The sequence below is a fragment of the Hirundo rustica genome, chromosome 15 (genome assembly GCF_015227805.2).
Source record: "Hirundo rustica isolate bHirRus1 chromosome 15, bHirRus1.pri.v3, whole genome shotgun sequence".
NCBI classification, from domain to species: domain Eukaryota; kingdom Metazoa; phylum Chordata; class Aves; order Passeriformes; family Hirundinidae; genus Hirundo; species Hirundo rustica.
The window spans coordinates 4,581,030-4,653,118 of record NC_053464.1 but is presented as its reverse complement, the minus strand read 5'-3'; positions in this window follow the sequence as shown (position 1 = coordinate 4,653,118).

Genomic DNA, 72,089 nt, shown 5'->3' with positions numbered 1-72,089 from the left:
GAAAAGAAATTTTTAAAAAAAGAAAAAAAAAGGGGGGGAGGGGAAGAAGATAAAAGAAGGTAGAAAGAAAGGAGAAAGGATAAAAAGAATGGGAGTCAGGTACAGGAGTTAATTACCAAGCCCCAGAGATTATAGGGAAGGCAGCTGTCAGTTTAGGAATAACAGAGGGTACACAGAACATTCGTTCCCCCCTGTTTTACTTTTTAGTAGAATCTGAATTCTAAGATTCACTCAAGAACCTTAACATTGCATAATGGCCCCCCTAAACTTCTCTAATGGAATCTGGGGGCTTTCCAAAACAGTAACAGTTAAATTCTGTTTTTTACTTTCTTTTCATTGTGATATAGGTTTCTTGGCTTCTTATCTTAATTATGTGTGAGAAAGTTTCTAAACTTTTAGCATAACTCAGTTCTATGAAGAGAGAACTTGAAAAACACAAGTTTTAAATTCACAAAGAAATAGTTCGTTAAACTTTGCTGCACACAGATATCTAAATTCTCCTTTTTTTTTAATGTCACTCTGCTTAAAAATACATTTCTAAAATGCCGCTGTTGTAGAGGGGGCCAGATGAGGTGAGAAAGCAGCAGGAACACAGAGTGTGCTCTGCCAGTCCCGGCTCACACGGTGCCCAGGGAAATGAAGTAATCCTGCCTGGATTCATCAGCATTTAATCAAAACCTTCCTCTCCCCTCCCATCAATTAAAAGATTTGCAGAAAACAGCAGAGAGGGAAAGGTAATAAGTCGAAAAGTGATGAGGGAACCCAAGGGTCACATCAATAAAGACACATTTTTGTAACAATTGTCTTTGCTCCAGAATGAACAGAGAAGCACAAAGAATCTGCTTTCCTCAGCCACGTTGAGGAGCTGTGTTAAATCTCTGATGAGACAAAGATTTCCTTTAAACTTTTATAGGAATGAGAAGGTCTTCACTAATGAGAGTTTAAGGGAATTTCTTAAATCTAAAGTGAAGGATACCAGGAGTTGAACATAACCTGAGGGTTTTCCTGTACATGTTCGCTAATATTACAAAGAGCTTTCAGAAAACCCTCTGAAGATCCTGTTTCCTGCAGGAAGAAAAAGAAACAGGGCAGAAAGGCTTCAGGGAGCTGAAAAGGAAAGAATATGGCAGTAAAGGTAATACACAGTGTGTTGTTGGAGGAGGGAGAGCCACGGTATAATTCCAGCATCTAGGAGGTAATTTGAAATGATTAAAAAGGTTCTGTCCTCAGCCTGCCTACAACAAAATATTCAGGCTCACAGAACCAGTGCGTCCTGAACAGAAATACTGTACTTTAACTGGCAGAGCAGCTCCACTCATGGACAGTGCTTGTGAAAACCTGGAAAGGTTCATTTCACAACCAGAAATTGAACCCAGGCCTTTCAGGATTATGGCCAAGGAAGAGCTGTGGAAGTACACAAGAGGATTTTTCTCTCTTCCAGAGATGCCAGTCAAAGCCTTCTGCCCTATTGCAATGAAGATCAAGACAACCCCCATGCACACCTAGATGGCAAGTGAGCCATTTGACACTGCTGCCTGACAAGTGTCCCCTTGGCAACAGGGAACATAAAACCCAAAACCCATTAGATCATTTAAAAGGTATAACTTTTTCCCCCCCTTTTCGATGGGCATATCTCTAAGCAGAGCAGACTTGCACTGTGCTGATCCTCCTGGGTCTCCCCTGCTGCAGGGGTAATTGTAGCATGTCAGAACATGAAAAGTTTAAGTTGCACCTACTGCATGACCTATTGCCGAGGGGAAGAAAAATAGAATAAAAGAAACCCCAAAAGCCCCGACAACTACGCCAGATGCGCCTGCCTTTATTGCATTCAACGGAAGCACTGTTTTCTAAATAGCATATTGCTCTAAAGCACAGACAGAGGGGAAGATTTAACCTTTGTATAAATGGAGAGCAGTCAAGGGCAATAAAAGCTCACGTCAGGTACGAGAGGCTTATCGATGCTGACAGGGGGAGGAATGAGGAGTCGGAGCACTTGCTCCTGAGCACGAGGTGTCAGCCTCGCCGAGACCTTTACAGAGCTCTGCCCTGCTTCTCTCTCATTACAAAGCTCCTTTTATGCTGGAAGACCTGCCAGGGAAGGGAGCCACCTCTCCAAATCCTGAGGAAGGCAGTAGCTCGCCCTTCCAAAGCAAGGAGGCTGCAGTAGGAAATGCTGCTGCGCTGGCTGCCATGCTGCAGGAACCAACGAGGGCAGCACTTGGAAGTTTTCCTTGGAAGGTAAGTCACTGTCACAGCAGCTTTTGGGGCCTGCAGAAAGCCAGTGTGAGGTCTGCTCCAGTGGATGGGAACATCCCTGGGGTAGTACACAAAAGGGATGGGCCATGGGCACAGAAGAGATGCAAGAAATCCTCACAGAGGTAGAAAACCGGCATAAAGAGAACCAAATGACAGCCACGGGAATGAACAGCTGCCAGAAATAAAACATCTGAAGGGTTGCTGTGACCAGTTGGTCCTGAAAACTTCGTAATTTTCCTTTAAGACAATTTAAGTTTAGTTCAGGAACTTGAAAGCTCAGATGATCAGAAGGTTACAACTGGAATAAAATAGAAAGATCAGCTGGGGAATTGTGTGGCAATAAGGAGAGAGACAGAAAAACTTTCAATGCAGTAAACTAATTTAAAAAGCCACCTAAACCCCAATAATAAGTTTTTAAACATTGAGGGAAATCCTGGGACGTCAAAAAGCATTTGCCTTTAGAAGTGAAGAAGTCACAAAGGGAAACAGCTGGGACAGCCTGCCAGGAACACCCTCTGCAGCAGCTGAAGGGAGGAGGCCAGGGCTTCTTCCTTCATCACTGGCTCTTTTCCTTCATTTGGCCTCAACTTTCCCAAGCCCCAAATCAGTGGTTGACACAAGGTTAACTTATGAAAATAATCCTGTCTCCAGTGCTTTCCTTCCACACAGACACTCAGTTCTAGACTCCCTTAGCATCTGCTGTGCTACTTATCCTGAGTCACATTTAAAGTTCTCTGTTTCTTCACAAAAAGAATCCTGTTTTCTTGTCAGAAAATCCAGGAATAAAATTTTGTCCAATATTCAAAGAGCAGCACAAGTGGCATAGGTTAAAAAAAAAAAAAAAAGGAATAATATTAGTTGCAAGGAGGATTGTGTTTGTGGACTGTTTGTTATTATGTTACATGAATTGCAGGAAGCTGCTCCAGTGAATATTTGTACTTGTGCAATCTAATTTGCTCTGTATATAGTGGCTTTTACATTTTGTGGGCATTTGTGCAGCCTTTGTATTTTACATGACTTCCCAAGAGGAGAAGCAGTAGTGAAACCAATAAAGCAGGCAATAAAATGCTATTAATAATGTATGCAGAGCTATAGATGTCTATTTATACGATACAATATTAAACTGTAAACGCTTTTTGTTTTTTAAGATGAACATGAATGACCAAATCAATGCTCTTAGTTTTTTTAGCAACAAAGATATCACCATACTGCTGCATGTTAAGGAACTGTTTCTATACACACAAAAAAGGCCCAAAAGTTTTACTATATTGTATCTAATTAAAATATTAGTTAGAAAAAAAAAATGAAACGCAGGAAATATATACATTAATATGCTTACTGGCTAGGAAGATTGCCTGATTATACTAGTTCAATGATTAAAAAAATACTCAAATATGCTGATTTTTGTAATATTCAATTCTAACCACCAAAATTTCTAAGAACTCGAAGTTTTATTACATCACTATTTCTCATCTAAACGATGCTGACACCAAACAGTAAAATCTGTCATATCTTCATTTCAAACTGCAGTAGAAATGGTCTTGCTTAGACCAAAGATCATTTTAGGGTTTGTTTGGTGACAAACATCAGTAAAACCTATTTTTGAGGCTCTTGTTCACATCACCAGAGTGCTTTTAGATCTTTACAGTGCCTTGGAGTGACACCTTTTATTCACACTTTACTGAGGTGGTTTGCCACTCACCTCTAAACAAGGAGGAGATGGAGGGGCCACTGCCAAGGAAGATGTCAGATTTCACTCCAGACCTTAAAAATTTCATCTTGCTGAGAGCATCTTTGGCATCCTATTTTGTTAACTTATAGATCTGAAATATCATTACTAGTGTACATAATAATTACTTTAATTGTAAAGCAGTAGGTAACATTGTTACAATTTATTACTTAAGCCAAGGTACTCCCAAATATTTTAGCAAGACTCAGATGACCTGAATTTCTTAACTCAAAGACGGAAAAAAGTAGAATAAGCAAAGCTTTCTTTTCTTCTGTAGTGACAAAACTACAAAGAGTTTCCTCCTCTGCTGGGGTTTTGGTGTGTATGAAGAGAAACCTGAAGTACTTCTGTTTGATCAAGTGTTTAATATCATAATAGAATCTCAGTTTCTCTTTTTACCATTTTTATGCAGGTGACAACTGTGTACCCACATATCAGCAGTGTAGAAATCAAACCTAACTTAATTCTCTGCCTAGAGTTACCTGCATGCTTGCAGGCTCTCCTGGACCTGAAAGTTGCTCTGACTCTGCTGTGTGCCCAGCCAGCCTGACGGACAGGAATTGTGCCCAACTCCAGCGTGTCCATGTCACCACAAGGCTGTCCCTTGTGATGATTTCTCACTAGGGCTGTTATAAAGTAGTACTTGCCCAGCTAATTCAAACCAAGTTCTCAATGTGCATTGGGGACAGCATGGATAAGAGTGCTTTATCACTGATTTGTGCCCTAGCCATACATCCCGTGTTTTATCCCACACATATCCAGTGACAAAGGTCTCTGCTGCCTCTCATCTGGAGGCAGAATATGTTTGTTCTCTGCTGCACCAAGTGATGTTCTGTGCTTGGCATAGCTGGGAATTCCACCAGAGCTCAACACTGAAAACAAGATTTCTGCACTGGAGCTGCTTTGTGTCTTTACAGCCCCCTGAGCAAGCCAAGGCCACCTTGTCCCCTCATCACCCCCATTTCCCATCACTGCCTCAGTTCTCACCTGCACCTCTTCCCTCACTCGCTTCAAAGGTTAGAGGGGAGAGGCTTTACCTGCTGCTGTCCGACAGGAGAGCTGGGAAGTGTGCAGGTACAAAGGACATACAGGAATTCAAAGTGACTATGATTTAAAATACGTTCCTTAAAAAAAGAGAGATCTGTCTTGGCCTTCGGAAATGACAGAGCACAATTTTCTTATTTTTGCAGAGAGGACTACACACATCAAGGGAGAGCAATACCCACCCGAGAATTTTTGTATAGACATATCTTCGAAGAAGCAGCTTCTGGCATAAATTCTGCACATTACCAGGGGACAGACAGGTAGTGCTTCACAGGAGGAGAAAGAAGAGGCAAAAAAAGGGTTATAAACACAAAAAGTCAAGTAGTTGGAGAATAGAAATAAATCAAGCCAACAACAACAACAAACACACACACACATTCAAAAAAAAAAAAGAAAAAATCCCCACCAAAAACAACTAAGAGAGACTGACAAAATAAGTTGTCTAATTTTCAGAAAGTTCCTATCTATTTGCAGGACTGCTGAGAATATTTGTACCTCTCTGCAGTGAAAGACAGTTCCATGAAGAATCGGATATTCATGTTGGATGAAGAGACAGGTTTTCAAGCTCTCTAGGGCTCACAACACTGTGACAGACACTGTGAGGTTGAGCAACTGCTCAGTCCTGCACCACTAGAGTACCTTCAATTGAACAGAAACCTTCTATCTAGGAAAGGCACTGAAAACATACTGGGTTTGAGCAATATTAGGAGTAAAACACATGCTGATAGTTAAAACTGAATCAGGATCCAAGGAAAGAACAAAAACATTTACACTATTTTACCTATCCAGACTGAAATGATATAATTTGAACTTTTTGACTTGCATTAATACAGAAGAGCGTAAATAAACGTGAAGAGGTGACAGCTACAAGAGGAGATGTATCAGAACTTTGAAGTAAAACTCTTAGTAAATATAAAAGAAACTGCAACAGAGAAGTAAAATCTAAGCTGTTTGACCTACAGAATAAGACATCAACAAGAACCTGAGGCTTCTCCCATCTCTGGCTGTTTATCTTTGTACAAATCACACCGTTGCTCTCGGCTCTTACTTCCCTCCTAACCTTTGTCATTCTTGTCAAATTGGCCTGTAAAGATCTCCAGGCCAGAGCTTGTTTCTTACTATGCTGGACCAAGCACAGCCTCCATCAGGTCTTCTGGGCAGCCTGGTACAGAAATACTGATAAATAACCCATTAGAGGTACTTTGGTTGCTGAGAACATAAAAATGTCTAAAGAGGGTCAGACCAAAAACCTGTGCGGGGTTCAGTGACCTCCCTGTTGCCAAGGAATGGTACAGAAAAGAAGGTGTAAGCACAGGGATATGTCCTTAAATACTCTCTTTCCATGTCAACTTTGTCACTCTCAGACTTTTTAGCCAGCAGCAGTAGTAAATTGTGCCTTTGTTTGGATACTGCAGTGCCCATCTGCAACATCCCAGCAGGTTCAGGGCCCTCCTCCAGGTAGGGAGTTAACTGATAAAAACTCTTTCTCCATAATGATGTAAGAAGCAGCAGAGCTTGTTTCCTGAGGAGATTACATAATGACTGATAAATGTAGACAGTGAATCTGTGGGGAGAAGTTTCCTCCATGATCTGGGAGTGATGTGGAATTTTACCAAAACTCCTTAGAGCCCTGAAGGGGGTATTACCTACTGCTTTTCTATTAGGAGCTCTGTGTCAGTGCTGATGACTTCCTGGTAACCCAGGCTTGGATATAAACTACTTTTTTGCTACTTTATGTCTTCCCTATAATCCTTTCATTCTGAATAAATAGGATTTTGCTTTATGGAAGCTGGTTAACCTTATGCTGAACTAAAAATCAGACTTGCAGTTAATTACCAGGATCTGCACTCTAAAGCCCTGCAATCTGAGCATTTTATATAGAGAAAATTGAAGCACAAAGAAATGACTTAGGCCAAACCAGAAAATCTAATCAGACTTTGGCAGAGTTCAAAACAACATTAAGTCTCTTATTGTAATTGCAAAACATATTCCAACAAAAAACTGATCATCAAATAGCAATAGGAAATAGCAAAGGTATTAAGAACTAGATAAACAGTATGGCATTTGAGATGCTGTATTTCAAAACTTCATCAAGTCATTAACATACCTGGTAATTGACTAGCAATATATTTTTTTTTCTTTATAGGTCAGATATTTACCAATATACAGAGGGAAAAAAAAAAAAAAAAAAACAACCCCAAACCAAACAAAAACAGAACAAAAAAACCAAACCAAACCAAACCAAACCAAACCAAACCAAAAAAAAAAAAAAAAAAAAAAAAACAAACAAACAAACAAACAAACAAAAAAAAAACCACCAAGAAACTTATCCAGTTAGGAAAGGGGGACATAAAAATATCTGAGAAACATACACAGTATATCTTGAATGAATAATAAAAGTTGCTACTGGAGTGCATGGTGACACCCTTCAGAAAGGAACTTCTGCTTTCCCAAATATCAGAAAAACAAATCCCTTTCGCCTCTCACTGACATAATTCTATTTCTATATTGATCACCTTGCCAAGACGTATTTTATATGATAAAATAATATTCAAACACTAAGCCAACTGCTCTTACATGAGCACGATTTGTCCAAGCTGATAGTATCCCAGAAGTTTGGATTCATGTCTAGTCAGTCATTTGGTGCTTTTGAGAGCAGTCATTTATGCATTTTATTATATTCCACATAGCTTCCCACTCCTTGGTAAACTGTGCCAGCATAGAAAAGCTGATGCAGAGACAGAGTATCCAGACATAACACACTATTTCTTCACTTGGAGATGTTCCAGAATTTCCTGGGAAACACTGGAATCCTTTGAGATATTGTTGTAAATGTAGTGTGAAACTCTTCTATTATATGTCATGTCAGCCTGCACATAAGTTGAAACTGCACAAATGGGGATCTGAAGTCCCACAGAAAACCCCAAAATTTACTGGAGAGATACCTCAAACCCTTACAACATTCTTACTCACGTCAACTTTACCCACGTTTTCTGGGCTTTGGTTCTGCAAAGTGTTTTCAGGATGAAATATACACTCAGGTAACTCTCTAGAGCTTCAATCTCATTTCAGTCTCAACAAGTGAGTACCAAAAAAGAGTTCAGACCGATATTGCCAGGCACAGTGATTCTTCACTTACATTGCCTCTGCTTGGACTCCTCCCTTGTCTAAGGATCCTGCAATGTCTCTGTTCCCACGCACTGGATCAGCACCAGCTACAGCTCTTCAGTCTCACACCTCTTGGGGAAAAGAGGTATGAGGTAAACAGCCAAGACTTGCAAGGCTGGAGGAAAAGAGTCTCCAGAGTCCATATCTCTACATGAACTGCTCGCTGAAACCAATTTGGAATTCTCTCTAATTGATTTAGCACGGTGCCCTTTACTGCAGAGCAGCGAAGGAGGAACGATGCCAGCTGTTGATTAACTGTCAGTCCAACCACCGCCCCCAGTCACCTCTGCAAACCAACAGCCCCCTGCCAGCAGAAAGGGAGGGAAAACAACCTCTACTGAAGCTAAGAAAATGGATGAGAGAAAAATCAGCCTCTGAAAGATGTCCATGTCAAAAAATATTCACCAGAGCAACCAACAAAAAGTTTCCTACCAGACTACTTGGGACAACTGAGAAAAAAATGTTACAGATGCGAGTCAGTTGGAACTCCTTAGGACAAATAATAAATAGCTCTTTGTGACTCTGAAGGCAGCTTCTAGCTTGAAGTCTCATGCTAGTAGTCTGTGAGTTTTACTGATAAGTAGGTTAAAGTCTTTATCCTATTAATTTCTAAACAGGCTAATATAGGAATCTGCAGGGCTCTTCCTCCTGGTCTCTGCCTCAGCACACAAGGCATTTAAAAGTGACTGGACAATATTCTTCTCTAAAGTGTTACAACACAGGTTTTGCCATGGTTGGAAAAGGCCTGTGTAAAATCTTCCCTGTGATATGCTAAAGCAGTTTAACATATTCTTCCCTCTGTTGAGCTATCAGTGCCATCTTAGGCATCCTGTAAAACAAGGTGGCAGAATTCACAATCCTGAACATGAAGCAAATAGATGGTGTTCTTGGGAACATCTTAATCATTTTTCTCCCTCTGCTTCCATGAGTTTTCTGGTTTTGCTCCACTCAGCAACTTTTCAGTGCAGGGGGGCACTGAACATGACCTTACAGAATTAGCTACCTGCACAATTCCAATATAAACTGTTCTCTCTGTGGAGCGATCAAAGACACTTTCTTTTTCATCAAAACTGAACATGTTAACTAAACCGCCATGACAAACTCTGTGCTATTGCAGTCAAATCTAAATGGCTGTTCAGTGATGCACAACAACCTCTTCTTTTAAATCCTAGCCTGCTTTGGCTCCCTAACACAACCAGTTACAATTGGATTTTTCATTCTTGCCACATCCCTTCCAACCACCTGCAGTCAGAGCATGTATTTCTTATCCAATGAGTTTGTGCTCTGTACCTGTCAGTGTGGAGATGACCTGAAGTAAATGGACAACAGAACCTACCTGCTTCCTGATTCCTGTCCTGGGGAAGCCTTAGGAAAAGTTTCAAGAGCTTAAGTATGTTGGCAATAAAGAGCTGCCTTTGGAAGTACATTGAAATAAAACATAAGTTAAGATCATTTGTGGCCTGATTTTAACCATTAGTGGCCTAGATTTTCTGACTCTGCACTTCAGTCCCTTTACCTCAGTTAGAACTTGTCAGCACTTCACAATCAGAATTAAATTTGTTAATATTGTAAAAACTAGCCCAAAATTTAGCCCAGCAGTGCACCTTAACAGAAACTCAACATTGGATTAACCAGACCCACAGGAAGTAAAGAGAAAATATGGCAGATGCAATTCTAGCATAACATCTGTCCATGCTGTGGCTTGAGTGACTCACTCTGGGTGAAACAGGAACTGCCTTCAATTATCTTGAACCCAAACAAAGTAATTTTTGGAAATGCCCATCTGTTATAGCGCAGTTTCTTTTTTTTTTTTTTTTTTTTTTTTCCAGGGCTGTTCAAAATCCTCCAACATTTTCAAGTACCCAAGAAAATAATGTTTTTTATATAGTTGACTAAATTTACAATGTCTTACTTTCCTTGTGTCTGTGCATATATTATTGATATCTACACATAGTGGGATTTACAACTGTAATTTAGCATTGCTCAGCTTACAGAGAAAACTGAATAACAAAGGACTCTCTGACAATACTGGGTGGTGCTGGAGAGTATTACTCAGCTTTGCAATTATCTTATCTCTACTTGAGCAGCCATAGTTTCAGTCAAAAAACCCTCAGCCTTTTCCACTCCCACTGCAGATAACGTGGGCCAACAGATCACTTAGCCTATGCCTGTTCCTCCACAGAGATGATAACAGAAGTACAAACTTCCCTGGGATATTCCTGCATCACACTCGTCTCAGACTCATCTCATTGCTGCACGATGCCATTCCACCTCAAACCAGGTTTCCTCAAAGCCAGAAGTTACCACTGGGGGTAGATGTAGCTCTTATCTAATTATATATTATCTCATTCGCTTCTTCATAGACTTTAAATCACTCACAACATTTGGTTTTCTCATTGTGGCTTTACGAGGAATGGAAATCACTTTGAAAGCCTTTTCAGTGTTGCTGTGGAGCCCTGAGGAGAAGGACTGGGGGTGTTTGTTGACGAGGAGCTCAACATGGGCACTGGCAGCTCAGAACACCCCTGTGTCCTGCCCTGCATCAGAAGGTGGGCAGCAGCAGGGGGAAGGGGATTCTCCCTCTGCTCAGAGCCACCAGGAGCATCCAGGCCCCCAACAGCAGGACCTGGAGCTGCTGGACAGAGTCCAGAGAAGCCCATGGAGCTGCTCCAAGGGCTGGAGCCCCTCTGCTCTGCAGCCAGGCTGGGAGAGCTGAGGGTGCTCACCTGGACAGGAGAAGGCTCCAGGGAGAGCTCAGAGCCCTTGCCAGAGCCTGAAGGGGCTCCAGGAGAGCTGGAGAGGAACTTCTCGTGTAGTGAAGTGGGAATGGCTTTAAACTGAAGGGTAGATTTAGATCAGATGGTGGGAAGAAATCCCTCCCTAGGAGGGTGGGCAGGCCCTGGCACAGGGTGCCCAGAGCAGCTGTGGCTGCCCCTGGATCCCTGGCAGTGTCCAAGGCCAGGCTGGACAGGGCTTGGAGCAAACTGGGACAGTGGAAGGTGTTTCTGACCATGGCAGGGGGTTTGAAATGAGTTGGGCTTTTATGTCTCTCCCAATACAAACCATACAACAATAAGAGATTTTGTGCTTCCCCATAGCACTGTGGGGGGGAAAACAAGGGCAGAAGGACACACAGGTGATCTCTGAACACTCACTGCCCACTGGGCCTCAGGGAAAAACTACGTTCAGCACTTCAAAGCTAATCTAGGCTTCCAATATTTCATTATTTAATTGCCATTAGAGGTTCTCTCCCTGCTGGCCAAAGAGGAGCAAAGCTTTCCCTTTTTCTAAGGGGGAAAAAAACCAAACAAAACCCCAAACAAGTGAAGAAAGCAGCAAACCCCTCTCCAACCCCAAGCAAACAAATTCAACTCCACCCAAGAATCTTTTGGACACAGTTCTGTTCAGTAGCAAAATGAAATTACCCAGGAATTTGCCAAGGCTGTGACATATGTCAACTGCAACCATTGCTACAGTAGCATATTCTTAATTTATAGCTTTCACTGAGCATTTTCAGCTCTAATCATGCTTCTCTCACACTATTTAAATTTATTAAAAAAAAAACCAAAAAAACCCAAATAACCCTGTAACACATATTCCCTAATGCACGTTTGCAAGCAAAGCATCTATGGTCTCAAATCCAGCATGACTCATGATACAGAGCAAAAAGAGTAAGATGATTAAATAGACTGGCTCACCCAGCTTGTTTTCACACACCAATAAATAACCTCAACACAGCAGAAATAGAGATGTGGTTTTCTGTTTGGAGGTAATTCAAACACTGGCTCTTCTTCAGACCTTCCACACTATGTAAAATAGAGCTGGGCAAATAATTCATTATGAATTATTCATTCAATTAATTTAATTTCTTCTGCTCACTAATTAACTATCTTGACTTTTTTGAATGTTTTCATTATCTGAAAATTATTTACTCAACAGTTTCTATGAATAACTCCTTGCCTCTAGATTGTTCACAAGCAGATTACTGCAAGAAATCAAAAATGTAAATTCAAGCTGTGCTGAAGTGTTTTAATTAGATACGCAAGTCACATGGAATTTTTCTGGTTCCTAGTTGGATAAATGGAGAGAAAAAAAAAAAAAACACAAGAAAACCCGCAACCAACACCACAGATTTCTCTTGCAAACAAACCTGTTCCAAGACTAAGAATTATTTGCCACGAAAATTCTTGACTATATTAATTTTATAGCAGAGAACGATTTTATCTTATTCTTTGGAAAAAACCTCAAACCAGTCAACTTTTTTAATTTAGAAAAATGAAACACACCCTACACATGCATCTACTCTTTAACCACTTCAGCTTCCCCTGCAAGTCGGGGTCCTCTTCCAGGGTGAAACCTCCACTACATGTCCCTAGAGCAGTGAGGCAGGAGTGAGGTGCCTCCAGCATCACTGGGGTGAAGGGCATGTCCCAAGTCTGCTCTTTACTCCCCACCAAGGAGAAGGTCACCTCATGGCCAGTTCAGCTGGCTCTAGGGAAGCTCTTGCAGAGGCTGTGCAGTTCTTTTTCTGCTTTGAAGAGGAAATTGAGACAGGTAGGGATAAACAGAGACCACGTGGAATGACTCTTGTATTTTGATTCAAATCTTACCTCAGCACTGGGTTCTGATCCCTTAGAGCAGAACTCGGGCTGTGCCTCTGATCCTCAGCTACGCTCACACTCATTAAACCATGTCCTCCTTGTCTTGCTTGGCTGTTGTGATTGTAAGAGGCACAAAAGGAAATGATGGAATGGGGCATGACTGCCAGTGACCAGAGCACGGTCAAGAGCAGCAAACATGGCTGGGGAATCATCTACACACACAGACACAAGGTATATAAAAAGCTTTTCAGCAGAGCAAAAGAAAATTTTCCCTGCATCATCTAACAATGACACCAACAAAAACAATCCTCCTCAAACCTCCCTTGGACACATCTTCCTACACCTAGTGCTGCTTGTAAATGGGAGGTCATTTCCCCTCCCTCCACGGTGAGAGGGAAGAAGTTAAGGTGGCAAATCATCATCTCCCAAGGCAGGGAATATTGCAGAAGGAAATGGAAGTACTGGCAACTCCGTCCTGCTCCTCCAAGGAGACGGCAGCCCCTCATGTGGGATGGAAGGTGAGAGAGCCACGATCCCTGCCCACCATCACCTGCTCTGGCCAGAGGGAACCCAGCTGCTGCTGTTGGTTAAAGCACCAGGCACTTTTCCTGCTGATTTACAGCCACCCACTCTATCTGCTCCCCATCCAGCCGAGGAGGAGGCATGGTGTTGCAGATCCTCGCCAGGTCTGAGCCATCAACATTAACAGAGCTCCTGAGACAGGGTGCTGTGAGCTGCTCAAAGCTAGAGTTCAAACTGGGTTGATAATTAACAAAGCATAGATTTTTGTAAAAAAACAGGCAAGATTTGTATGTATTCACCCCCAAGAACAAATCTTTGCCTTATCTGTGTGCAGATGATAAATTATTTTGGTTTAAATCTTGAAGTGTCAGTTTGACCTTTTCCTTCAGCACATTAAAGACCCCATACTCACAGCTGAAGACCTTATGAAACACAAGACTATGCCTAGGGTTTGCCAAGTGGAACGCTTAACATGTCTTACAAATAAGATTGTCTTCAAAAATCATTTTCAGATAGCCCATGTTACAGATAGATAAACTATTATTTCTGTTAAAATAATTCCTATCTCTGTTTTTAATCTAATATAGAGTGTTTCCAACAACTAAATTTAGTTAACATTAGTGTTGTATAGTACTGTTATTCACACAAAAGAGTTTTTCTAGAATATCACACAGACCTGTATTGATTAAAATCCTTGAAGACTTCCTTAAATATTTAGTGCCGAGCGCTCTATTCGGCTCACAAAACCAACCTGAACTCGTTTCTTGACTACTGGAATTCCACTTATTAAGTCTCCAGCATACGTGTTACAGCAAACAGATGAAACTGTTGGTGACAATGTGCATAATGAAGAGACCCTATTCCTTACAGAGAAGGCTAATTAATCATTAGGTGAGTGCTAGTAAATTTTCTGAATCACCAAGTTTCTGACAGACACGCTGTTAAGCCAGCAAAATGCCCGCAGATGTTTCTTGCCCATCAGAGGGGAACATATTCTCTTGAGGGTTCTGAGCATCTTGTCACCGTTTTTTTATTTATTTTTGAACAAAACAAAAAATTAGCAAACCCATGTAATGATTAATGTATATGTGCAAGCAAATGATGATAGCATGAAGCCTATTAATAATTAAAGCCAGTGCTGGATTTTAAGATACTAAAGTTGAAATGTGAATTGCTTTCCAGCAGCTCTGGAATGGTACAGTTAATGAATCTATTGCACTCTCTCCCTAATAGCTTCAGCATAACTTAATTCAGAGAAAACAATCCTGAATTTTCGCAGCAGGAGTCTCAGTTTTACTTTACTTTCTCCCTAAGCCTTTTAGTACTTTACTAGAGCAGTCTGCACACGAAGGCTCCATCACCAGGTTCAGTAACCTGTGTCATTGTCCCCCACTGGATACAAAAGCCAGAGCCTCGGAACAGCTCAGTGTTTGCCAAGAACCCCCCACTGCTCCCACAGGGGGCTGGTCAGGATGTGGCCAAATGTCCACAAAGGCAAAATGAGACCAACGCCAAACAGCCTTTGTGATACCCCAGAAACGTGGGTCAGGTGTCTGCAGGATACTCATTAGGACAGGGTACTCCTCAAGGACACCTTAGATCTGCAGTTCCATTTAAATCATTCTTCTCCTTCACAGATGTTATAAGAATGGTCTCAGAAAAATATTAATGAGTATTTTTTAAAGTACTTCTGTAATGACAGGGATATTTTTCAGGCACAGAATTGCAGGCAGGGCCTCAGCAGGACTCAAGTTTGAAATCTCTCTTCCTCACTAAATGTTTTCCTTTCAACTGTCTTGAACTTTTTTCCCCCCTGCCATTACAAAAGAGGCTGGCATATATGAAAGCTACCGTTTCTTTTATTCCTCCCCCTCCCTCCCCAGGTATTAATTACATTATAGTTCATTAGCTCAGCTCATTAAGACCACAGTACAGGTAGGAAATAGGTAATTGGCTAGGTAAAATTATTACATTAATTTAATTAGCTGTTTTGTGCTTTTATCAAAAAGGTGACCTCTGTGGAGTCTGAAATAGGTTTCTCTCCCTTGCTGCTTGCTGGGTTGCAGCCTTGGGTCTGTGATTACCTACGAGGATGAAAAACAGCATTCAAATTGCTTTTGGTGGGGTTCAGACTGAAGAGAAGAAGCAGCTGCATCCAGATACTGCTGTACAGGAGCGTTGCATTTTAATGTGACTTACTCAGACACCACTGGTGCTTTATTGTGTCCAGGCAAAGCACAAACCTGGAGGTGGGGAGTGCGGGATCGCAGTGCTCGAGACAGGCCAGGTCTCTTAAGAGTCCATGAAAGCCAAAGCAAAAGGGTAAAATCCCATGGAAAATACAGAAAATATTTGCACTTCTGCACACAAGCATGGGCTGGCTTGGTGAGAGTGTCACAGGGAGCACAGCAAGCCTCTCACCCCGTGTCACCGTGAATGCCTGCACAGGGCTCAGCACAGGCTGCCCCAGCCACTCCTAAAGGAGGGTTTATTTCAATACTGCCTTAATTAAACAACTAGAATGGTTTGTTCCTGAGAACACCACACAAATGTGCACCATTGATGGAGGCAGCTCTAGGGATGCTTTCAATTAAAACAGCAATTGGTGGAGGTGGCAAGGCACAGTCCAGTTCCTAATTAAGTAAATGTGACATCTCCCACTGACTATGGTGGGAGCTGGACAAAGCCCAGAACAGAAAGGGAGGGGATCAAACAGCAGGTTCAAGACAGGTCAAAACAACACTAAGAGGTTTACTTCTCACTGTTATAGAAAAATGTGTAGCCCACATAGGAGTTTCCAAAGAATCTTCTCTCTAAATATAACATATTTATATTTAGGTTAAAAAATAAAAGAAAAAAAAAAAAAAAAAAAAAAGAAACAAAAAGGGGGGGGGGGGGGGGAATTTTTTTAAAATTTCGTCTCGGTGTTCATTTTGAAAAAAAAAAATTCTCTTCAAAATTAAAGTATCCATGACTATTCTGAGGTTTAACATTTTCACTGTATCACACACACCAGCCTAAATCTCACATTGTTAAATTTATGTTTGTATACTTATTTCTTCAATATTACATTACTCTGTGCTGACCAACAACACAAACAATACCTGTCTGTTTGTGCACTCACACTAGGGATGGAGCCGGGATTATAAATTATCTCCAGAGAAATAAGAGGCACAAAACAAAAGCTTGTCAAGTCAACTGGAGCAAATTGATATTGTGCTGGAACAAACTGGAGAATTAACAAGCAATACAAATGAAATCATGGACAGCTAGAGCAGATCCATAGTTTATCTTCCAGAGTCTGTTAATGTCAATGTCAGTGGAATTTGCAGAAGCAACAAACCCTCAACCTCAGCTCTACACTAGCTGACATTTCCTTCCTTTTAAAATTGGCAGTGGAACCTAAATTTAACCTCTGGAGAATATGCCACATGACATCTGTGTTCTTTACATGTTCAGCTTAAGACTTTGAAAGCTAATTTATCCATGCAGCACCTCAATAGGTGACTCGCCTAGCAACTGCTGAACTCCTGTCACTTGTTGGCTTCTGGCAGCAGAGCCTTTTTCTCTTGAGAGCTCATTCTTTAATAATGACCATCTTAGACCCCTGAGGAAGGCACTAATGAGCATTTGAAAATGCCAAAAAAAAAAAAAATCTAACAGCTTTCACCGATTCTTGAAGAAACAACACCTGTTAAAAGTGATCATTGTACCAATAGATTTTTGCAACAAATTGTGCCAGGCTGTGTTATTAGATTCATATTGAATCTCATGGCCAAATACAAGCACTGAAACAGACGCTTGAAATACTGAAAGCCAAGTTAAAGATTTCTTACAAAGTGCTGCTTCTGTTACATGCTTAAGAAAACAGTGTGTGAGAAGAATTTTGAAACAAATATCCCCTCCAAAGCAAAACAGCTTCAAAATAATACAGCGACAAAAGTGCCTTCCCAAGATGCCCTGGACCCAGTTGCGAGTCAGGGAAGAAGGGCATGGAGAAGTGGCTTTTCCAGGTGACACTGGGCTGTCCTTGCACTGAGGGGAGGCAGCAGTGTCTCAGACACAAATGAGGCACTGCACGTTTTGCCAGCATTTCTGCAGAGCTTCTGTAGCTCTACAGAGAAAACGCAAATTTTTGCAGCTATGTGTTTACTGAATTTCCTTCAGTGGAAGCAGGTTTCCTCATTCCACTGGGCAAGGCAAAATAATTCCAGAAGTGCAAAATAAAACTTATTGAGAAGGCAAACACATGATGCAGGCACACATTGGCCAGAGGGTCTGGTGTCACGGGGACTCTGCCCCACACACCCTGTTCTCTGTCTGCCCATGGGGTTTGGATGCTCCAGGGTGTGACAGTGACACAACAAGGCAAGTCTGCAAAATATTTACATGAGTTTGAAATGGAAACTCTGCGTACCAAATTAAAGCAGGTACTTCTACCACTTCATAGATATTGTAACATCTTCCCCTAAAGAAATAATGTGTTGCACCCAGCTGTATTAGCAACAAATCAAATGCTGCACAAACACACCATGAGACCAGGAGAAAATGAGTTTGAGATATTATCCTTGCTCTTTACTTACACGCCCCCATTTGCAGAAACACTCAACTCTATCCTCCCTTTATATTAGAAGAAAATTAATTAAATGAATAATAATTTAGAACAAAAAAGGAGAAATAACCTGTAGCACAAAAACATTATTAATGAAGAACTGTTACTTGAAAATAGATGGATAGATGCATTAAGAGAAAAACAGCAAGGAATAATTTAACAGGTATAAAACTGTGCCTTTCAGATACCCATGGTCATTTCAGTAAAATGATGTGCTTGATTTGGAGGAATCCAGCTCTCCTGAAAGCTAGGTAAGAGTTTAAATTACCCCATCTATTTACAGTTATTGAATAGCAAAGTGCTAAAGGAAGCGGTGTCAGAGAATAGGTGGATGTATGCTGATAGCATCTTGTCACCAACTTGAGATGGGCTCTTACACTTGAATATTCAAACAGCTTTACACAGGGAAAAATAACTATTCATATGCATTATTGAACCGTTGTATAAATGCCATCTGAATCAAAATCCTAGACTGGCCTCTCTGTAAAACAGGAACAATTTAAAAGCCTCCTGATTCTCGTCTGTAGACTGGAGGCATCAGATAAAACACTGGAAAAGACCCCACACATCCAAATTTGTTTGCTCTGCCAAAATTCACACACCCACGGGTGCTCACGTGCACAGGAGTTTGTGCACTCTGCCCACTCTTCAAGGGAGTGAATGAGCTTGGATTACTGGAAACTAGCAGAAACATAATTCAGATCCAATAAAAACTATGGCTACAGAGAACAGCCTTCATTCCAAATTCTTAGTTCTGGAAAAAACACCCACCAGAACATCTGTGAGAAAAGCTGTTTTTGCAGTCCCGTGAGTTTGGTGTGCAGCCACTGGCAGACCTTAAGGACAGGGCATGGCAAATGGCCAGGGGGGCCGGGGCAACCATTCCCTCACTCTGTCTTCTGTTACTAAGGGTTGTTTTTCTGCTTACTAATTTCCTCTTTCATTTAATTCAACAAAAATAAAACCACAAAACTGAATCTCAACTGCATGTTGGTTAAAATTAACTTCAGGTTCTGCAGACCCCAAATCCTCTTGGTACAACTTAATTTTTAAGGGATGCCCAGCAATGATTGGCTGTGAGATGAATAATACATTTATATCACATACTGGTTGTAGCAAAAATAATCTATAAATGTTTAATAAATATCCTGTAATGCTTTTGGTGAGTATGTTATAAATAAGTAACAATAGATTTGCAATGAAATATTTATATGCGTTTTAGCTATTGTTATGCTTTAAGTGTTCAAGGAGCCATTACTAACAAAGTGAATGGAGTTATCAAGGTTATAGATATGTTCTGCAAGCCATTTATAATGAAATGCTCAACACTTAAAGTAAATGCATTTGTAGAGGTTGTTGACAAAGTGTAAGTGTCTAACAAACCATTCATACCAAACTCCACGCAGATATAAATGATACGTAAGCATTTGGTAAGTCATTTATAGTGGGACACAAAACTCTTCTCTGCTGGGAATATATTTCAAGATCCTGTGTGTGTCCCTGTATCCCATCCCTGCAGCATGCTTACAAATGCAGTTAGAGCTTGACAAATCCCTCACAGCTCATATTGTTAGGATGCAGCTTAGCTGTTACATCCAGATAAGCTGGAGGGTCAGCAGCATGGATAGCTTCCAGACAACCACTGGGGTCCAGAAGCAGCCTGGGGGCTCCTCCCAGCCTGCACAGTCCTGGATATCCACTGCCCAAGGCACTGCTGTGGGAGGGACACAGGGAATGCTGAGCCATCCACAGGTCCATGGCAATGTGGAGAACAGCCCCGGGACCAGGGTCTGAGCCCAGCAGGACAAACTGTACCCCTTCAACCTGACAAACTCAGAGTGCTCCTGGTGCTGGTTAAAAAGCCAGGCATGAGCTGCTCCTGGGGATATTAGTGATGGATCTGTGCCACATGCTGTGATCACATGCTGACCCTTCAGATTTCACAGCACCTGTCCCCGTGGGGAGCACCTGAGGCTGCCTTTGGCTCCCACGGCTGCCCTAGGTGTTGCTGCTTTGTACTCTGGCCTTCCTGAGCACTTTCACAGCTCCCATAAAATGCTCTGGGCTCTGCAGAAACTGCTGCTCGCAGCTCTTACTGACCCTCAAAGGCTGAGATGCCCAGGACAGCAACATGGTTCTCATGACAGGAAATCATCACGACTCCTCACTTAGTGAAAAGAGCACTACAAATAGCTGGGAAAGGTTTAAAACCTGTCTGAAATAATACCATTAAAGGTGGAAGGATTTAACTTGCTCTCACATAGCCACTCAGCCAGGGCTTAACAGTAGGGGATTTGGCTTGGAAAACTGCAGCAATATCAGAACAACTAGTTGAATACAGGAAAAATGTAATACTCATTTCTGTATTTCAGTTAATCTTCTAAGACATGGGTCTATTATAGTCTGCTGGAACATGCATATGGCCACAATAGAACTGAGAAATAAATGAAGACTTCCTTTCAGTCCCTCACAAAGGTGACAAAATAGATGCCATTGAAAGGAAGAGGACATCAGTGTGAGATAAATTAGCCAAATCATGTGCTGGAAATACGGGATTATATTAGGTTAAACTTCTGAGGAAATAAATAGAATTTTAAATTCAATAACTTTCATTGACATTATGAGCTATTGTATATAAAGTGTAATGCAAATTTAATTGCTACATTATTCTGTGTGTTCCACAGCACTGATTCATTCCAGGGTCAATATGGGGTTTGCTCCCTTTGTATCTCTACCAGGAGTGTCAGGCACGTGTGGGAAGTATTAGATTTTGCTCTTCATTTACCCCCTTTCAAATTGCAAAATCAGTCTATGAAAATAACCTTCACTCTGTCTTTAGCTAGCTACAAAGGTAAGTCCTTATCTCAACTTTATCCCTATCCTCAGTTTTATACCAACACTAAAACATTAGGGGGAAAGACTTTCCAATAATGATACATTAATGAGTGATAAATTACAGGGGAAATACTACTTAGAACATCCACATTAAGACTAAATGAGTTTTTCATTATTAATATAGTATCATAAATATAAAAAGGGAATTATAAATAATTAGGTTGTGATTTTATATTGTAAAATGCTAGAAATTATCTTTTTATTTCAAACAATTTCAATAGATGTTGGAAAAGCCATCCACCCTTTAGCACAGACTTTCATGCCAAGGGAAGCAATCTGAGGAGGAATGGCTGCTCCAAGAGCACAAGCCCTGCCATGCCTGAATCCAGAGCTTATTTCATTAACAGGGAGTTTGTTTTGCTGAGGATTAGAAAGTTTGAATTAACACAACCACAGATTCTAGCAAAAGGAAGTAAAAACAATTTTTACTTTATGGGATGGCATCTTTCCTGTTGTGATCAGAAGCATTTTATAAGCATAGGAGTCAAATGAAAACCACCGATACAAAGTGTGTTCTGGTGATCTTGTGCCCAACATCCACAAGAGTGCCAACAGCAGCTTTTGACTGGAGCTCATCCTCCCACTTTTTCAGATTTTAGCCTCTGATCATGCTAAAGAACAACATGGCTTTTTACCAGCAAAATATACTACAGTGAGACAAACTCAGGTTTCTTTTCTCATAGTTATTTTTTATTTCTTCTCTCATATCTTAGGCTTCCCCAATACAAGTCCTCTGATACATCTACTAAAAACTGCTGATGGTGATGCTGCTCCACCACAAAATATGAGGTGAAAAGAAATGGAGTTCAGGCAGAGCATGAAACGAAAAGATAAGTTTCTGCAACTTTCCTAGCAGCTGACTAATACTGGGGTAAAGGAATCAAATACTTTGCGTTTAAGTGAAAAAATGGGGAGGCCTGCACCTCGTGCAAAAACAACATTTCATGGAGGAAAACCTTACTAGGGTACCAGAGGGGTTTGGGCAGTTTAAACTTAACTAGGTGAAGGAAGTGAGAGAAGGAACCCACAAAAATGCTCTTTAGCTTTCTGCATTCTCAATATTAAAGGAGGCTCTTCTGCACAAAGATGAATTCGCACAACCTACCATTAATACAAGCTTTGGAAACTTATCACTTCATAATTTTACTTTGTCACAGATCTAAAAGAAAAAATGACATGTACACAGCGAGTGACAAACTGCAATCTCACAAGCACCGTGTCTATGCAAATGCTGTCAATAAGGTTCTAAACAGCTCATTCATTGCCAGGCTCATACCCAAAATTGAAGCTCCTCTTACCAAGCTCTCACAGGCGGGAGGTTATTTTTCATTTAAATAAGATTGCTTAAAATATAACTATCTTGCTGAGATATCATTTGTCTTGCCCGTCCTTTGAAGAAGCACAATTCAGAATTTTGCTTGCCAGCCTCACAGGGAGAGAGGTGAATGTCACAGCTGCCTTCCTATGCCCCATTGCCCATCCCTTCTCCATGCTCCATAGGATCCTCTGAAGGCCACCAGCACTGGAGTGCCTCTGGACCAGCCAAATCCATAAAACACCCACACAGGTTTTTGCATTGTTACTGGGGTTGGATATTTTGATACTGGGCTGTCCCTGAGGTCACAGAGGGGCAGGAGGTGGGAGCCAGCTCAAGGGAAGCAGAGTGGAAGTGCCAGTCAGGGGGACAGGAATGGGATCACCTCACCAGGCTGCAGTGAGTTGTCAGCCCAGCTTCAACTGGATGAGAAGAACATCTGAGCCTGACTATCCTAAAAAGTGTTTTTGTGAGGGAGCTCTCTGTGGCCACTCCAAGGAGACTGAGGAGCCTTGCAAAAGCAACTGAGGTGTGTATTCTGCTCCTGTATCCTCTGCATGGAAAGAGCAATCTCACGCGGGGACAGAAAACACAGCCACCTGAACAAACACAACTGCAGAGGTGTCTCAAAATGAAAACCAATAAGAAATGCCTAGAAAGAGGAATATGGATACATAATTATTTAATGAAGGTTTGTGTTTTCATGTGACTATCTTAATGTCATAGTTGTGCTCCAAAATAATAACTATATGAAGAAAGTCTATAATTAGGGGACATCAAGAGCTTCACTGTAAACTGGAATAGCCTGTCAGGCTGAGATTTCTCTTTCAAAAACTCTTGGAATTGCAATGACAGGAGTTCATTTAATGGATAAAAGATAGTGATACTGCTGCTTTCTTGTGTTACTGATCTTGCTTTTAATGAGAAATGGTGGGGTTTTTTTTTTCCCTTCTTTCTCTTGGAAATTATGCATTGAGCCTCCAGCCTGCTCATACTCATTCAGTGCAATTGAAAAGGTTCTCCCAGTTTCTGAGGCTGTATATTCAATTAATGCAATGTGTCACAACATTTTCAAAATGCAGGTTTCTTAGAAAAAGAGACGTTAATGTGAAAAAAGGAATTTAAAATACATGTAAAACACATTTTCTTGGAAAAGTATTTGATTGAAATTGTTAGAAGACAAAAACCCATAAAGGTCTCTCTTATGCCTTCCTCCTTAATCTTCAGCCAAAGTTTCAGGGCCATAAACTGGCATCAATAGAAGCTGCATCTCAGGAATGAAAGGAATATATGGCCTTTAGAGAAAGAAATTTTAACACTTAAAAGAGAGAGAGGGAACATTTCTATGCTTTGCAGTCATTCAGCATAAAATTACTTACTTATTATTCATGACTATATTTAAATGCTTTATTGAAGCATAATGCAAAAAAGTACCTGCTCATACTTAAACCCCAAAATTTCACCTATGCACTCCACATTTGGGCTTTGGCATCAACATCTGTTAAACAATTCCATTATTTCCCCTATTTTTTGACATTGCCAGGTCAATGTACCAATTCTTACTTTGGTTAGGGTCAACTGGTCATTAAAAAAAAAAAAGCCACAACAAATGCAAAGGGGAGCTCAAGATGGAGTTGCTAAGTAGGAGCAAAAGAGTCTGAGGTTCAGCATGGCTTGCTTTGGGTATCCAGAGCCCTTCACACCCGATGTTTTCCTTAAGGCTTGCTAGGAATGTTTGTTTCCTTGAACCCAAAGTCTTCACATACCTCCATTAAGCTTTCCCCAGCCACACTGAAGTCCTTTGACTTATTCCTCTCATGTGTGCTCGGGATATAGAAGCTGTGCTTTCTCAGGTATTTTTGGGAGCAGGGGAATAGAGACTCCTGATTTCCTCCTGCAGCTATCTCAGACTCTTTGCTTCTGCTAATCCTGGTGCATCAGCAAGCCTTTAGTCCGACCTGGGGCTGCATCCCAGGGGAGGAGGGGGGAAATCAGCTTTACGGAAAGAATGAACTTCTGAGGAGCAGCCAACTATCCTCCTGAATGTGGCTGGAGAATAACAGAGCACAGAAAATATCTGCCAGCGCCTGAATCAAGTCTGGTAGATTCAGATTCCACCAAAGCATTAAGCAGGCAGATTATTTTGCAAAGATTTGCTTATTTTGCAAAGATACGACTTGCAAAGATTATGAAAAACTGTGCTAGTGAAGGGAAAACAGTGGTTTTGTTTAGCAAACTGTTTCATCTGTTAATGGTTGCAGATTTTCTGGTGTCAGGAGCTGCTCTCTGCTTTATTTCCCACTTCAGGTTCATGCAAGTCCTTCTCAGGTAGAAAATGTGAATGGGGTGACTTCCTCTCCTGCCCTCCTCCAGATTTACTCAACAGAGCTGACACTTCACAGACAGCCCAGAAGCACGCCCTGCTCACCTGCATTTCACATTGCCTGTTATCACTGCACATCCTCAAGAGCCCTGGACTAGGCACACATTCCTCACCATCCCTCTAAGTTCTTCCCAGTGCAGCCCAAGCTACACTATTTATTTATTACTCAGATATAAAGCAGCGGCTGAAGCACTGGCACCCTCCTCTGCTTTGCAGCTGCTACAGATCACTTTGCTAGGGTGGGTTGTTTGCCACACAAAGCTTTGATCCCCTATAATTAAAGGGAAACTTGGGCCATTCTAGTTGCCACCTGGCTGGAAAGCCCAACCCATCCTCACTCTGGGAATCACCCTCTGGCACAGGGAAGCCATGGAAAATAGAGACCTCATCCCCATTCCAGAAAGAAGTCAGCATGCCCAAAAGGCCTTTTCCCTTTGTTTAACACGCCCAGGGTACACACCTGGGGCCGTTCTGCAAATGAATGTCCTTCTCATCCCCTGGCGCTGCCTCCCTGCCGGCTGCGAGTTTGCTCTTCGGGCAGCGATTCTGCTGGAATGTAATCATTTAAGTGTGATTTATGGCGGGGCTCTGTGCAGCTGGCTTAGTGCGAGGTGAGTGCACAGCAGTGCTTTAATAGTCCTTTTCCATTAGCAGGTATGTTTTTCAGTTGGCTTCCCTGCGATTGGAAGGGTTATAAACGTAACGTATAAAACACTGTTGGTAAATGTCTGCAGGCGAAGAGAGTTTACTGCTTGCCTCTCCGAAGGTGAGATAACTATGTGCCTCTGGAAAATAACCTTCCAGGTGATAGCTGTGACTAAAAACTTGACGGGGAGAAGGAAAGAGTGTTTACTGCAGCGAGCTTAAAAGGAACATCTATTCAGAAGCGGATCGAGGGAGGGAAAAACAACCTTCTCCTCTTGCACTGCTCTTCTTGCTTATAGGCTACCTCTCTGAATATCCACACCGATGCTAAATGGCATTAATATTTGTTAAGTTATATTAAATAACATATCAATCAAATTAATAATGTCTACCGTACTTGAGGCATTTAGGTTCTTCAAAATCACTAGCATCTGCTCCTATTAAAAATGCCAGATGACTTGCAAATCCAAACTTTTGGTGAAAAACGTTAGCTAACAAGGTGAAATTAAAATTTACATCTTATTCCAGCATAATGAATATAATTAAAAAGAGTGATAAAATCCTTTGATTAACCCTCATCCCATTTTGCACAGCACTATTATGCAAATTAAACACTGAAAACTTAGGACCAGCAAAAGATTCTAATATAAATATATTCTAATTTAAAAATTAAGAAAATATAAAAACACGCCACTGAATGTGTGACTGCACCCTTTGTCACTGCTGAGTTAAAAAGCATAACTAGGGGCACATGCCACAGTGAGATAACTCACGTCTTGAGTTACTGAGGGATTAGAGTTTGTTCCTGTTTCTTCTACCAGGCATCATATTATTCCCACAGTTTTTTGGTGTATAATTTAATTAGCAACCATACTATAATCAAGCTGTGCTCTGTCATCAGAAACATTCAAACCCTGCAAAACATGCATCAGAATTTCTGTGTTGTGGGTTGCTGGCTTTTGTTTCGGTGCCTTCAGCGCTCGTGTTGTTTTTCTAGTGGTAAAGTCCTAACAAAAGCATTCATTTGAAGTTCTTCCTGATCAAATGTCATCCAGCATGGCTCTGAGCATTTCAAATCTTTGTTCAAAGTCCTCTCAGTGGGCACCCCAAGAGTCCCTCCTGTGGTCCCTGGCTGAAGACAAAAGCACAGCAGCAGTTCTGAGTTTTTGGGTCTCTTCTCTTCCGTGTGCATGTTTGGTTCACAGGACAAGCCCTGGGTTCCTGCCTGCAGATTTTCGGGTGGGTAAGCCTGCTTTTCTAGCACAGGGCTAGGGCAGCTAACAAGTGTTCAAAATAGAAACTTCTTTAAATTCACAATATCTGAGTTGCAGAGAAAACTATCGCTGTGCAGGGGCACAGATGAGGTGGTACAGGGGTTGTAGTCTATCTCTCAAATCCCAGCTGCTGCTTAGAAACACTGCATACAATGCTCTTACCAAATTTACAGCAAGTCATTGACCAAACTACTTGTCTGCTTCTCCCCCTCCCAATCCAAATTAGAGTAGCTAACTTAATGAAAAATGATTTTTTTTTTTTTTCCTTTTTGTCGCTTAGGAGGGTCTGAACATAAAGCTCTTATCACCGAGCCACAGCTGTAGGAGGAATCCTTTAATCACAGCCTTCCTCCTTGAAGAAGAATATAGATTTATGACCGGACTTTGGTTACTGAGCGAGAAAGAAATATTGCCAGCAGCCACCATACTACTTCCCATAGGCTGTAAACAGCTTTAATCTGCTTTAGCTGTCATTTTGAAGTCGAGAGATATTAGAGTACAATGTAATTATGTAGTTGTGGGCAGAAGCACAGTTTATTTTCTTTAAACCAAAGTGGCAGAGGTAAATTCGTAGCCTGTGCCTAAACAAACAAATCCTCCTCCCTTGCTCTGGCTGCCACCATGGGTGCAGCAGTCCCAGCCCTTCGGTGCTGCTTTGCTCCTCCTTTCCTGGGGACCCTGGGTCCCCATCATGCTGGCATTCATTTGTCTCTCTCTCCCAGACACACAGAGTATTTTTTTTTGACTAGTACAAAAAGCTACTGGAAATGTTGCTTTTATTAGGGTCAGCCCAGGCACATGTTCACCTCTGAGCTTCCCAGGGTGAGAACCTGCCCCCAAAAGCACGGGCAGTCATTTTCTTACTGCTTCAATATAACATATGTCTGTGGCCATAGAAAGAATAATAGAATAGCCTGGTTAGTTATCATTTCTCTTTGCTGTTCGATTGAATAAGGCTTCTCAAGAAAGAAAACTACAAAACTCCTACTTAATTATTGCACAACAATAGAAGAGTGTTTAGTTTTTCCACCCATCTGAGGGGAAAAAAAGACAGCAGCTCTCTTTGATTTTTTGTTTGTTTGTTTGTTTTCAGGAACAACTGCTAAGTTCAAGTCAGTAATATGCAGGTTCCAGATACAGCATTTATTGGAAGAGTTTCCTGTGAGCTAGGTGAACGCTGTAAGCACTCAGTTACAGAGTTACCTGATGTTCTGGTTTGCATGCAAAGTGAAATTTCTCCAACAGAAAATAATAGCAATTCTCTACCACAGTACCTCCACTGTCAGCCAAAAAAATACCCATTCCCTAAATTTGTGCAACCTTTAATTCCACCCTGTCCTCTAGAAACCTTTACAGTCACTTTCTACCACTATTCTCAAGAGATTCACCAGCAAACCAGAGTCTTACGTGCTTAAGTTTAACTCAGTTCAACAATTCCAGTCTTACTGGAATCTGACATTTATAAAACTGCAAGAAGCATATAGATATGTTTCCACACCTTATTTATTACATGAACATAATGAATTTACATGGACTGCTGTCATTAAAGAATACCTGAGATTCCAGGGAAGAGAATTCTAAACCATACTTTCCTCTTTATGTGATCTAATACCGCTGTCTTTTCATGTGTTAAGACAACAAAGCACAGATAAATTGCAGATTTCCTGGATATATTTCCCAGATGTTGTTTTATGCTTCATATTGCATTTTAAAATTCATAGATCGAGGGATCTATTTGCCATCAGCTGCATCCTATTGCCTTTGCAAGGGGCTGCTGTGACTATTATGCAGGACACTGCAGCCTCTCTGGATTTCACACCAATAATCTCCTCCTGATGGAGTTTGTCAACCCCCAAATTCTATCAGAAACTGCATAAAATATCTAAGCCTGATCTGTGCTGAATATCATCAGTTCAACTGGTTTTAGGTGGTTCACAGATAAGATGTCATGAATTAATACCAGTGTGACTTAAAGAAAATATATTTGTTCATTTATTAGCAAAAAGAATGAGAAAAGAAATTAAAGACAATGTGTGGTTTATTGGGCAAATTAAAAGGAGTGATGTGTTATAGCACCAGGAGCAGTAATTATCAATTCTGTCTGAAAAGGGAATAAACAATCCTGCAGGGCTCTTTGCAGCATCATTTTGCCACTGTATTCCAGCCAAGCATCTGCCTCCATGGAACCCAAAATGTTGTCCAAGCAAATAATTCCTGCTAAGAGAAGGACTTTTCCTAGCAGCACTAAAGATCTGGATGCTGTGGGCCTGTCAGGAAGGAATATTGGGCTGAACTGCTAAATTCAGAAGCTGAGGAAGACACATCTGTGGTAAATATGAAGAAGGAAAACACAGTGGCATGTATACTTCAAGAGCCCTTATTTCAACCCTGCAGCTCCCTCAGTTCTTTAATCAAATGACAACACAAAAAGGAGAGGCAATTTCAGGTCACTTCAGAGTTTTAAAAAATCAAGACGCGGAGCAAAGAGGACGGGAAAATTCCAGCACAGTCTCAAAATGAAACCCCTCACCTTCAAAAATTGAGAAAACTTCTCAGTTAGGATTAACATTTTCAATTAATAACTTTTTTGATAAATAGTTGTGATAATTAAATGAGAATAGAGACTGGGTGTGTAGAAAATGTTCTGGAGAGACAGTGACTGCCAATTTCTCCATTCATTTCTCCATCAGCATTCACTAGTCATCCCAAATATTAAAAGGAACAGTTAAACATAATTCTGTAGAAAACAGCACCACAGTCATTAAAAAAAAAAAAAAAAAAAAAAAGGGGGGGGGGGAGGTACGCAGAGAGAAAAATAAAATTGTAAAAAAGCAGTCCTGCAATTGCTATTTAAATAGACAGAGATGTTCATTCAAAACTGGCATCTTCTAGTGGGACACACCAAGATAAAGATAACCACCAAGAATATCTTTGTTGGATTAATGTCATAGGTGGAGTCACACTGACACTTTTTTATAGTAAACTATGATTAATAAAAATGCTTGGAATGTGGTTCTTTTAATGACAGACAGGTATATATTGTATGACCCAAATTCTTCCTAAATGACATCTTATTGTCAAAATGCTGAGAGAGAAATGTGATATGATTAATGTTCTCCCTCTCTCCCGTACTGTTCAAACACAAGAAGACTAATCCAGTTGCCTACACTGAAGCAATGAGCAATAAAAGGGTGGCTTCTGCAAAAATCAGTCCTCTTAAGAGAAACCTTTAATTTCACTCATTTTTGCACTACAAATAATTAAGGGATACGAGTCAGAGGGCTGGCAGTGATCCCCAGAGATCTGTTAAAACTGTTTCCCTGCTTGCAGGCAGAAAAATCCTTCATGGTGTTTCCCAAAATGTGTGTGTGTGTCTATCTGAGCCTTTTAAACACCCACACACAGGGTCTCTTACAGCATCCCCAGGCACCCTGCTCCAGCATTCCATGGTCAAAGAAAAGCTTTTCTTAACAGCCAAGTTTTCATTTCCATAGTTAGAATTTCTTACACCATCTGCCACTAGCACCGAAAACCTGCAGCTTCACCTTTATTTTACACTTACCCAGGGTGACGTTTTTGTCAAAAGGTGTGAGCCCAGTGACTGGCTGTATGTCCCTGCTGTTGGCTCCAGTGACTCAACATCTGTCAGCTGAGCTGCTGATCCAGCTGAAAATGAATGGAGAAAAACAACAGTGTAGTTTTGAAACAGATCCATAGCTGTGAGGTAGCAGGAGGTCAGCTTGAGGGTTGAAACTCCTGATATTGCTGCCACCAAGAAAAACCTCACTGGAACACCAGGCCAAGATCCTTTCCCATTGATGTTCTACCTAGACAGTTGTTTTCCATCCCAGGTTTAGGCACTTGATGATTCCTGTGTAAACCCAGTACTTTTCTCTTGTTTCTGTCTATTAGGGCCATCTAATAGTGTATCTGGAATGGTGTTATATAACTATAATAAAACCATATATATCCAATCATCCTCAATCTCCTGCCAACCAGCATTCAGGTTCCTCCAAGAGGATAACACCTGCAAGTTTAATAAACCTCCCCTCTAGTACATCCTCCTGATTGCAATTTAAAAAAACTAAATAACATCGGTATTACACCCAGATTAAAAGGTGAGTTAGTTAATTCCTCTGTAATTGAGGACACCTGATAAACATTTTAATAAAAAGAAAATAAAAGGAAGAGAGAGTTGTTGCTGCATCACTCAAATAGAAATTAGGCCTCACTCCTAACTCATCAACTGAAAGATCAGAACAACTGGAAAGCAAGCATGGCAAACACAGCAGTCCTGTGTCATAATGAGCCCAGGCCCTCAAGAGAATTGGTTTTATTGGTTCCTTTCTCAGACTGGCCACGATGGATCTTCAAGAGAGATGTAAAAAGTACAGTGTCTACTCTTGTTATCTTGTTTCATCTACAACAGTTAGAAGCCACAGCTTTCAAAACAAAAAGAAGGACCACCTTTCAGAAGGGGCAAAACCAACACACACTTGACAGGAAAGTCCTGCAGTTATCTATGGACTAAGGAAAATCAGCTTTCAGCCACTTCACGAATATCATTGTTTGCATTCAGTGGTGATCTCTAAGCTGTTAAAAACTCTGTGATTCTTCGACACAATATGTTATTGAGGTCAAAAGCTCCAGAAAACCTAAGAAAAATTTCTTCATGTTAACACCAGCAAGGCACTCTCAGGTTTCTGTGGGGAAGATGGAAACACCAGAGAAAACTTTGAAAGAGACTACACAAATTCATTTCTAGGAAAAACAAAAAAAGCTATTAGAAGCATTAATTCTTCCGGAATTAATTGCTTGTGAAGAACTAATTCCAGAATGTGAAAAGTGCATATTATATGGCTCTACGCAAGATATTTACTGTATGTATTGTGTTGTATTGATTGTTAATGCTGTATTAATATTTTGATAGTATGGTAAATGTAGTTTTGTAGTTAAAATGTAGTTTTTATGTACCAACCACAGGAAAACGTAAATCTTTCAGAGAAAAAAAGAATTTACTACTTCCTTATCAGAAGAGACCAACTCCTCCTGCCTCTCTCAGCCTTGTGGACGCCATAGAGATTAAAGGAAATAAAGTGATACTAACCAGAGACAATTCTTTGAATGGAATTTATGCATCATGTATGAAATGTATGAATATTCAACAGTCTATTGCATTTAAGGGATAATTCTTTGTTAACAGGGGTCCCTTTTTCAGAGCTTTTTGCTCGGGGAGGCACCCAAATGTCTGTAATATTGTTTTTTTATTGTCTCATATTGTTCCAACTCTAATTGTTCAATTTTGTATTCTAATTCTATTTTTATAACCATCTTATTTACTATTAAACTTTTAAAATTTTAAAAATAAGTGATTGGCATTTTTCACACAGAAGTTTGCTTGTAAAGAAGAAATCTGTTAAAAATTTAAGACTACTTATGTAAGATTTGTTAGTGCTTTCTCTTAATGAAAAGCTTCCTGATGGAAGGATCAGGGATCGGGGAGGTAAAAGAGCAAAAGTGAGGGAGACCACATCCAAACCAACCATTGCTATCCAAACAGCAGTGTTAGGAACGTAGGTTTTCTCCTTTCCATCCGAATAACCCAACCACCGGGATCAGCAGTCACAATGTTCCTCCCTTCCCCCACAACCAATAGCTACCCTTTCTTCATAAACCAGAATTATTTTTTTCTTCTCTAAGCCTTGAGAAGTGGGACATTAAATTAGATAGACTACTGGCTAATCTATTAAGGTGTTTCTTGTATTCCTCATGGAGACCAGTTCTTGGAGAGTTGAACTCTATGAAGTTAAAATCCATTCCCTGTGGAGAGAACCAATATGAGGCTTCTGTGCCTTTTCTCAGCCCTACAGCTGTTGTGCTGCACAGATTTATCTTTAACCCATTCATATTAGTGAGCAGTAGCTTCAGGATTTTGTTCAGTCATTAAATAGACTCTAGAGCAGGTTACAAGAAGAAATAAAGAAAAATAACCCTTGTTTCACCTATGCAGGTTAAAACCCTACAGCATATTTTCTACTAATAGGAATTTTAAAACTAGGTTCAGGCACATAATTTGCTGTTCACAGGGGTGCAGTGCTACCTCTCTCCACTTCTTCATGTCCCTTCTTCTACCTCAGACTGCAAATCAAACACTTCTTAAATATAACAAAATTGTTAAAGTACAGCAGTTTCATTTTAACACCAGAAAAAATATATATTTATGATCAGAATGTTATGTGCTAATATAACACTCAACAATTAAAATTACTTGCATCCAAATTTTATTGCCAGTTAATGGCATCTAAAACAATATTGATAACAAATGACGCAGACTATCTTCCCAGAAGTCTAATTCTGATTCATAAAATGGTTTCCTGTACCGGCTTGAGTAATGATACAATATATAATGGGAATAATACATCCCAGTTGTTGACAATTTTCTGCAAGTTCTATGTTAGAGTTTTCCATAAACTTATACAGAAAGCTCAAGAAAGTAAACTCCATCGAAAATAGGTAAGAGGATCTAAAAGGGTGTCTGAAATCAGCTGGTTTTCCCTGTAGCTCTAACAGTACAAAAGAGAACGTCAAAGCAGTCCCCAAACTTGACAAAATTTTCACATTTACAAGGGTTTTCAATAGATTCCAGTCCAAGCACACACAAAGATGGCCCCATTCCAGCGATCACGGTGCTGCAAGGAGTCCTTCCAACCCTGAGGGCAGAAGTGATGGGCAATCAAGACAAACTGGCTCCAAAAAGACCAGAAGAACTCAACAAGCTCCCAGGTCGCTGCTAATTAGCCAGGTTTCCCCTAGCTCTGAGAGCTTTCAGAAGTAAGGATTCAGCTTGTTTACTTGTGCTAGAAGATGAGCAGTCACTGGTGACTCCTGAAAGCAGCAGGTGCTGGTGAAACCCAAGCACCAAATTTGTTCTTTTTATTGCTCACCAAACTTTGCAATCCCAGGAATCCTGTGGGGTACAGAACACACATTCCTCCAGTGGGGTATTATCTTTAGCTGCTCTTCATTCTCTCCTCACAGAACTCTTTAGAGGGAGTACAAAAGAGGCTGTAACTCCTTTTCAGAGCCAAGTCATTCCAAGCATGCTGTGCATAGCAAATGCTCTGCGGCTGCCCTCTCCTACTGCACCAATTCTCCCGGGATGCTCCAGGCAGGGCTCTGTGCAGCCTCTTTGGCTACATTTGGCAGAAATTAGGGTCATCAATAAAACAAGTCATAGCCACAGTGCAGACTCCCCTGATTCACAGCAGGAGGGAATGTTACATCTTGAAGCAAGTGCTGTCATTTCAAATGTCACCCAGTATGTCACCAAATGTCACCTTCTTGGATTTTTTCCTGTAATGACAGTTTAAAGCTATATGTGATGTTTGCTGAACTCCCTGGTAGATCATCTATTACGTGCCACTTCAAAATCAGATGCTAGACCTCCCTGACATCTGGCAAGAGATTGCCCTGTAGTTGTAGCAGTAGAAAATGAAAAGAAATCCCAAACACCTCCCCACACACACACGTGCATGCCCGCACACAGGCTCACCAAGCCTTTACCTTTCAAAAACTCCTTCTAAATGTCTTCTAATCCACACATGCACATAAAGATCACAGCAGCACCTTCACCTTTCACTGCACACCTTCAATTGATTTCTCTGTCTGTGGTCTTGAGGGGTCACTCCTCTGGGAAGGTGAGCATTTCTACAAAACCAGAGTTTACTTTTTTTTTTTTTTTTTTTTTTTTTTTTTTTTTTTTTAATGAAAATTCCAAATAGACCTACGAAATACCCAAGGGTTAGGACAAGTGGACATCCAAATTCTCTCTCTTCAGACTACACAGATGTTTGTAAACAGACACGCATGGAAATGAGTCTTAAGTGCAAACATTTAGTAGCATTAGTACAGGAAACTTTGTCCCACTTGGCCTCTTTTGTCATCAGTTTGACATCATGATAAGTTCTATTACAAGTTTTTGAAACGTTAGTGTTCTTTCCAGTCTACACTGGAACATTATGAACATCAGTCTCACAGCATCAGTAACACCTGGAGTAGAAGGAAGAAAAAAATAAGAGTGGTTCGCGCACATTTTCACAAAACTCCAGCAGAATTAAACGCTAGATAAATCTCTCCGTCAAGTGTCACACCCCAATACCATCCAACTTTTCTGCAGTTTTTTAGCTAACACCTGTGCTCTGATAATCCTTATTTTTAGCAATCTGTGCTTCTAAAAGTGATCTAATCTCTTACCCTCCTAAGCAAATCTTAAACTGTTGCAGGGACATCTTCAATTTTGTTAGTTATTTTCAGGATAGTTTCTAAAATGCCTGCGGAAGAAGTGGGCAGTAACTTTCTCTGGCTTTATTTCCCAAATAGCTAATTGTTTATTAATGCTTGCTTCCTTATTTCCCCTCAACTTTCCCCTCTTCTCTTTACTCTTAAAATTCTTAACACTTGATGCTTCTCCAAAGCTGCCTGTGCCAGGTTTCTGGCCCTGGCCAGTGCAGGGCCCCTGTGTCTCTGCACTGCCCTCAGTGATCAGTGGATCAGTGTTGCCCATCTGTCTGGCTGCTGACTCGGAGCCCCTTGGAGCCTCTGTTTTCCTGTTCTATTTTTGTATCATTCAGCAACATGCGTTTTCCTCTGAGGTCACCCTTAAAGGTCCATGTGTCATGTTTTTCATTTCTGCCTTGTCAGGAGAATCTTGCCACTGCATCTATCAAAGTAATCATCAGGCCTTGATGTAAGAGTGTGGTTCCCCTCACATTTTTCATTACCAGATAATTTATTAATATCCTCCTGAGCAAGACTAGATTCAGCTTGATAAAACCACTATCAGCAGTGACACAGTAACACAGCTCTGAGTGTTCAGCTTGGTGAACGCTGAGAGAAGAGGCGTCCTTCAACCTCTCCCACCCCTTAATTCCTCAGCGAGCTAAAAGATTTCTGGATCCTGCGGCTCTGGAGGCTTTTGGCTTTGTGCCACTTCAGCAAGTGTGACCTGGTTCAGTCTCCTCAGACCAGCCCTCGCAGCACTTCCAGCTCTCCCTCCTTATTGCTCTGTCACTGGCATGGGATACGCTCCCATTAAATGAAATAAAACTAACCTAAGGATAGACACTGTAGCAAAAAGCTTTAGAGTGTTGGGTGTATTGCTGGATATGAAGAAACTGCAGGCACTCATCTTACACCTCAGGGCTGAGCCACTGACACTGCTCTGGGTATTTTATACCCGGGCTCTGCTCTGTTCCAGCTGCTGCACCCTGCCCACACTCCCTCCCTGCCCAGCACGCTGCTCCTGCAGCAGCCATTCCTCCTGTACGTTCTATTTGCTGGGAAAAGCATCCTCTCCTGTATCAGCCATTCCTCCCGTATCAGCCATTCCTCCTGTATCAGCCATTCCCCCTGCACATCACATTTGCTGGGAAAAGCATCCTCTCCTGTATCAGCCATTCCTCCTGTACCTTCTATGTGCTGGGAAAAGCATCCTCTCCTGTATCAGCCATTCCTCCTGTACCTTCTATTTGCTGGGAAAAGCATCCTAAGGCCGCTCAGGCAGCTCCCTGCTCCATTACAGCCCGAAATGGGAGCACAGGAGGCCCTCCACAGAAGCGGCTGGCTAATGGCTCTCCGGGTGGACATTAGGGGAGAGATGCATTTGTGACATGAGTGGCAGCTGTGCAGACACCAGTTTATGTGATTCAGCACAGCTATTTCATTAATTGTGTTTCACGGTTCATTTCCTCAGATTACACTCAAAATAAATAAATAAATAAGAGTACAAAGCTGCCGTGTTCTCTGAACCATCTAGCAAACAAAAAGGAAAGGGGGAAAAAGCTCTTATTTTAATTGGCTTCCTACATATTTTTCTGTCTTAGGTGCTTTTTAAAGTAAAAAATAAAGTAGATTGCAGTTATATTCTGCTGTCTAATTATCTCTTCAGATTTCCATAGAGAGTTAGTAACTTAGAGAGAGCCCTGCTATGAGGAAGCATGCTCTAAGAAAAGTGAAAATCTAGAGAATTACCTACAAATGTGAAGTATCTCTATCTGCTGCTTTATATGTTTCTATTTCGTGACTTAAATTTAAAACATAAAAGCTGTGCGTGAAGTCTTTGGAAATCAAGAGCTTTACTTAAAAACAGATCCTTTATGTATCTTCATAACTATATTCATAATGAAAAAGTAATTACAAGAAACAATGAAAAAATGCAAATGCAGAAATGGAGAAAAATTGCTTTGATTCAAATCAGTAATGCAAGGGCTCTAAAAATAAGAGAGCTCATGTTTGAGCAGGGAGTGATGGGTGACTTTCTCAGCACCAAAAAAACCAACCAGAGCAGCCAATATGGTCATGAATTTACTAGATTAAACGTCATGGAAGACTGTCCTAAAAAAAAAAAAAAAAAAAAAAAAAACCAAAACAAAAACTAGCAGTTTTCATATCAGTAATTAAAAATAATAATAATAAAAAAATCATCTGTAAGGAGCTTTTGATTAGAACACTGAAATTGGTGTGGAACCCTGACCCTGTTCCTGTGGTTGTTGTTGGAACCTTTTTCATTCACAGTCAAAAACTGAGCTGAATCAGATACAGCAACCTTCTAAAGATCAAAATTTCTATAGACTCTGTTTTTCAAAAAACCTTTGCTTAGGAAGTTTTCGGGTTTCCAGAGGAAAAGCTGCACCCAGGAACAGCCTTCAACCTTGCAGTTGCGCAATCATGTGGGAATGTAGGTTGAAATCTTCATTCAAATGTAATCAGAGCACGTTCTAACTAAAAACCTTGTAAAGAGAACAACTCTTCATGAGAAAATGAACATCCCCTCAGAAAACAGCTACTTTTGACAGGGAAAATACCTAGTGCTTCTTTTTTTGCTTGCTTGTACAAAATATGCAAATACAGAAAGCTCGATGCTTGCAAAAAAAGAAATTGAGAGTGAACATATTTAGAAAAATATGGGGCAGGGAGTCCAGGCAAATGCTGAGTTATAATCACCAGCCTACTATAAACACCCGCAGTGTGAGAAAGGCTCTCTCTCCCTCTGTGTTTTAGTGCTGCTGCTAAGCACGAAGCTTTTTTGTGGTTTCATTTTAGTAATCAGGATCTCTCGTACTTCCCGGACAGATGGCCATTCACACTTCAGTGCTCACTTAAACACATACGTCAACGATAACAGAACATTTCAGCTCGGAACAGGCCAATGCAATCTTCCAAACTCAAGGCTATCTGTCATTTTTGTTAGTTATATAAAACCGGAGTCAAAAGAAAGTAGGACTGCTCCTATTTGGAAGGATAGAAAGAAAATGGAAAATTCCACCTGGCTCGCTGTCAACATGAGACTCCAGCAAGGCTATTTAAAATGATTTGAGAAGGTTTGAAAGTGTAGCCTCTGCTGATCCATTGGCACTCGCTCGTGGGGCCTGCTAAGAAATGGGAGCAGCAAATATCAAATTAGAGAATGAATGTTGGGCCTGGCAGGCTGCTCAGAGCCCCCACCAGCACATTAATTCTGGATATCCTCTTCAAATCCATCCCATGTTTATCATGTAATGGTCTTGGGTTTGTCTCTTGAGGTATTAGATGAGCACCAGCACCTCGCAGCTGCACTCCCGAGCACAGAAAAGACAAATTGGAATGGAGGGGAAGGGATCCCCCCTGTCTGCTTGGAGTGGATGCAGTACTTACAGGGACAAAGAGACGAAATCATTTTCTACTGCTGCCAAGGCAGCATCTTAGACAAGAAGGAAAGCATTTAAATTCAATAATTCAGTAACATTCTCTGTGTGAAAAATGGAAATCTGAAACAAGGAGGAAAAAAAAATATCTCTTCATGTCATCTCTGCCAGTGATGGGAAGATCCTGTAATCTATTAATGTAATTTCTGGATCCTGCCAGTGATGGGAAGATTCTGTATTCTGCTAAGAACCTCTCCTTAACTGAGCTTGTCAGCAATTGATTTTTTTTTTTTTTTTTTAGTTAAAAATGAACTTTACAGGCAATCTTTTGGGAACTTTGCCAAACCAAAACCAACCTATGAGTCATTTAAAGTTCAATTAATTAGTAATTAGGAGGACAAAAATTAGCACAAGGGAGCATTTAGAAGAGTGTATATTCAATCAGCCAATAATTACCAACATAGAAACAGGACTGTGACAAAGTATGAGTTTCCAGCACATCCACCTAAGTGTGTAAAGGTAATGAACAAGCAATGGTTAAATATTTTAGGCTGTCATCTGGGGAAATGTTTGGTAAGTCTACTTTTGCAACGTGCACCTAAGCTACTCACCATAAAGCTAAAGAGGCTCAGCTGGCACTGGCACTAGAAACTTCCATGCATTTACAATGCTGTTTATTAGCTGGTTCTAAAAATCTCTTTTTTTCAGAGGACTGCCAATAATGGAGACATTATTGCACCACATTTTTGTCATGTGTGTTTGCAAAAGGAGATTTCTCATCAATAACCAAAGCACAGCAGTGAATCAGCAGTCCAGCCAGAGCCACCAAACAGATGAGTCTTATAGGTAAAAAACAAAGGTCACGAAAATCAGCTTGACCCCGAGTGGTTCTATCAGTCTGAAAGTAAAAACTGTGCAAACTGCAGAATTTAGGGAACATTTTACAAGGAGTTAACTGCATTTATGCTGCAGCGGTTTACGTGGTCAGGGAAAGCACTGCCATCCCTCTGTGGAAGTGTAACACTGGTGGTGCTGGAAGCTGCCAGTGAACTGCAAGAATAGTCAAAATCTTTACACATGGCTCATAAAAGATCAAAGAGTTATCCAAAGCCTTCAGTATTTTCTGCCACTCCTGGTACAAAAGATGAAAAATCTTTGTGATAACACAAGTGCAGCTCCTTCCCAAGGCATAAAACACAGCCCCGAGTAGCTGGATTTAACCTTAGTCATGTGGTTAGTACTGGAAAAGGGCCCTTAAACAAACTTGTCTTGTCAAACACATTGTGAAATAAAAGAATGTGACCCAGAAGATCCTTCAAGGCACAACAGAGGAGTGACTTTACAGATCAGCAGCTTTGACAAAGTAGAGGAGCTGACCCAGGACAGGATTAGCTGGGGAGGCAAAGGGTGTGCTGTGAGCACCTGATTGAGCTGCAACCAGACAGAAGATGAGAATAAAACACCCTTCAGCTCCTCACAGAAACTCTGCTAAACTTTGAGGGGAACAAGATAAATTTGAAGGAAGAGAATAATTAGCTTTTCTCCTGGAATATAATTTGTAATTCCTTCTGACTGAAGAAAAAGGAGTGTTTTCTTTGTGCAGGAGGCTGAAGGTATCTGAAAATCTCTGTGCCTCACCTTTATGCTTTTTCTGATTTAAGCTTTCTCTTGTAGCTGGTGGGAGTCATTAAAGTTGACTGAATGCAGATAAGAGGGCAGCATGGTCAAGATGCATGTTCTTTTTATAAATTGTTTGTGTTTACAAATCCTCTGTGGTTGAGGCATATGATGGGATTGCCACAGCTGGTTGACAGTCCTCCACAGGAGTGCCAGCAAAGCAGAAATTGCTTCTGGGTGAACAATATTAATTTTAAATACCATTTATTTATGGAAGGCATTAATCTAAAATTAATTTTGTCGTAACTATGTGGAAATAGCATCATTCTTCTTGAAAGTAACCGATGACTCACTGTGCCTCCTGCTGTAAGTTTTATGTATTTTTCTCATGCAATCTCTGGCAAAAATTGGTTAACAGTCACTATGGACTTGGGTGCAATGGACACAGCTCTCCTTTAAATAGATCAAACTGTTTAACTACTCAAGAATATATATTTTTTAGATAAAGATTAACTGAATGCTTAGTTTGAATTTCTAAGTTTGGAGTCGGTTTGCCTGTTTTTCACTTACATGTGATTTGGCACATATGGTTTAAGGTGGTTTATGAAATATTTACATTTCCTTTCTGCAAGCTGCTGTTACCTGCAAACATATATTGTGATATCCGGATTAACAGAATCAGATTTAAAGAATAATAATCATCATTACAGCACTTAGCCGTGCTGTGTTTTGATATTTCTCCTATAAGCAGATTATTAAATTAAGCAGTGTGGTCCAAAGCCTATTGGCCTCACCTGTATTTTCCAAAAAGTACATTTTTCAGTTAAAGAGAGAGCTCTAACTGCTTGGTAACCTAAATCTCAAGATGATGATTCACGATCTTGCTCTCCATACAGTTACTCACTTCACTACCTGCCGTCTCAGCACATCCCTCTATCACTTGCAGGACTTCTTGTTTAGCCCCAGTTTTTTTGTGTGCTGCTTGATTACACAATTGCTCCTAATGCCTCCTCATTAGATGCATATTGAGGTCTCTGTCAGTAGGGAGATCTGTTGCTCAGAAGGACACACGGTTTTTGCTGGGGCTCCCCTTCCTCCCGCAGCCAGGGCTGCCGTGGTTGCTGCTCACCCGCCTGTCGCAGCCCCTGCATCCCCACACTCACAGCGTGCCCGTGTGCTGGGCTGCTCTGGAGCCACCCAAAATGTGCCATTTCAGCCCTCCCTTCAGCAGCACTGCTTTGCCTAAAGTAGTCAGTAGCAACAGGAAGAATTAGCTTGGACTATTAAATTATTCTTTGTGCAGCGGCTCTGTTCAGTAATATTAATGACTGTATAAATAACAAAATAACTTCTTATGGTTTCTGCACGATGTAATTCTCTTTTAATACATGACCTTCTTATGTTTTTAATAAACTTATTGAAATTCCTTTTTTAATAATTAAACATTGTAACTATAAAAAGGGAAGAAATGCTTTGGATATTGCCTGCAGTTTAAATATCATAAACAAGAATTTTGCCTTTCAAATGTCAGTTGTCAAACATTTTGTTGAACATATGCCTTCCATTTAAAGATGAGGGTACCTAACTTCCTGAGCTGCTTTAAAAATATCAAGCTTTAGAGATCCCCAGTGCAGCTCATCTTTTCACCTTTACTTATTTTGTAATCGGTTGTGGAAGATACCTAAGTGAAATCTAAATCTGTATGGGAAAGAAAGGATAGCCCCATTGGAGCTGGTCTTATTCTGTATTGATTATTATTTTTATATTTTCATTGTGTTAGTGTCCAGGAGACTTAGACTTGGCCCTTACACCCAGAATTACCCCAAAGTCCTGCCACCAAAGGAGTTTAGTTTAAAATCTTCACCCTGCACACTCCTCAGATATTTCTCATAGCTAAATACAGAAACTACATGTTTCTAAGAATATTTCTGAGCAAATGGATCGTTCCTCCTGTTTCCTCCAAGCACACATCACACCCCAGAAACCTGAATGGCAGCTTGGTTCCAGGACGGGGAGGTTAACAGGTGAACACAATGAGAGCAGCAGAAGTGAAAGCTCTGCCTGTGGCTTCTCGGGAAGAAGACAGATCCATTTCTCTCTGGAGAAAGGATTCTGCCTGACACATCCACAGGAACTCTGGAACCACAAGGAAGAAAGGCTTCAAGGGATAACAAATCTTTTTTGGGAAACAAATAAATTATAAGGTCATGCAAGCACAAGCTAAATTATCTTTGAAAAATCTGTAAGCTCTATTTCTTCAGGTAAATCTGAATTCCCAAGTAAACTAATAACATATGCCAGAAAAACACTTTCACATAATAACTTTCATTGTAAATGGAGCAGGAAAACAGGACTGGATTTAATAAGATAGAGACTGGTTAGAAAAAAAAATTACCCCAAATTTCCAGACCACTAGTCTAAATTTTATGCAAATAGCTGAAGAAACTCCAAGTCTTTTCTTGCATCTGTTTTCTGAAATTATGTTATACTTACTTTTATTAGTGTGCTTGAATAACATCTTTTGCTATTTCATACCCTAAGACAACAGTTTGGAAAACTGTGAGATAGTATTTTAGATGGAGAAGAGTCTCCAAAATCCAATCTACATCCATCTTAGCTCCCTAAAACAGATCATTATTTGATTATCAGACACACATGCCAAGTCATAAATTAATATTAAAGTCAGTGATGGGACCTGAACCTTGATCTGGTGGCTTCCCAGGTGAGTGCTCTGCACTTGAGGTAATAGAGTAATTAGACAGCTTTTCCTCTGAAGGATAATTGCTAATACATGTTAGCTGCTGGAGAGAAGCCCTCCTGAGGAGCAGATATGGGTTTCCTTTTTCATTAAAGAGAAACTTCATTTTTTTCAGTGGTTAACCTTCAGAATATTAAAATGTTTAGTGCCTAAGTTAGATAGAAGTGTTCCTCTGAGTAACAAACAATTAAACATAGCAGAGAAAGGGGGAAGTAGGACTGTGTTCCTGACACAAACCCACAGTGACAATTAACTCAAAGCTGCCCAGGCAGCCATCCTTTAACCCACAGGACTGCAAACCAGCACACCACCTCTGTGGGGGCTGAGCAAGGTAATAAATCCTGTGATGCACAAGGAGCTCAAACAACATCAGCCACAAATGAAGTTTTTCAGAGATGATCTCTGGCATGTGCCACACCCCACATGTACAAACCTCCCTGCTCACAAAGTGCAAGATTTCAGTTTCCTCATTTTCTTGAACTCTGCTCTCTAATTTTAGAGAGTCATAAACCTTCTTATGTAAATGCATATTCTTCTATTAAATAGATCAGAATCACACGTCATCTGAGCTAAACCTGTACTACTCTTAATAAATTAAGATTACATTGACTGATATGAAGACAGAAATATCACATATGCTGAGTCTTTAGACTATAGATAATCATAATTTCTGACAGATGAAAGAGAATTGTACATCTTGTGAATACAAATCTAACACCCTGTGAGAAGCTCAGTTTGACTGAGTGTGAATTGAAGTATGCCTAAGTTTTCCTGTTGACATGAATTAAACCAGGTTTAGAATCTCAATCATTTAGGTCTGAACCTGTCTTCCCTTATATGACCATTTTCAAGGCTCAGTGTCCAGTGGGTATGAAATGCTGTTGATCTAGTGAGTCTCAGAATACAAATACCAAGATTTTAATTTTTTTTTTTTGATTTCCAGAAAACATTTTTACTTTGAGAAGCACAATATAAGATATATCTCAATATATTACAGGTGAGTGCCTCATATTGCATGACAGATTCCATGGTCTATCTGGTAACTCTGAATGAGGGTTACAAAAAGCCTTGCAGCTGGCTTTCAGTTCTAATGTGGGATTTGAGCAACAGAGCATCCTTTCCTTAATTCCAAATTTGGTTGTTTGTTTTGTTTTACCTTCTTTCAGAAGTTTTCTACAGTTTCTCTTTCTTTCCCTCTACATCTTTCCAGGCTGATCTGGCATTCCTGGAACTCAGCAATTCTTGTCCATCACTAAGAGTTAAGGCCACTTCCAGAAAATTTGAACTATCAGCATGGCAGCATTAGTGCTGCAGGGACAAGGAGCATGTCAGCAGTAGAGGATGGAGCCATTTACAAATTGCATTAAAAAAAAAGAGAGGGTATGATTACTGACCCCTGGAAACAGAGTGAAAACCCATTATAGCACTTTTGGTTATCATCCCAGACTGCACAGTAATTTTGACGCTATACAATAATAAAGCAGCTCTTTGTTTGCAGGCTCCATTTGCCCAGGGCACCGCTTTGCAGTCAGCACCAACAGTGTGCTGCTGGTCACTGTCTTCTGCAGGGGGTGGGAAGTCAAGGTCCTGCCCACAAAGGCTTATTGAGGGCTGCTCTGGGTTTTTTGTAAATCTGGAGATATTCAGAAATGTTCACTTGTGTGCTCTATTTAAACTCCAGTTGGAATGACCATAGGTGCCTGACACAGCTTAGACTCTCAGAAGAGATGAGCGGTTTCCTTGAAAGTCTTTGCATAAATAAATACCCACACATACAGAAACTTGATGTGTCATTCTGACAAGACATGATTCACTTCTATTTATGAGCTACTTCCATGGATCTGCTACCACACATCCCCACAGATAATCCCTGGATATCCTTGGAGAGCAGGTGCCTGGCAGCACAAGAGTGAGCTAAGGCCACACCATTGCACTGCTGCAGTTGGGAACTAGAGAGACAAAAAATACTAAAGCACACCTTTTCAAAAATATTTATACACCTGTCTCCATAGCTGTTAACAACCTGAACGGATTCCAAATCAGCGCATTCATAAAACTGAAAACAGAAAAGGGAACCAAACTTTCCAGAATCCTGGCCGAGCTCTGTGTCCTGTCCCAGACGGAGCAGGTGAGTGCATGCCAAATGTTCCGTGCAGCAGCTCCAGAGCCCTCAGCCCCTGAGAAGGCACAGGCAGGCAGCACACGCGCAAGCACTCACGCCTCACCACGGCCAGGGCAGGCAGAGGTTTATGGATTAAAAGCTGCAGAGATGATGATTTCCATTACAAGATAAATCAAACAAAGGAGAGCAGCAGTGAGAACTCAGGAAGGACAATTAAAGGAGGCCTTGTGTCTGCATATTCATCAGTCCTTTTGCTGAGGCTGCCAGCATGAATAACTGTGGAAGCCACTCGTGGTGCTGGCTGACAACTGTCCTCTGAGAACCTGATCAAGAGCACTGTGACCTACAAACCTCATCTTAGAGATGGAAAATTTTGGGTTCTCTGGGCCTTTGGAACTAAACTGACTTAAACCCAAGTTCAGCTGCGGGGCTGGGCTGGTTGCTCTCAGGGATGGGAGCTCTCCCTGTGCAGAATGGCGCTATTGAACGTTTTGGAGTAGGAAACTATCTAACAAATTCTGCATCTTTGTCTATTGGCAGGTTACAATTCTGTAATTTATTCACCCCTGCTTTATCTGCCAAGCTCTCTACAATTTTTAGTCTATTAATTGAGCACCAACAGTGTACATTATGAATATCTGCTATCCTATTGTTTCTGATTCTCCTCTGGGTGAGGGGAGTTCTTGGCAGCCAGTTTCCACTGTGAGCACTCAGGCTTCCAAGTTCCACATTAACTTTCTGATGAACATTCTCTAATAGTCACTAAAAATTTACTGTTTCGGCAGCATTGCTGCCATTAAATTTACTTCCCTGAATATTCACAAGAGCCAGCCCAAACAATATAAATCCAATATGTTGCTGAATATCAGATTAAAATGTATATTAATCTGATAATTTTTTTGTTATCAGAATATGATGGATAACTTGTCAGTCTATCCTACTGCTGTTGTTTAGGTACTGATAATATTTTAGTAGGGCAGGCACTGTTTTCAAGGATTTGCAACCACTGTCCTTAATGCTCCAATTGGCATGCACACCATAGTTTTATTGCAGTTCATTTATTGACCTGGATCTGAAGAACCTACTAGTTAACATATTAAACCTGACAATAACTATACTGACATATTTCTTCTTAAACCTGAAATTTGTTTATAATACTACTAAAATTAATTTTTTTTCCAGCATCTCAGATCCAAAAATTAGTTTACAGAGCATAATTTGGTTGGGCTAGCCACAATTTGCTTTTCCCATGTGCATTTTCTGGTGCAATTACTAAGCATTCCATTTGGCTGACATTTTAATCTACCTGGCACAGAAAAAGACTCTTCTCTGATTTTATTTCAGAATTTCTGAAAACAGTACGTTTAGATGAGCTCAGCATTTATTAGAGGAGCAAACTGTGTTATGATGCTGGCCTAAGAGTTTGCTTTTAAATCTATCTGCTCTTTAAATTCCAAAAGATACGCTGGTAGAGAAAGCCTGATCCACGTGCCACAGTGACCATTCCAGAGGCAAAGAGGCAGCTGCTGCCTGGGTGTGGGTGAGGAGCTCAGGATGGCAGCAGGACAGGGTGAAACAGAACAGATCCTGCATGAAGGGCAGGGCTCTGCCTCTGCTTAGTGCTCATTCCACTAATCTGAAATCAGACCCAACAGAACCAGGAGTGAGAACACCTGACATCCTCTAGCTGGTGGGGCTGGTGAATAGTGAGCTCTCATGTGGGGACTGTGGGTGGGATTTTTTCAAACTCTCATCTGAATGATTATGCAGTAGGAATGAGCCTTTGGAGTACCCAGTTCTCAGCCAGTTTTCTCGGCTTTGAAAGGGGAAAAAACCCAAACCAGTGTTTTGTACTCACGGTGACTTTCTGAATATTATTATTCCTCTAGGGTTGTTCTGGTTTTACATGATTTCACATTTCCCTAAATTTTCTTCGCTGCCTTTAAATATTACTGTAAATCCCTTCACCCATTTGCAGCTTGGCAAATCAGCTTGTTGTTTAACCCTTTGTGACAAACCTATTTTAAAGATGCTCTTCTTCCTTCCTCTTGCTTTCTAAGTTATCAAACAAGACCCCGGGGATCACTAAGGATACAAGGGAATATTTCACACGAGGAGCCTAATGCCCTGATCACATTCAAGGTTGAGTAATTGCATTTCATGCATAGTGCATGAACACGTGGCAGAATCTCCTCTTTGCACTGTCAGCTAGACACGGCACCATGGATCAAACTGTTATTTTTCAGATTGCTGGGAATGCTTTATGGAGAGAAATATATATCTGCCAGCAAAGCATTTTCCAAATGAAGACAGAGCATAAAACCAGCCCGCAAGAAACAGAGCCGGGTAATGGTGACATTTTGCAGTTTAACTGCGTTTGCCAGCGCAGTAATATCAGGTGAGGAGCAAAGGTTTCACATGCATGCAGGCAAAGCTGACAGCACCAGCACCCTGCCTGTGCTGGAAAAATCCAGGGGAGGCCCCAGCAGTGCCAGGAGGAATTCCTGCTGGCAAACAGAGCAGCTCCCCCTTTCCGGATCCTGCCAGGGTGAGTGGGAGCAGCGAGCACCCAGACCAGCACCAGAACCCCAGAACCTGCCCTCAGTCTGTCCTCTCCTCTCCTCACTTCTCCAACCATCTCTCATCCCCTCTTCAAGGAAACAACACTCAGTTCTATCAGGAGCAGCACATGTGAGCCACTATCCAGTTGCCTTTTTTTTTCTTTCTATTTTTTATTTTTCCCCAGAAAAGAGCAGATAATACCATCACTGAAGAAAATGAAAAAAAAAAAGGTGTATGTTTTTTTAAAACAAAATCTGCTGCTAAAAGGGAAAGGGAATAAGGGACCTTGCTACAATGAATGTTTTACTTTATACATCAAAAGCTTTAAACCACTTACCCTTTTTTCCTGCAACTTTAAAGGAAGGTTGGAAGTATTTCTAGAGGTGATTGCTTGCCATGGAAGTAAGTGGGTCAAAGACTCTATACTTGAAAAATCTGGATCTTTTCTCATAATGTAAGTCCTAGCACTGGTAAAAGAGAACTTTCTAACCTCATATATTTTGTAAATATTAATATAATAATCCTCATAAAACCCCATCCTTTTCCCCACATTTAAAAGAACTAAGGGCATTTAGGTACCTAGGAGGAGCACAGCATGGTATTCACATGCCCATGATACCAAATTTTAATTTTTTTGCAATACTTAGCAACAGAGATAGAAAAGCAATGCCAATCTATACCAGTGAGAAATGCCAAAGGATGCTCACCTTAGGAAAACAAGAATTTCTGTAAATCTAGCTCTCAGAGGATAACAGGTTTGTTCAGTCTGGAGACTGCAAATGCTGGCTGTCAGAGGGCTAAGGTCTCTTCAGAATCTAAAAAGTCTGTGGCTGTTCACACAGAAACAGAAGTGAGTTGATGGCTGACCTGAGACAGGGTTTCTCTGTTTCTCGTCTTGTCATCCCACACTGATGCACTTGAATTTCTTTGTCATTTATGGGAACATTTTGAGATGTCTGTCTGATTACAGGAAGTGTATAAAATCCCTATATCACAGCATTAATGTACCCCAGAGTAGATTTATTTTTTTCTCCCCCAAACAACTTCTCAGAGCTGTCCTTGCTTACTTAATCTTTCCTCATGTGGGTATTTTCTGTTGTATTCTCTTTTGATTTCCTAGCAATTTCTAATGTCCTACTTAGTGTTTTGGCAGCAAATCAGCACTAACCTGATGTCTTAAGAGAACAATTTACAATGACTTTAAGATGTCTTTTGTGAGTAGGAATACTTAATTTGGAGCCCATAATGACATAAGAAAACTTAAAATTACTTTCCTTTTTATAAACAATACTTTGAATTAATTGCCCAATAACTCAGTATTCCTCAGATCCTCCTGTAACTCTTCCCTGTCTGCTATAAACTGTCCCACATAAATTTACACTACGCAAACTTTCTCCAAGAAACTTGACCCACTGTGCATCTTTGCTGCTGGCACCTGTGGGTCTGCGCAGTCACCTATGAGTGGGCATGGCAGGTCCCAAGTGCTGTCATGCACCCCAAATTCACTCTGTAATAATAATTAGAGGGGGAAAGTGCTGAGCTGTGGCAAACACACACATGTGTGGCCAAGATCCTTTCATCAGGAGTCATGGCTCCAGCTCAGGTAGTTAATTTCCTCTCAGTAGCTGTTGCAGTACTGTGTTTTGGATTTGGAATGGGAATAGTGTTGATAACACAACGATGTTTGGGGGTTTGACTAAGTTGTGTTTCTCTTAAGTCAGGGACTTTATTTCCTTTGTCTCATGCTCTGCCCATGGTCTGCCAAAAAAACCCCAAAACTAGGAGGAAGCACAGCTGGGACAGGTGATCCAAACTGGCCAAAGGGTCATTGCACATCACTGAGCCCAGCACACCATCATGCCCAGTATATAAACTGGGGGAGCTACCTGGCAGGTGTGACCAGAGTTTGGGAAGGGGGCTCTGGCATCGATCACCATGGGGTGAGAAATTGCATCACCTGTTGGATTTTTTTTGTTTGTTTTTCCCTTTTTATCATCCTCCTCATAATTATTATTAATTATTATTGTTGCATTTTACTTTTTTTCAACCATCAAAACTGTTCTTATCTCGACAGAAGTTTTACTTTGATTTTCCTCCCCACTACACAGTGGCCAGAGGAAGAGAAAAGGGGCTGAGTGAGCAGCTGTGTGGTGTTCCATTGTTTTATCCCCAGCTAGGCTAAAACCACCTCAGTCCACATCAGGTGAGCCAGCCTGTGCTCGCAGGGCAGCCTAATCCAAGAAAGGGAGAAGACAAGCAGGTTTTTGTTGTCTTCCCAGAGAATGCCTCACAGCAAATGCTGATGCAGATGTGTTTGCAAGCTGGCGATTGGCACAAGAGGGCTGCAGTGCTGGCTGTGTGCTTGGCTGGCACCGTGGCCCTGCTGATGTGTGCTGCTGCTGCAGCAGGCCCTGGTTGCCTGGGTCTTGTTTGTGGGTTTGAGGTGCTGCTCATTTGAAACATTTGAAGCATTTCCCTGGCAAAGGGTGGAGGCCGGTATTTGATGCAGTGACACCGTGTGTCTCTGAGCTGCGGTTCCCACTTCTGGCACCTCCCTGACCAGCTTTAGCCAGGTCTGTCACCTGAGCAGAGAACAGAGACCTTGCTCTATCCTGTCAAAGCAGAGACAGGGCGGTTCATCTCGGTCAGAAGCAGCTCCCTCCCAATCAATGGCCAGGCAGCTTCTCCCCAAACACTGGACAGAGGCTGGGGGGAGGCAGGGGCAGACTTGGAGGGGAAACACTGGGAACACAAGCAGGTCCCTGGGGGAATTAGCAGGTGGACAGGACACCGCTGGAAGGAACTGCAAAAAGGAGGCTGCAATACAAGGCAAATGCATGCGTGCAAAGTGTTTGTAATAGAGAACTGCAAGGGATTTAAGATGGGGGGGAAAAAAAGTGTAGGAATCCAGACTTCGTTTTCTGCTGTTCACAAGAAAAAAATCATTTCTAATAAGGTCTCCTTGTTAACAGTCTTCTCAGATACCAGACATTTTCAAAGAACTAATGGTCTCTTCGTCTACTGCAGATGATTCTTTTTTATGCAGCTGATTGTTAATTCCTACAACTCTTGTAATTCCAGATTCTGAATTAATCTCCATTCACTTTCAGGACGTAACTATCCTATTACTCCTTGAAGTCACTCATTAAATTCACCCTATCTTGTTCAAGAAGCACACTGAAATCCTGATGGACACTTTTGTTACTCCTTAGTTGAAAGTACTTTAATGCGCTTGATTGGCTTTAGCTCCCTGATTTCTGTGTGAGCTGTTTTGCAGTGATCTAGAATCCAGCACTTTCTACTCCTCGAACTCTCCACTTCTGTAACTGCTCTGATGCTGTGTCTGCTATCAGACTGTACATAAAAATCTAATGTTAACCTCAGAGCACACCAGTCACGTTACTGATAATATTTCCCTCCCCACTTTACTCATGTTCATCATCATCCAACACACTGGTTAAATCTGGCTGTCTTTAAAGGCTGGAAGCCACAGAAAGATCTGGCCAAAGTGAAAGCATTCAACGATTACTTTTTTTTTCCTCATCAATTACCAGTACTGAGCCTTACAAAAGCATTTGCATTACACTGTAGATGGCTGATTTTCAGCAGAAAATATAACTGTAATAACCATAAAAGAATGTGCTCCAGACTGACACTTCTTTATAGCATTCATTATGTATATAATTACAAATAATGGTATATATTAAAAAATAATAAGAGACTATATACACTGTTTCTCTAAAAGTAAAAATTCCTCATCTTCCCAGACTTTCTGCAATACTTTATGATACAGAATGGCAGATTCAGGATTTACTAGACCACAGGAGAAAGCTAACTGCAGATTAATGTAATCAATACTGAAAACATTATCTTGAGATATTATAGGGAAAAAGCCAAATGCTTGACTGTTGCAGTTGAGGGATCAGGCATGTAGCTGCACCCATATATTACTGCTGACTTTCAGCACAATTAGGACTCCAGCCAGACTCAGAAAACACACCTTCTTTAATTTTAGGAGCAGTCTCCGTTACTGAGCCATGCACCGAATTTTCCTATACAACAGGGAAAGCTGATTTTCTCCTGCCAGCATGCTCCTGCCCCTGCAAGGCAGAGCAGGGGCAAAAGAGGAGTCTGCCTCCTCTACACTCCCCACCACGATTTCCACCTGAGCTCAGTCCTCCCTGGCTCCAGAGCTGAGACAGTGATGAGCTGCTGCTCCCACGTTTGTCACACCACAGTGTGCTGTGAGAGCGTCACATGGGGTTGCAAAAAACAGTGTTATGGATGAAGAATCCATTCCAAACCACACTCCCTGTTTTTGGAATCTAAACGTGACATACTCTCCACAGAAGGCAATTTAATAGCCTTGCATTTGTACAGGTGGCTTATAAAACAAATATGTCTCTCCTCCAGCAAGTGGCTGTTAAAGAGCAGGTAATACACAAACACACGATCAAGCCTACTGCCTGAAATTGTGGGGCAATTAAGATATTTTATTGCATGCCCTTCTCAGCTCAATTCCAGCATAGTTACAAAGTTATAATCTGAAGTTTCCCCAAAGCCTGAAACAAAATTAGCATGCTGTTCACCTGAATAAAAGTGTGTTCTTCGCCGATCCCTTTCAATGGTCTGGAAAATAAACTAACTAAACCCAAAGTTTTCATGAAGTAACAATAGCCAGCTCGAATATTTCAATTTTCACTGAATGCCTAATGCAGCAGAGGGCAATCTTCAGATAAGCAAATGTAAAAATATTATCACAAGAGCACAGCATATAGGAATAGACAGGAGAAAAAGGCTGTGTGACTGTTTATTCTGCTCTCTCTAGTTATTTTTTGCCTTTCAGCTAACTGAAGGTACCTACAGGAGAGGCTGAAGGGGTAAGGGCAAGGATGAGTCGAGGCAGTTTGGTTAGAAACATTCATATTGATTTCAGTTGCTATGTGGGAGAAGAGGGAAATTATTCCTGTTTTACTTTTAAAACTTGAAGCCAAAACAGTTTCATTTACTTAATGACAGAACTAATCACAGCAGAAAGATTATTTTTTGTTGTTGAAGTGCTTTGCAATATAGAAAGTTTTAGCAAGCTTACAAATAATTATATGACATTTCTGCTTTTTTCCACTTCTCTCTACTATCATATACAGATATCAGTAAGAAAAATGTCCCTGTATTTTGACAAAGACTTAAAAATATGGATGGAAAGGTGATGGCAAAATCTATGCCATGATAGCTGACTAAACACACCACTGACTCTCAGAACTGCTGTCTACATTGGTTCCATTCCTGCAAACTCCAGCATCTTGTATTCAGTTGTGGGTTTTGAGATCATGTTCCTTTAAAGCATCTTGGACTTTACAAGGCCACAGGGCCCTTCCCACCCTGAAATCCAAAACCAGACTGACCCCGTGTCAGATGCTGCTCATCTGACTCATATAGCGCAGTAGCATCAATGTGTGAATAACTTGAATATGTCTTGATTATTTTAATTAACAATCCACATGATTTTACTCCTAATACAAGGAAATCTATGAAAGTTACCATCCCACACACTCCATGTGGAAACAAAATTACTCCACAAAACCACAGCCTGTTGAGCTTGACCATCAGTCTGTGCTCAGGGAAGATGGAGAAGACCTGGGGTACACTTGCAAGTCAAATCAGCCTGAAACTATAAAATTCTTTAAACAAATTTAATAAAACCTGCAAAAGTAATTTTAAAGAAAGAGGAATTAGATAGTAGGGGTTATCAGGTATATTCCAACACAGAATTTTACCAGCACAGTCACCATCATACTGACGATCCCAGTAAAAAAATAAACTCCTTAACTAAGCAGATAAAAATCACAAAAAATGCCTTTAAACATAACAGCCTTGAAAGCATGCTAAAATATTCTGGTTCCTTGGTTGGAAAGGTGATGTGCAGATAACACTGAAAAAAATTGTGAATTTAAAGCTCCCTGTGCTTTCAGGGTCGGAATAGCATAGCCTCAGGAACACAGCTGTTGCTCAGAGCCTAGGCAGAAGATGTCTTCTTTTTAGCTTTATAAATCAATCTAGTTGAGGCTTTCCTGCTTTGACACCATGTTCTAACCTCAGAGAGGGAATTTTGTATTTGGGCGAGAGATGGAGGGTAACAGATTTGCTGAACATTCTGCATAGCAAAAGAGGAGACCTGGCTGCTTTCGGAGGGTGCTCCCTGAAGCTGAACAGGTTTCTGTTAAAATAAATGGCAAAGCAAGCAAAGGGAGCTGACAGAACAGGCAGACACCTTGAGCTGTGAGACCAGAGCAGAGCACACAGCTTTGTTCTGCAATTGCTCCAGCAACCTACTGCAGATCACCCTGAACTTCCATTTTCATTTGCATTGGCTGCAAAGGAGCTGAAACACCACAAGGCTGCTCTGTAGCAGCCCAAACCCTTGCAAAGTGCCCTGCAATACACTTTGTAAATATAAATTTTTGCCCCATGGCCTTTCTAATGCATAATCTTATACTTCACAAATAATTGCAAACTAGCGTGTGGAGATAGGGACTTGGTAAATATCCACAATTTGTCCAGGACAAGTATTCAGCTGTAGAAGACTTTTCTGTAGCTACAATCACACTTTATCACAGTCAATATATACATCAGACACCACGGAAGACAATACTCCATCATTCCCCACAGATCCAGCTGGTTTTGTGCATGCCACAACTGTGTAATGTGAAATATCTAAAGTTATTCTGGAGCAGTGGTAGATACTTTTACTAATCCAGAACCAAAATTATAATCCCACTGACCTTTATCATGTTTGCTTGCATATTTACATGCCCCAAAAAATCCTCTTTTCAAATAAAGTTCACGGAGGAAGTATTGGAAGCAAGAAAGCAGCAAACAAAAAAGTGACATCAGACTTAGACCAAGAAAACTGGGCAGCAGGTTCATAACTGGTGTTTACAGCAAGAATAAAAGAATGGCCAGGCTACAGTTCACACTTTCTTTGGAAAGAATGGATTTGGGGTTTCAGAAGGTAAAACTGAGGTCAAGGGACCTTGGCATTAAGGAGAACTTTGTCCTTACTTATGAGCAGTAAAGAGATTGGTGAAAATGTGTATTTCACCCTCAAAGCAGAATTATACAAGCTCAGAATAGTGTTTTAAGACCCGAGTGCTGTGGATATTAGTGGAGTCGGATATACAGAAAACACTGTGGAGGATTTAAGAGTATGAAAGGCATAAGGATTATGCAGACTTGAACTGTGAATGAAGTTGAAGTGCATTCAGGAAAGCAAAAAAGACTAGTGAACCAGAAACGCCTTGCTCACTTATGATAAAATATCTAGTTAATACCAAAGAAAAGCTTCAAATAGACTCGTCTAGTTCTTTAGAAAATCACTATAAAATAATGCCAGTATTCTTTGTATAAATACTTTCACAAATAAAGATTCTCTTTTAGAAAGAAGATTGAACTTGGTAAGTAAGCAGCTTAAGCAGTAAGGAAAAGCATAAGAAAATTCTTTCTTAACTTGCAGAAATGTTGTAGATTGGTCCATGGCCAGGTTCTGTGATGACTACAGACCATGCACTGTTCCCACAGTAATGTAGCTTCCATGTTGTGCATAGGAGACACACACCAAAATCCTAATTTGATCCACAGTGGCAATACAAACCAGGTAATTAGCACAACTGCACCAGCCCCTTACTCTTTAAGGCCTTCAGGTTTGCTCTTATCTTGAGAAGTGGGGAATTCACCAGCTAACATTCTCTCTCCACTACCTTTCACAATTTTAGCTTAAAAGATAACTCAGATTTAGTGGGTTAAATTACTTTGACTAACAAAAATAAGTAATGAAAAACATGAAATACTTTCATCTTAATTAGCTCATATTTCATTTGAACAGAGTCAGACTTGCTGTTTTTCAGAGGAGGCTATCAGTAGACACTGTAAACTCCAGAACTGCCTTGTTTTGTTTATGAGGGATCTTACCAGAATGATAAGACTCAAGTGAACTATGATAAGAAATAAAAACACATTCTTGCATAAGAAGCATTATAGACACTAAGGCAAAACTCAGCACTTCTCCATCTGTTCCCAATTCAAAATGTGATCCTCATCAATTTTGAATGTGAGGCTAATTTTGTTAAAGCAGACATTCTCGTACTCCTGGGTGAGGATTTTGTTTTCTCTTTCCAGCTGCAGAACTCAGGAGTGTAACCTGCAGGACTCCTGTTCTAGCTGGGGTCCCCAGAGCAGTGCTTGGGGGAACAGAGCGCTCAGAGCCAGGAATGTTCCTCATTCCCTCAAAGCTCTGCGTGCTGGAGCTGCATGGGGACAAGTGCAGGGGGTGAGACAATCTCTAAACTCCTACAAGTGCCAAATCCTCGCTCACCAAACCTGCCCCAGATCAGCCAGGAATGTTCCTCATTCCCTCAAAGCTCTGAGCACTGGAGCTGCATGGGGACTAGTGCAGGGGGTGAGACAATCCCTAAACTCCTACAAGTGCCAAATCCTTGCTCGCCAAACCTGCCCCAGATCAGCCTCCTATGCCACCACCTCACTGTGCCTCCTCAATTGCAAACCTCATTAGCACTCATTAGGAGCACCACAGATGTGACACACAGACTTGCTCTGGGAGAGGGAATTAGAGAATCTAAGAAACCTAAATGATTGTTCAGAGAACGTCCTGATAGTTCTGTGAAAAATAATAAATCACTACTTTCGGCAAACATGGAGTGAGGGAAAAAGGTACACCCTTTTGGTGTCTAAAAGGTTAAAACAAAAGGAATTGCTGTCTGGGTCAATTCCCAATTTATTCTTGGAGCTGCAGTAATAACGGAAAGGAGTTATAGCCTTTACTTTAGTGCCTTTAGGAAGAACTGAGTTTATTTAAAGGCAGTCACTGTCTTTTTACAATAATGAACAGGACCTTTCTTTCTACCCTGCTGTTAGTACCAACATCTCCTAAATAATTCTGACAGTTTCTTCTCTGTCTAAAAAAAAAAAAAAAACCCCAAACAAAAAAACCACCCACCCCCCCCAAAAAAAAAAGCAGCTCTGTTATTTATTATGTTAGAACGAGCACCAGTTATTTTATCCTATTTCACACCTAGTTCAGTCTAAAATCAGGCATTTGGAACAGACTCAGCCCTTCTCAGAAAAACTAATATAAAAGTTCTGTCTTGACTCTACGGCAGCAGCTGCAGCACAGCTCCAGTCACAGCTCTTATTTGGGAGTAAAATGCCTTGTGAAGACCAAATGTCTGAAAACAAACAGCTAATAAGACTAAAATGCTGTGACCTGCACTTATTCAAGGAAACTCAAAGGCCTCTGTAATACTTCTGCCTGATGATTTGTGATGGGGTTACCTGTGTTAAGATTGTGATGGGGAAAAGGTAGAAATTAGGCTAAATGTAAATGGCTGTCATAGCTCTACTGTAACTTTGAGTAGTGATCCTTGAGCATTGGGAAAAAACTGAATTCTTAGTGGAAATATCTTAAAAATTGAGGACTCAGATATGTTGTTATACATTACATCATTTTGCCCCACCAACATCTGTTTTATAGGCTATAAAACTCATTTCAGTGGCATTTATCAAAGCACATCTGGGGAGACAGGAACTATTTTAAGGCCAAATTTTACACAAAAAAATATAAATACAAGCAGGTTTTTCACTGGATACATCATAACAACCAATTATCAAAGTTATTACAGATGCCATGTTCTCTCTTCTCTCTTCTGTTTTCTACCGTTCTCCCTTTCCAAAGTCATTTAAGCAGTATTAATTTAATCAATGTTTTGTCTTTAAAACATTTAGCTGGATAAAGCAGAGAAATGCAAAATAAATATCGAGAGGGAAGGAACTCCTGAGAGTGTTCATGGAGTTCCTGTTGCCATGGGAACCCTGTACCTGCTCTGCCCAGGTCCCTATCCCTGGACACGCAGCAGCTGCTCCAAGCTCCGGGGTCAGGGAAAGGGAAACTTAGCAAAGTTTTCAGAAACATTCACAGATGTGAATTCTAAAGGTGGTTGGTTAAAATGTACCTGTGAGAGCATCAAACTCTCTCTCACTCAGAGCAGTGTGAACATGAAAATCTTCTGCTCTCCTCCCATGGCAACCCCATTCCTGCTTCCTTCAGTGTACTGTGTTTCTGCATCCTTCAGCTTTCAGAGATTGTATGATAATTAATTTGAAACTTGTTATGCAGGAAGGATGATTTGTGTAAGATAAACTCTTTGGCTGTTCTTGGGTTTTCATCAAGAGCTCCCAGGGAAGTAAGGGATAAACCAGGCAAACAGTCTGAACCACCAAAAGAGGCCACCTCGTCTCTTCCTTTCTGCCAGTGAATTCTAGAGTAGACCTGTCACCTTTAGAGGTACTTGGAAACACCACTTGTGTTTGCACAAGGCCAGTGTCTCCTCGAGGGTGATGGCTTGACCCAGGACTTCACTGCAGGCTGCACATCCTCCCCTTCCTTCTGCTCGGAGCTTTCTCTCTCTCTGCAGTTACCAGGGGTTTTTGTGCCCCTTCTTAAATCTCTCCCCCCAGTGGCATTACCACCTTCACTGCTGAGCTCAGCCTTGGCCAGTGGCAGGTCCATCCTGTGGGACGGGGAGCGTCTCACTGAAGGCACCCCTGGAGCTCCCCCACTACCAAAACCTTGCCATGAAAGCTAAATAAATCAGGGAATAAAGAACAATTCAATATTTCAAAGGGTGGTCACATCATGCAAACTGCTCATCATGATTGTTCTGGGGCTGCTTGCTCTGTTAAAATTTCACACCAAAAATCTGGCAAGACTTAGTACTGAGTCACAACATTATGTTTAGGCTTCTGTTATGCAAGTACCTTCCTAGGCCAAAGGAGCATTCATCTGCCGCTGAAAAGAACTATTTTAGAGATTCTTTTTTTTTTTTTTCTTTTATTCCTAGGAATTACTCAGAAATTTAATGGCTGGTCTGTATGTTCATCAAATGGACTTCATGCATGGCCAGTGCATAAATGTGAACATTCCTGGAGCAAACCAATATCACCAATATTAGAACAATTGCTAAGCACACAGGAGTAGAAAAACTGCATGTGTAGTAACTAGACACAGCTACAACAGAAAAAAGTCTTCTCAGTTTCCTGTGAGTATCATCTTGTGCAAAGATTCTGTGGCATAGAATTATGGAATCCCAGAGTGGTTTGGGTTGCATGGAACACTAAAATCATCTCATTCCACCCTCCAAGGCAGGGACACCATCCACCAGCCCAGGTTATTCAGAGCTCTGCCCAGCCTGGCCTGGAACACTTCCATGGATGTAGGTGGGTTTGCAGCACCAGAAGATGCTATCCATGCCATCACAGCAGATAACTCTGTAGATATAAGACCATTTCTGACACATCCAGATTAGCTATGCTTCCCACGTGTATCCTGGCCACTTAAGTCACCATCTCCACCTGTGCTCTGCATGGAAACATTGGAATATCACCTCCTGCCAGGCTGGGGCCACGTGCATTTCTGAGCAGCAGACACAAGGCATCAGGACAGCTTCTCCTAGGATCCCTTACACTGAGCAAGGCCACACAATCAACAAACACATACCATCAAGTCATCAGTCTGTTCTTAGAAGACTGACATCCAGAGCCAAACCAAAAATAGGCTGATGGGGGCTGAAACAAGCCTGGTAATTCACAAGATCATCTCTGGCTAAATACAGAATTAGATGTACTCAATCAATGTTCTAAAATCCCATGAATTCTAACACTGAGTGGAGTAAAAGTGGGGGTTAAAAAGAAGTCCTGAACAGTTGGAGAGAACATAATCTTCACATCTCTGTAACCCAACCTCTCACTGTGTAGGAAAGAACAACATTTTTGTATAGGCAAACCAGATCCTAATTATCTTACCCAGGGTTCCTTATATTGCCTTCCAAGCATCTCATCTCAGCCTGGTCTGATAAAAGAATTCCAGTCTAACTCAATATGGCAATTTTCATTTACCTACAGTAATACTGAGCGGTTTTGTGAAAGCAGATTTAATTTCATATTGGTTGTGAATTAGAGTGTGGACTTCCCAGAATAAAACTTGGTGAAAATTAAAATGCAAAGTTCCTAAGCTCTCCTTGGAAAGAGCTATGGGATTTATAATGTATCCTTTTCTTCAGTTTGTTTAAAATCTGTTGTTGCCCATAACGAAAATACACATTTTTATTAACATACATACTTTTCTTTCTGTTTATTTCCTTAAATTTAATAAAGCCTTCTAGCTATCAGGGTAATTCAGTCTCAAATCTCCACTTTCCAGCTTGGTTTTCATTACTGCACGTTATTCTTTTACCCTTATTGTAGAAGCTGGCTTTATTCCCATCTCATAAAGTGACCCGAATTCTCCAGGAGATATTTTCTAGCATTGATTTTTCTTCATCCATAATGTTAATGGCATGAATGCTCCTATCTTTACTTCCTCTACCTTCTTAACTTTTATTATTTTTATGATCCCACACTATCACTTTTTTTTTTTCCTCATTCTGTGTGCATTCTATTTTCCTCTCACCACCGCTTACACATTTTGGAGATGCGTTTGTGGAAATCTGGTGGCTTATCTGTTTTTAAAATAACCTCAAACGAGAAAAACAATCAGCAAAAATTTTATAATAAATTCTTACTTTGTAATCTCTGAGTCCCTATGTGACACCTGTTATTCATTTGACTAATAATTCCTCTCTGAATACACCCCAAAAACTTTTTATCTGGACAGCTCTTCATCTTGAGCACTATCAGCACTATGTAAACATGTTTTTAGGGATGTCATAGCCACTTTCTGGTTAATGGCATTTACAACATTCGCAATATTTTTCATGATAAACTTTAGAAGTAAATATGAAATATTTGGATGAAATATTTTCACCCCGGGATATAGTTGGCCTCTTTAATACAAGTGTCTGCACATGGAAAAGCAAATAGATACTTTTTCTCTCTAAAATCTCACACTTCTCACTTCAAAGTATCACTGTGGGCTTTTCTTAATCTCCATGTTCTTTTAGTTTAGATTTCTTCAGGTAATCTGACAGCTTTTGTTGAGAGAGTTTTTACTCTCTGCTTTCTTAACAGAACATTAGGCAACCACAAACAAGTCTTTCCAAAACTCATTAAAACAAAACTTCTTGACTCTGAACTTCTTATGCTTCCCCAAAAAGGACAGAATTTTTTAATTCCTCCAAAGCCTATTTCACCTTCCTTTACAAAAGACTCTCTCCTACTTAAGAAAAAAATGATGACAAAATATCATCTCTGTTAAATTACTTTTTCAATAGTAGATGATTTATAGTTGATTAGGTAATTAAATCAAATACAAGTGGCTGAAAGTAAATCTATTTTTATCATCCCTGTAAATTAAAAGTTCCGCATCATAAAAAATCATGACCATCTTGAAAATGACTAGTCAAGTGCTTTTTATAGGCAAGCAGGATTTATTGTCAATTAACGTATTGAACTGGATAGTCAGCATAACCCTGTGCTCAAGACTTTTTAAATTATTGGCTTCCGCTATCAAGCTGCTCCATATCACAGTAATGAAATGTATCTTGCTATTCACATATTGAACAATTCCTTAGGTTGGGTTTATATCTCACTATAACAACATTTCATTTTATTATTATCTCCGATCCCCCGTAATGAATACAAATACATTCCTTTTTTCCATCATGGGTTTATCAATTTTCATTGATTTGCCTGTAATGAATGCAGACAGAATGGTAAGAGAAAAATTTAAAGAGATCATATCCTTTAAAATATCTGTAAATTCAAAGGTTTTTCTCTTGAAGTTGCATCAATTAAAAGAAACCATTCAGAAAGAACAATTGAAAAGAAGTATTGGTTTAAGTCTTAATGCTTAAAAAAACCTGTAAAAAGGTATTTGGGAGCCTCTTTTTAAATGAAAATTTGGTTTTGAGGATTTTTTTCTGTAAACATTCAAGGGAAAAAAACTATAAATTCTCTTTATAGCTTTGCATTTCAGATAAATTAATTTTTCATAATGCACCACATTCTTCTTTTCCAATAAGAGTGAATTTGACTGATGAAAAGTTTATGGCGTAGTGATTTGCTGGATGCAAAGTGCATTTGGAAAGTTACTGACCAACATCGTCTCTCATTCCCATTGGGAAATTCCCCCAGCCCAAACCAGTCCTCACTGAGGGACACACTCCAACTATTGGAGTGCCGACTCAGCAGTATTTTTGACACTTGAGGTACAGATACTTAAAATTATTTTCTTAATTCCAAAACATTAAAAAAAACCCCACACTGATTGAATACAAGTGTAGACATCCTGAAACACATATTCCAACTGTGCTGCAAAGTTTCAAACACAAACTTTTAAATGCAATTACAAACAGTGTTCTCAGTTGTGACATTTTATTGCACTATAACATTTGCATCTGCTTGCGTTCTGCAATTATATCATTATGTGACAATGTAATTTGATATGAAATGAAGTGGTACAATAACATCCTGGCTTTCATTCAGCCACCAAGAAAAAAAAAAAATCTCCATGGAACATATAATGTCCAGCCTACCCAGGAAAAGCATCCTGACAGTAGAACCTGACCTACTGTTTTTATGCTGTGTGGCAGAAAGGGACAAGGTCGGAGTCACAAAGCAAAAGACCAAACTGTTGGGCAAAACCAGGCATTCTACTTTTTACACACATTTTATTAGCTAGAAAACTTGTTTGAAACAGATGCACAGATAAGTTTGGGTGGGTTTTTTAAATGATGAAATGTACTTTAAATGTCTGGAAAATTCCTGTAGGTTTTACTGCCCCAGGAGATCATAACTGAACACAGAGTTTCAGTGAGGTGGATACTACGACCAACAGCAAAAGCACATTTTGAACGAAAATACCCCAATTGCTGCACATCAAAACAGAAATTTCTTATTATTCCATATATACTGATTTCTTCTCTAAAAAAAGCCAGTAATGTTTAGTCAGAGCACAGCACAACCCTTTTCTCTACGGAGAAAATTCACCACTGGTCTTCTTCAGCCCCACCTGAAGCCTCTGATAACTTACTGTTAATGGAGGAAGAGACAGAAAACTGCATCCAGACAGGGAATCCTAAGATAAGCAGGAAAGAAAATACAATCTATTTCCAGAAAACTTTTCTCTGTCTTTTATATGTATATATTTTGTAGAACAAAAATACCTTCCACCCTCCTCTTCTGTTTATCAGCTAATTCCTCTAAAAATACCACACAGCATCTCAGTCCAAGTGACACAAATAACCAAGGTGACCTGGTCCCTGACTGCTGTTGTGGGTCACTTCTTCTGGAATACAACAGAGAAAAGATGTGAAGTAAAAAAAAGATAAAGTCAGTGCCTTCCTGCCAGTCTCCAGAAGAGGTGCAGGAAGTTAGCAGCCAGTACTGCAAGTGGAATTTCCAAATTACAAGTGCCCTGGTTCTTCTTCCCTGTTAAAAGGATGATCTGACACTGCCGGAATGATTCCCTCTAAACCTAGTGAATCTCCATATTCCAGAGGTATTCCCTAACTCATTTCTTTAGATCACCCTACTGAAATGCAATGAAAGCCCGATGTCTGACTTCTCGGTGCTGCTTTGAAAATTCCAGCCTACAGCATTACAAGCATGCCTTGAATAAGTTACTTCAAAATAAAAATGTCATCATCTTCTAGAACTTTAACAGCTTCAGGAGATTTTCAGTGTTACTCTTGTCAGCAAATAAACTAGATATTTAATGTTCGTAGCTGGTTTGCTTTTGGTTGGTAGCTGTTTTTGGTTGGGTTTTTTTGCCACGTGTAAATATAAATCACAAGTATTGTATTTAATACTTTACTAATCAGCATGGTCCAAAGCTTGATAATGTTATACATGAAAATGCTGCATGCTGAACTCAGTGGGGCTATTTGCAGACTGTGCCAGATGGAAGAGACTCTCCTTAAAGTCTTAAGTGAAAATTTGTGGAATCAAAGAACCTTAGAAGACAAGACTTATTGTAAAACGCACAGATGAATAATTACGTTCTTTTCAGAAGTAATCAATTCTACTGGGATCCAAAATTTTTGATTAGGAATAGAAGTAGATAAAATTATGTAAAGAACATGAAAAAGACTAGAAGCATGTAAAAACCTCATTTGTTATAAGAGGGTTGTGCTGTATGTAGGTTGATAATTTCTTAGGAAATTTAAAACACATTATTTTGAAGCTCCAACATGGAGACAGCATTGAATGAAAATAAAAGCAGAAATAAAAAATAGGAGGCTACCATCTAGGAGGACTTTTGTATCAAGTGCCACTGATATATTTATGTTAAATATAAAGAGTCCTATACTGTAATATTTGCTACCAAGTCGAGACTTCTCTAGAAGCCTCTCTGCTGGGGAGCTTTGCTCAGGTTCTCTGACTGAAACCCCTCATTTATCTGTCAGAGCCAGCCACTGGTGAGAGAGAGGTTAGTGTGTCACAAAACCTTTCTTTCTCAAGGAGAAAGTACTCTGCATATTAGGGTTGGAAATATTGATGGTCTTCCTCAGAAAACACAAAGAAAGCTGAATAATATGAAGTCCAGCCTAAAAGTTTGCCCATCAGTCAAATCACAATGTTTTGGAAAAGGTTTAATGCCTTTCAGTGTGGCCTGGCCTCACCACAAAACATTTCACATCTCTCCCAGCCTCTACCAATACTATTAGAAAATCCATTACTAACAACAGCATGCAATCTCCAGTGGGGATTAAATCCCCAAGAATGTGGCAGAAATGGAGCTGTTCAGAGGGATGCTGGGCATTTATGATTTACTGAACTGCCAGATCTGATGGCTAAAGGCCAGAGGCTTTACGGTTTCATTGGAATAGTGACTTTTCATTAACGAAAGAAAGATGCAAAACTAAGGTAAGAGACAGGGAAAATCACTGGGTTATTTGTGACTCAGAGGATCCTGATTCAAGCTCAGAGCCTAAGAGAAAGAAGCAAAGGGCAGAAAATAACAGCTTGTTAAATGAATGGACTGTGATTCCAGCGCTCTTTTTTTCAACTGGGTGAAGAGGAGGATAAACTCCCGTTATTATCAAAGCCATTTTCCTCTCACTGCGCTCCCAGCTTTTATTTGGTGACTTCCTACCTCCTCCCACTTTGTTTTCTGGGCCGGCTGAGGAGGTGAGAGGCCGTTTGCCCAGTGTCTCATTATGGCCCAGGCACGGAGGCTGTGCAGAGCCATCCTGACAGAGGCACACGGGGCTTTGGGCAGCACTAACAACCCACCTCGTTTGTGGGGTTTGTTAGCACACGCCAGCCTAAAAGCCCACTGCTGTCTGAAACCCTGTGATAACAGTCTCCTCAATGGCACTGCACTGTTTGACACAGAGGACCCAAAAAACCTGCCAGAAGGTGCTTAGGACAAGCAGAGAGATAGAATTGAATCTTGAGTGACCTCACCCTACAGACACAACATCATCTCCCACACCCAGAGCAGCCTCTCCACCTTCAAACTCTTTGCAAGACATCTCAGTAAAAGAACACCTTCAATCTCTTCATTTAAAAATCTATAACCTTCAAGCTTCCACAGCTTCCTTTGAGACAGGTAAATAAAATTGAGGGAAGGCTGGTGGGATTTAAGGAACAATGGACCCAGTTGAAACTCAAACAACAAAGAGAGGAATTCTGTAATTAAAAAAAAAAAAAAAAAGAAATCACAAAGGAGAGAAAACTGTGTTGAGAATTATGGAGCTCCCAAAAGAAGATTAAAGTATTGGGAAAAATCAACAGCCTAGTCATAGCAGATAATGGTCTGAGCATCTTCTCTGAAAGATCCAAGATGGATGGAAATTAATGGAAAAATCCAAAGGAGACATTATGAAGAAAAACCCATTATCTGAAGTAGTAAAAGTAATACATCTGCATGAACGTTCAGGTCTTAAAGTGCTGCATAAGAGGAAAATAATCATAGAGAGCTGGATTCAAGGCAGGGTTTGAGCAGTGGCCAAAGAATTAGAGTAAAAATCAGCTATCTCACAAAGTCCATAAAGCCTTGGCAAAAGATGGGAAGTAACTTCATTTGGAAAAAGAAAAATTTTTCCTAAACAAGCCTACATTCATCTTCTGTCCTGCCAGATTGTGGCTGCTATTCCTGAGAGAAGAAACACGACACTGCTGGGAAGCAGGAGCGGCACAATGCTTCAGATAGAACTGAAAAAGAGACACCAGGAACAGCTGAAACAGCCAAATCTATCAAAAAATCTCCAACCTATTTCCTTCACACCTTTACCCCAGAAGATGCATTTGAAAATTATTGTTCTGGAAAAATCTCCTTGCCCTCTCACCCAGCATGTGGGGCATTGGTGAGTTTACTCTCACGTGCTGCCATAAAGGAATAAGATCAACGAAAACAATGCAAACAATTAACATTCATCATTTTAAGGATGGTGTGTTATTGGTAAATTAATTTTTTTCCTAAACCACCCTTTCAGAGGACCAGTTTTTGTATTTGATTTATGGGAACATTTGCAGATGGCTGTTAGGACCAAGTATCTCAACATTACCAATAGCTATAAAAATCAATATTTATATTATTATAATAAATACAATAAATAAACACAGGAAACTTGCCTTTACACTGAGCTTTCTCCTACTGCTCAGAAACAGAAAGGGAAAGATTAACAGAAGTAAGCCCAAAATTCAGCTTTCTTATTTTAAGGAGCACCTTAGGACACCTTCACTTTAACCTACAGACAGTGGCTCAAGTAAATCCTAAAGCTTTGGTACTCTGGAGTAGGAACATCCCTGCAGATCTGAGCTAGATATATTGATTTCTGGTGCACTGAGATGAACTGGTGAATTGTACCCAAAGGGAAGATATGAAGCACGTGTGGCAGTGACAATGCTGAGATGGAAAAATTCACTGGGACAGAGAGCAGACAGGACAAGGAGTCAACGCTCAGAGGTGAGCACTGGCCAAAGAGAAAGCAGGTAGAGAAATTCATGAGAAACACAGATTTATCACAAATAATCCAACCAGGTGCTAGGGTTCTGGCAGCAAGAGCCCATCCTGTCCCTGAGCAGTGTCACCAGAGCCCCCACCACAGCCCCTGCCCATGGGCAAGAACAGCTGAGCTCAGGCTGTGCCCCAGCCTTGCTGGAGACAGTGTAGGCCGGGCTTCAAGAGAGAAATAACTTGCAAAGTGGTTCTAAACCAAACCACTGCATCCTACAGCTTTTCTTCACTTTCTCCCTGAGTAGTGTGTAGTTTGTATGACCTAAACACAAAGCAGAAACAGATGTAAGCATTTTGAGGCACAGAGATTAGAACAGCCACTCTGCTGCAAAGAGCAGCATCTTCTCTAAGTAAAATTTCAGAGGTTGACTCTAAAGAATTCCCTACAATTAAAGAAAAAAATCCTCATTTTTCTACATTGAAGCTAAAAGTATATGATCCTACTGACATCCTTACTCCAAAAGCACTGGCAGAAAGCAGTTTGGAAATAGAATTCAAATAATGCTAAAGCATTTACTGTCTAGCTTAGACTCATGTTTTTGACTTGGCTTGCTTTCAGTTTTTTGACTTATGTATTTATGAAGGCTTCTGTGGCTAACTAGTTTGCTCGTGGTTCTTTGTTGCAATGTTTTGTTAACCTTCCTTTATGTATTTTTAATGAATACTACAAATAAGAAATGTGTAAACTCATCCCGAGAAGAGGCTATAATGTCTGCCTGTGCTTTTGATTCACTGCCTCATTTGCAAGATTGCTGCTTATTCACAAATTAATTATGCAATGGCATCTTTAGCTAATAAAGTCTAAACAAAAAACATTTAATCCAATTCATAGTTTTCTCTCAATCAAACCAAGTCTGTCAAACATAATTACATTACACATGCAAAGCAGGAACGAGCCAAACATGTGCCACACCTGCTTAGTGCTTCTTCAGGCAGACGATATACAGTAGAAGAACAGTTGGCAGCACAGATGGCACAGCAAAGAAGACTTGTAAAAAATGCGGTTATGGAGTGTGGTTTTGTGCCTTTTATTGATGGGAAGGGTCAGACAGTGATCTCAGTTTATGTCAAACACACCTTTCTGGTACCTTTAGGCTTTGACAATTCCATTTCTGGAGATACCAACTCCAGCCACCTTCTGCTTTCTAAATGCAGGGAGCACTGCAGCTCGGAGGAGTCATTGCTACCGCAGCCATGAGCTTTGGGGACACCTGTGTTCTCACTTATGATCACAGGTTTCAGGGCTATTCTAAATATTAAACCCCCCAGCAACAGCATTGCATATCTGTATAATGAAACCTATTTGCCAATTACAGGGGCAGTGTCTCTGCACATCTCAATGCACATGGCTCACAAGCTCAGGAAGGAGCCAGGTGTTTCACTAGTGACCACAAAACCAAAAGATAATCCAAGCAGTCTTGGCTAGCTTTTCAACTTGTGAGTATGTTTAATTGAAAACAAAACAAAACAAAACAAAACAAACAAACAAAAAGACATATAACTTAATATTAACATGCATTTTTAATAATTCCTACTTAAGACTAAGTAATTATTCTGAATGGTAGAGTTTCTGAAAATTACTTTAACTAGAGATTTTGTGATCTCTCCTGGTACCACTGAAACCATCTCTACCACGTCGTTCACAAACTCAGCATTTGCAGGAGGCAAGATGCCCAAACCCTATCACAGCACCACTCATTATTTCCTAGAAGATACAATACCTAACACCTTTGTCTTCCTGTACACACAGGAAAGAAACTCAAAAAACAAACATCAAATGCTCCCGTTCAAAAATACTTATGTCTCTTATCTCCACTACCATTATCTGCCTCTTTTCATCAACACAATCCTGCACTCTGCAAGCCCTTGCACAGCTGCAGCTCATGTGCTCTGTACTGCACCAGTGTTAGGAAAGCTGAGTGTGAAACCACCACTGTCCTGTGACCACCCGCCCTGCCTCTCAGTCTCTTTGTTACTCTCCCCAGCTTTGAGACATTATTTCCACAACCCAGGAAGAAGACCTTGGGTTGCCTCCATAAAGGAATGATTGAGGATGTGAGGGAAAGAGGGTTTCATAAACTTTACTAATTCCTATGGGCTGTTTTCTCTAATTTCTTCCATTCTAGTGGTTAATCAAAGATATTACCCAGTGTAAGGTTTAGCATAAACTTACATCGACCCATGCAAGTCCCCAAAGGATGGAATTCCTTTTCTCATCACACAAGCAATGTGCCCTCCAGTCCCACTCCCCCACAGCCCAGTGGTCCACGCTGACTGGGAGAGCTGGGAGCACGAGGAGATCTGCTTCTGCAGCCCTGAACGGGGTAATCCAGGGAGAAAAAAAAGAAGAGACCAAGTTCCAAGTGAGCAAAGTTGACTGGAGCCTCTCCACTTACATTCAGCACACATCTGGCTGTACCATACTGGCTGCAAGATTTTAGCAACAGGAATGTAATTTAGTAACCAAATTTGATTATTAATAACATTTTCTGATAACAGTATGAAGATTCCCTTTCAAGTCTGTTGTTGGCACACCTACACCAAAGCAGACTCAAGGTCAAACACACGCAGAACTTTTCTACAGCAGGAAGAACAGAGCTGTCCTGACTGCCGTATTTCAAGTAAGTTATATGTTAGAGGAGCTCTTTCTCCACTGAAGTCTTCCTCCTGGCTTGCAAAATTGTTTCTCGCTTACGTGACCAAAATGCTGATAGAGCATTCCCACAGTACTTCCCACCGGTGTAGGTGCACTAAATGGAGACTCTGCAGCATCAAGGACTTGGAAAACGGTACTGAGAACAGAGCTTGTTGAAATAACTTCTGCAGCAGTCGTTCCCTAGAATGCTAAATTTTCCAATCTATCAGTGTGCTGCCAGATTCAAAAATATTCTAGTGCAGGATATTTTGTCTGCTTTTCTCCAAGGATACTTGACCAGGGGGGTGTTAGCAAGAGCTGGGAAACTGTCAGTGGAGCTAAACAGATAGCAGTAAATAAATAAATAAATAAAACCCAAAATGTTTTTTTCAGGGATTGAGTGCAAAAAATTATTCAGAAGAAAATACACTGGGATTTAACTTAAACAAAGTTTAAAGAAATTCACAAAGTTTAAATTACTGAGTGAACAACAAATGTCCTGGGAGAATTTTTATGACAGCAGAAGTCAGAAATAAATCAGCAGAAAGAAATACGTGCGTTTTTCTGAGAAGAAAAATCTCAGTGCCATCATAAGTATTAAAAATAATAAAAAAACACCCCTAACCAGACAGACTTATTCAGAAACTGTATCTGTTCCGGAGCCTCAGCTCCGCTGCAAGGCGCCAAGACGAGCCAGAGAGCAAAGCTATAAAAGCAGAATCCCAAACGAATAAATAAAAAGGCCATCTTCTGTTTCAGAAATCAGCAGTCCCATAACACACTGCTCTATAAATTTCTTCCCCACAGACTGGAAAAAGAATGTTCTTGACTAACAGATCTTTCTTGCTGAAATATCACCTGGGATGGGTAGTACTCACTGGCAGGCCTGCACCATCTGCTTACTGAGGCTCCGGTAAGGGAAGCAGCACGAGCGTTTCATGTTTGTATTGCACTGACTTGAAGGAAATCATATTCATCTTTACTTTGTCACACAGGGACGTTTATGAAAAGCCCAAGTTGACACCGTGTTATTTTCTCAATTGTACACTATTCCAAGTTAAGCTTAATGGCTGCTTTCCCAAATCCCAGAAATGCTGTTTTTCTGGTGTTTGTATATCAGTATGAAGTACTGATCAATAAATTCTAACATTCTCCATAGATGGCTGTAGATTCCTGTGTATGCTGACAGCTGTTGGAGAGGTGGGCTGCAATCTGGGCACCGAAATGTCCTCCTCCCCCTGCTCTCCCTTTCTGAGTGCTGCAGTCGTGAAGACTTGGGGAATTTCTGCTGGGTACAATGGAGCACAGCACAGACAGCACCAAAAAGGACCTTTTGGAGCCAGAAGCAGCATGAATATGGAGCTCTGTAGTCTTCATGAGGCAAGAGGATACCCAGCAAGGGGTGCAGTCCTGCTGGGCTGAGGCAGCCAAGAAAGTATTGCTGGGTTTTCCTGCAGGAGCACCACGGGTGGCATTACCCAGGGCTGTGCCAGGCACAACCAGTGCAGGCAGGCAGCAAAAAGTCAAATTAGATTTTAAAAAACTAAGCTTAGTTCACCATCTCTTCCACACTTTTCATACGAGTTCAATAGGAATCTCTCATGCCATTGTTACAACTACAGACAGAAGGCAAAATGTGTTCAACTTCTAAAGTTTTCTCTAAACTTTCTGCGTTTTGGATTTTACAGGGGACCTGAAGTTCTTCCTGTCTTTCTCCTCTCCCAATCTGCTATGAAGTGATGCGACCTTTCATCTTTTAATTTCTCGTTTAAAAAATGGAAGTATTAAAGTAATAACCAATTATTAATTCCCTTGCCTTTAGTATCAAAATTTAAATAAAAATGCTCACCATGGAATGCATGATATGTGAAATATCCACACTTGTCATCTGTCATCATCTGCCACTTCTCAGAGCAAAAGACAATATACATATATGATTAAACCTCTCAAAAATCATACAGCAATTAACATCTCTTTTGTTCTTCACTAAGCTTTGTTGTCTCTGTACCCATCTAATGCTTTTTGCTCAAATGTCTGAAATTTGCTATGAAGTTATCCTGTATTGCATAAATGCATGTGGTAAATATCTATGTATGACTCAGTCTAAGTATACAGCCCCAGTGGTGATGTCTATGTGGACAGCCATAATCACATGTATAATGTCCGACAAGTATCTGTTTAATTTCAGAACTGATTTTTAATAGTTAATGTTTTTATTTTGAATTATTGGAAAACATTTATTTTAATTATTGGAAAATAACTCCTTAAAAACTGTATTATTTTATATGGAGGGAAACATTTCAGATTAGAAAAACAAATACAATTTAAAAAGCCAGATTAGGTTGACAAGCTTGCAACAAAATGGGGAAGTGTTTCTCCAAAGCCCTTTGATTCTCTTAATATTTACAGTATTGTAAGGAAAAGGTATTTTTGGCAACCTTTCAAGTCTAAAGGTAGCCAAAAGCAGCTTCCACTGGAGCAATCCAACCAAAAGATCCAGGGAAAGAAGGAAATAGATTTTCACCTGGCCCATGAAGGACTAACATCCCCTCTCTGCTCTGGGCTGAGGTGTCAGATCTTTAAGTCTCCCACAGACAAGGCTCTTCTACTCATCACTGAAACCCAGCAATTTCTCAACAATGGTGCAGCTCTTCAACAATGAAAACAAAAACTTGCACGCGTCTATGTCCTGCTGAAGATCCACTGATGGAAACCTGTAATCGTACAACTATGGAATTTTACTAATATTGATTTTTATTGCCATCATGAAGCGAGAGAATGGTGAATCTTGTCAAACCACATGAGCACAGGTTACTGCAGGGTTCTAAACTGAGCCCAGTTTAGAACTGCAGGGTTCTAAACTAAACTCTTTACCAAGACTGCGTTTTCCTCCACTAGCAGGAAAGTTCCAAAAGATGCAAACATATTCCAAACATTTGTAAATAATGAATGCCTAATCTCACCCACTGTTTGCAGTGGAATAAACTTCTTGACACCTGTGCCTTGTTTACATTAGACTGTGAAAATTTAAACCAGCAGGCACTTACAAAGATACAGATGATGCCCAGGAAAAGTGGAAAATGGTTTGGCCATTCCTAGAGCTATACAAACCTTCTTTTGCTGCGGAAGATCTCTGTCAGCTGGGATTCATGTGTTACATTCCTGGACCTTATAGGCATGTCTGCAAGCCTGCTCAATAGCCCTTTATGCAAAAGGGACACAGTGGCAGCTGAAAAAGATGTTTGTGCTCAGGATTAAGGCCAGTATTTATCTTCTTGGCAAAGGTGTCTATGTGAA